This window comes from Haliotis asinina, chromosome 3 (assembly GCF_037392515.1).
Source record: "Haliotis asinina isolate JCU_RB_2024 chromosome 3, JCU_Hal_asi_v2, whole genome shotgun sequence".
NCBI lineage: Eukaryota > Metazoa > Mollusca > Gastropoda > Lepetellida > Haliotidae > Haliotis > Haliotis asinina.
Genome location: NC_090282.1, coordinates 61,595,496 through 61,667,584, shown reverse-complemented (window position 1 = coordinate 61,667,584; position 72,089 = coordinate 61,595,496). Strand labels below are relative to the sequence as shown.

At 39.9% G+C, this 72,089-nt stretch overlaps 1 protein-coding gene across 4 annotated transcripts; it reads left to right on the top strand.

Annotated features, from left to right (window-relative positions):
- Positions 1–42,865: 42,865 nt before the first annotated feature.
- LOC137278283 (insulin gene enhancer protein ISL-1-like) lies at positions 42,866–66,120 on the top strand. Of its 4 annotated transcripts, none has more exons than XM_067810526.1 (6): positions 42,866–43,043; positions 43,236–43,428; positions 48,306–48,628; positions 53,513–53,790; positions 63,486–63,788; positions 65,227–66,120. In XM_067810526.1, the coding sequence occupies exons 1-5, from the start codon at positions 43,019–43,021 to the stop codon at positions 63,738–63,740; spliced, it is 1,074 nt and encodes a 357-aa protein (XP_067666627.1). In that variant the 5' UTR covers positions 42,866–43,018; the 3' UTR covers positions 63,741–63,788; positions 65,227–66,120. The 4 variants fall into 4 exon arrangements, with proteins under 4 accessions (XP_067666627.1, XP_067666625.1, XP_067666626.1 ...); XM_067810524.1 differs by having other exon boundaries at positions 42,893–43,043; positions 63,486–63,674; XM_067810525.1 differs by having other exon boundaries at positions 42,897–43,043; positions 63,465–63,788.
- The last annotated feature ends 5,969 nt before the right edge of the window (positions 66,121–72,089 follow it).

The window sequence follows — 72,089 nt, the reverse complement described above, 5'->3', positions numbered from 1 at the left end:
TGAACTGGCGGGCTGACACAGGGGCGTGTGCGCCGAGATATTAGTTTACATTTGTATCATTTACCGTGTTTATATTTAATCTTAACATTATCCGGTATTTACAGGATTATAATTGGCCTGCGATTTCTCTGTCTGTAAATACAGAGCACTAGCAATTAATGACAAAGAGCACTCCTGGAAGAAAACAAAGCTATTGATCCATCTAACAAACGCAATAATAACCCCTATTGATAGTATGTGTATGTTGGAGAGATGGGCCACTGTTTCCCCGAATAATTATTACCAAATAAAGATAACGATTATCCAGATCATATGTACAAGTATTTGACATTCTGAAACCAAATATTTTAAATTTGGAAATTAATTTGTTGAATACGAGGGACAAAACCTTTGTCTGTGAAAAGTACTAATTTCATAAACATTGTTAAATTCAATTGTTGCATGACAATATAGATTATTGAACTAATCAGCATTACAATGAATTATAAAGCTATTTATGTGTAAACATAATATGGCAATGTTAGTACAATTTGAGATGAACTTTGTTATGTGAACGCGAAATACGTTGTCTTTTCGTAAACGTCACGTCCCTTTTTGCCCTAGGGATTTGTTTAAAAGGATGACTATTATTTGGAAAAATACTTGGTTCAATAAACGATATCTAGCGCAAATAGCGTGTCGGTAACGAGTGCTTACACACGGTGTTTTTTTTATATTTTTTTGCAACACTAGATCTTGCAGAAATGACCATATTTAATTGAAATGTCATTTCGAGATATTTCGGTGATGACATTTAAAATAGTAACACCCTTTTGTCTTTAATGCCCTCGTGGGAGTGAGAGGAGGCAAAATGAATATGAAATAACACTAAACGCTAAGCAACACCAATAACAGTTAATGCAACATATCAAATACAATAAGGGTCTAAAACACGTCACTATGACTGTAACAAACTGAGTCCTCACTACGGCGCCCAACTTCCACCTCTCCCACCCCCAGCTAACCTACACGGCCCCCCATCCCGACCTCCCCCACGGCCTTACCTTTATAGAGACCACTCTCACACCTGTCCAAAGACGCTACCTTTGACATCTAGCCATGCGCATTTCCGTGCATGACGAGAACATTCACAAAGGCTTCAATGATAGATAATCGATGGCTCGCGTTTTAATTAGCCAAGTGGCCATCACGTCTCGTCATTAATATTCATCTATTTTTTCATAAAATTCAAACACAGGAACACGCACTTATTTTTTGCAAAGACGTTTACCCATTGTTCCTTCCGCCGAATGTGTTTTATACGCGCCATCACTTCCTGTGTGCGATAAATGCCCAGTTATCACCAGATGGTAGTCACATATCATTGCATGTCTATTGTGCTCATGCGGAAGAATAGTTTTTAACAATAACAAGTACTACCTGTAAGACACTATTCATTTTACTCTTTGAAATTCGATTATTGTTAACTATTTGTAACGTTATTGAGTTGCTACTAATTTGACATATCTGAAAGTTTTCAAAAACACACGTCATCGTTCAGATCTGTTGATCATCTTGACGCTCTTCAACTGTAATGACATCCATTTTGCAGCTGGGTAGCCATGTGGTTGGATCTTTCGCTCACGTCGAACAGCCGGGTTCGATTCGCTGAAGGATGAGTGCGATTCCCTGGTGGTATGGCTGGCATATTGCTGTAATTATACTCCTTGGTACTGAAACAGCCTTCTTGTGTGTGACTGCTCAAACCTAGAATTATTTCGAGGAATTAACTCCAATATCTCCATGCCTTCAAATACAATCATATACAGGTGCTCATGCAGAATATGGATTTTAATTACATGTACATGAAAGGAAAGGGCACACATTCAATTACACGGTAATTCAGAATTATTGGTCATGACAAATGAAAATGATATCTATGCAATGATTATTCAATTAAAATTACAGATATGACCAAAATATTGATAATAAAAATATATTGAATTTGGCAACAACGAATCCTGTATTGAGAGGCTGTATATTCTAACTGTACAACATTGACATAGAGCGATCAAGCAGTACATTCGAACAGCATGTAAGGTTTAAGTTAGATGATTTCCTTGTAGACCATATTTAAAAGTGATAGAAAAATTGAAGAAAATTATGCTATATTAGCAATTTGGGCACGGTTATAGTACAATTACACAAGCTGTCCATCCTCATTACACCAGATGTCCACGGTTGCTGGGAGTAAGGACATATATCCATGATTCGTCAAGAAAATGTAATAATGGACACCCTTCCACTTTGCACGTGATGTTATATTAAACTACCTGCAAAGACAAAATTAATACGCCAATGTTTAATGGTATCTAAAACTGAACAGCTATTCAGTGGTGAGGCATTTCGCATAACGGCTGAGTTCTGAAAAAGGTTGAGACCTTTAACTGTTTCAGCGACCTCTGATGCTTGGTTGGATTTCATCCAGGTTTCGGGTGTATACCTTTTCAAACATGCATGTTAAACAGAGACAGAACCTGAAACTAATATACGGTAGTTTTCTAGTGAGTATTTCTCTGCAATGAAGAGGTTATTGTGAAAGTGTTTACATCCGTAAAAGCATACCATTGTACTGTTCGCTCGACACGCGGAAGGACGCATTGAACCAACCACCAGGACGGCAGAAATGTACATTATCAACACTGTAAAGGTTTCATATGAAAGATCATCTGAAATGGACTGCCACGCGATCTAACAGAATGAAACTATGAGAAGCGTGGAATGGCTGAGACCCCAAGGCGCCGCAGTTCGCAGTGCTGAGTTCAACTGTAGTGTCTGTTGGGCAGGTAAGCTTGGTTGGTTGTTGTTTATCCCAGCTACATGGGGGAGCTAGGTAATTGAGACTACGCCAGACAATCCAGTGATCAACAGCATGAGCGTCGGCCTACGCAGTTGGGATACGATGACCACCTGATCCCGTTAGTCGCCTCTTGCAACAAGCAGGGGTTACTGAAGACCAATTCTAACCCGGATCTTCACGGGTTAATGGGGAAGCAAGGCATTTTGGCCGTGGATTGGGCGAATTATGTATGTAGCTATAGCTTTGCCCGTGGTTGTTCTCGTGGTTCCATCGAAGTGGAAAATGTCTCACATCAGCTTCACGTTGTACTTTCTCTCCACGTTAAGCTCGTCCGACAGAGTGAGGTTAGTCTTGCGCCGCTTTAAGCAATAGTCGAGCAATATCATGGTAGGGGGACACCAGAAATGGGCTTCACACATTGCACCAATGAGAGGAATCGATGTGTTAGGTGTGACGAGCAAACGCTTTGACCTCTAAGCTGCCCCTTCGCACCTGCGGGATATACCTTGGATACTTTTCAAAACGGTATTAAACCCATCTCACTCACTCACTCGTAACTCTCATCACCGCCATGACGTAGCACCGTCAAACTTTCTGTTATAACATGCCGCTCTCCATTTAGAGAAAAGGACAGAGCGTCTCGTGTTTCTGTGATGGTGCCAGATATTAGTATAGAATTTAAGTCGCTTTCTTTGTGGCTAGTTGCCTATTGTCAGATTCTATTAGATAATATCGCAATGAACATACAACAGCTCGCCCGCTGCACAGCAAGCTCTTTATTGCGACGCGTTATTTGTTTCCGTCAATCATAACCCTGTCATGGAGTTCATCAGGGGCTGATCACACACAACGCTCTGCGGCAGACGATATGATAAACAGAAAACACATCTGAATCTTTTCTTGTAGTTTTTTTTGACAAAAGCTACTTGTACAGGTACAAGCGGAGGCTGCTTAATTAGGCAGGGTGACCAGGTGTGTTAGCGGAAGAGTGGAACCTGCGACACAAAGCTCGACATTGCCAAGTATTCTTCCTTTCATATGTTTTCAATATGGCCGCGGTTCCAGCCATGCCCTAAACTCGCCCCGCGTATTATTCCGCATAAACCTATGTTTTTCTTTTCCTCTTAATTCGATACTTGACGGTGGCGGGAGAGGGTGGTGATTGTTGACAACCCGAGGCGAGTTTGGCGCGTGGCGGGGTTGATCAATAACGGCACGCGCCACGAGGACCCTCCCAGCAGAACGCGCTCCTTCTTTGTGACGCAGACTGGAAGTTTGTAACAAGTTAAGAAACAGAAAAGCTTGTCGTGTTGGTAGAAGATTGGAAACCATGTTTTGTTTGTTCGCCACGCTTTATGGCAAGTCTGGACTAGACGACAGGTTGGCCTCTGCCTGGTGAAGGAACTCTTCAGACCGGAAAAAGTACAAATATTGCTTTGAAAACGCATGCGCGTTAAACACTTCTTCGTGAATGGCCAGAGAAAAACTGCGCGCATGACAACTAATCCGTATTGTACTCAAGTCAGGGAGAACACGAAGAGAAGAACACATTATATGACCAAATCACCTGAATAAACAGTTACATTTTTCAAAGTAGAGCCACGATTTTCCCCCTTTTATGTCCTATATAGGAGTGGTATCAGACCAAGGGCTGAGGAGCGTGGAACACGAGCGTAGTCAGCGACAGAGTATACACAGGTACGCCGCGTTGACATTGGATAAAAACTCGTCAATTATTTATAACCTTTACGCATTATGCACATAAAAATAGAATATTACTTTTAATTTCGGCACTTCGCCTGAGTTGGTTTCGATTTTAACATAGTGTTATAAAGAAACGGAAATGAAAACAGTACGGGGTGTCGATAGTGCACGGTACTGTGCTTTGACGGGGAGACGGATATAGACGGTGGGTGGAGGGGAGAGGTTAACGGGTGTTAACGCGGAATACTTTTTGCCTCAAAACAAAAACGTTGGCTCAACAATTTCCACGTTTGGTGATCAAAGAAAAGTAACAACGTGTCCTCGAATGCGTGAAAGTAAGTTTATAATTAAAATAACTTTATCGACTGCCATTAAAAGTTAGTACTACCACCCACAGACGGTGCGCTGTTGTTTTCTGGTATAAAACATCTTTCCATTTGCCAAATTTATCATTGAGCTAAACAGCCTGTTGCAGATCTAGTAAGCGCTAATTAACTTAGACATCGATTTGTTTTTTTGTAAAGTAAAGCTCTATTAAACAATTCTAAAAGATTTTTAATGGAATTATTTTTAATTTTTGCATAATCAAACCCAGCCGGCACCTTCTAAAAAAACATCTTTGTTTCAGGTAACGGTGAAAATCGCGTCTCAAATTTACTGGGGAAATTGGTTAAATGCAGAAATGATGTATGGTTACGACCGGGGTAGTAGCAGACTGCAAATATATGTGTGCAAATAATAGTAAGTGAGTGATCTTTTTATGCTGTGGGCAAAAGACAAGAAATATCACTGCGGAGGCTACAATCAGCTGACGTCAAACATTGTTGATGAGTTAGTAAGTAGGAGTTTACGCCACTTTCAGTAAAGTCCATCTCACGCAAGGATCACCAAAAATGAGTTTCACACATTGCGCCCATGTGAGGAATCAAGCCTTTGTTTTAGGCGTGACAAGCGAACGCTTTAACCACTAAGCTGTCCCACAGTCTTCACAAAATGTAGCCATGTGGGAAACCTGCACTAAGTGCAAGGGCCCACAACTGTCTGTTTGATGTAATCCTGATTTGAAATAGTCGTATCTGCATGGAGAACCAACTTCAGATAAGGTATCACCGGCTTTTGTAATGAACAGGTCTACCATACCAGATAATGACATTGGACCACATTGTGCAGAAACACAAGGCTCACACTGAGAAAAAAGAACATAGGTTTGAAGTTTACTAAAAGAGGGGCTGATGCTCTACATCCTGATAGCGAAACTTCAAGGTTAGATGTAGAGTGACATTTCGTCTCTCCTCTCTGACATCTTTGACGATGTTTATGCCGTTTCGGGATGTTATGACTGCCGTTTTGTACGCTCGGCGACTATTCAAAGGCGCTCTTAAACTTGTAGCTGACACGTTAGTTTTGTTTCCATTTCAAACAAGTAGTTTTTCATCATAGATGCGGTTGTTTCGGTTATAGAGGACCTTGTCGCAGTTTGGAAACTTATTTTCCTATGTTAGTGATTTTCGCTCTGTTTTGGTGTATATGAGTTCAGTTTTGGTGATTTTATATCCGTTTGTATGGTAGGCCTCAAGAATGTAGATGTTATCTATCCTTTGATACTGCAAGGCATGATATATAGATTTGCAAAGGTATGTCTGTCCATAACTGTTATTCTAAGCAAAGAGCGTTTCCATGGTCAAGTGAGCAGAGATTCTGGTGAGCGGTTCGAATCCGTAAAACGAGGACTGAGGGGCTCGGACACGATGGATTTATCGTGTCATATCAACACTGTTTCGATTTTCGAATATTTCGATGTACACTAAAAGAAGGTAACTGTACTTCGTTTAAAGTAGTGGCAACATTATTGATATTTTTTTCTGATAAATGCTTTATCATAACCAGTTCATTGGCAATACATGTGTACACCTACATGAAAGCAGGGGACAGAAAAAGAGAGGGGTGACTTATCACTGTGAATATCGGGTGTGGCCATCATTAGCGTTGATTACAGTTTCGGGGTGACGTTTCAATTGTCATTTTGCCAAACTGAGCTAACGTTACTGGCTTGTTCGGGTCCTGTCGTAGACGTCTCGCCATCTCATCTCAGAAAATTTACCTGGGGAGGAATCCGTACAAAGAGACAATAGTATCTATATGTGTGTGTAGTTGCACACCTCGATTTCAACCATTTTCAAGAAAGTTGCAATGGTCCTTTGAGAACCTTTCAGGACAAAAAGAGGTTGGGTGGGGGTGCAGGCCCCCACCTATGGATCCGCCAATGTGTAAATCATTCCGTAAATGCTATTAGCTATGAGTTACTGTGTAAAACGCAAGTGTAAATGAAGCCAACGTCGCCGATACGTTCCCTGGACGCTTGTAAATCTTTGTACGACTGCCAGAACTGTCCAAATGAAACTGCACTCAGTACTACTAACGTTTGCTGGTTGGTTGGTTCTGTAAAGCCACATGCAGCAGTTCTCCAGCTACATGGCGGTGACCTGTAGATAACTGAGTCTTGACAAAATAATCCAGTGACCAACAACATGAGCGTCCATCTGCGCAAAACAGATACAATAGTCTGCATCAATCAAGTCAGTGAGCCAAAGCATCCAATCCAGTTAGTCGCCGCGAACGACAAGTAGAGGATGCTGAATATCAATTCTAAACCTGATCTTCGCAGGTTCAACACTGAAATGCCCGGCAAGTTCATTCTTCTGTTCCAACCATCGCAAACCAGCAGACGCTGATTTTCAGGACGAGCAATATTAACGGTTAAAAAGAACACCTGGTAACTCGAAATTGTCCTTGTCGTTTCCATTGAACACTCGCGAATGAATAGTATGTTCCTAACAAACATCCACATAGTCGCCGTACATGAATACACTCATACAAACTTTGACATACGACTCTAAAATCTAAGATGTCTTCATGAATATGTAATTTAAGATGGATTACTTAATTTCAGAATAGATCAAGATATATTTCACTTTATATGAAACGCAGTTATCGATTTGTAAGTATGCTTGTGATTACGACCTTAAACTTGAGAAGATGTCTTCATAAATATATAATTAAAGATGTATTACTTAATTTCAGAATAGATTCGAATATTCATTTAACTTTTTGTAGAGCACAGATGCGTTTTCGGAGAGATATTTCTATCTAATCGAAATGTGGTTAACGAGGGCAAACTGAAATATAAAAAACTACGCGTTTAAAGAAGAAAAACAGCTTTTTCTGCTTTCTCCATCGAGCATCACACACAGCAACAAACACGAGCCATTACCGAACACAATGGTAACATTGAAAACGTCCCACAAATCAAATTCTGCATTTCCAGCGGAGTTTCAGTTTACTGGTGTTCTACTCTGTTGTTCATAACAGACCAGCCCCACCTAAAACAAACGTCGAGCAACAGCAGGTGCCAGATCGATCATCGCGGATCACTCTTATGGTCTTGTTTGTGAAGCTGTATCACCGGAAGTTGTGCATTAGGCTGAAAATTCAAACTCGGGACGAGGGATGAAAAGAGAATCCAGATTGCATCTATGTTGAGAATTTGCGAGATCGCTTGCGGAATAAATTCCTCTTCGTCACGATATTTCCCTACCGACTACACTTCACCTCATTAGATCAAAGACCTTCGGCGGAAGTGAGCTTTACGCATGTTCATTACGTCCCATGTAAATGGCGGCATCGCCCTCGTTGAAACAAGGTATCGCTTTCAACTGATGTAATTAAAACAATGCCAGGAGTCTTTGCGAACTTACTTCGGAGATTTTCGGTGCGCAGGACTAAGAGCTGAACGCAATTATTCAATTCGTGAATAATCTACATCGGAACCTCTCCCTCGCGTCTGTCCTTGTCGGGCCGTCGTGGTGCTGTGGTTTGTCGTCCATGACGACAGGTGGTGATTTCAACACTAAATTTATTGCGACTTTGCATGCGGCGATATCGGGCACGTGCACCTTTTGCAGTGCCTGTCGGGATATCAGATAAGCATTGCCTGTTTTCAATGTGGTCTCTTGAGTGTTAAGCAAGGCGAAACTATTCCCATTGATAACAACCACACGAAGAACAGCGTTGTCTGCTTTGGGACAGAACGGTTTTTATGGAATACAATCCTCTTGATAATATCCGTAATTTATTCAACCATAAAATTAATTACTTAAAAGGGTTTTAAGACCAATCGAACTACTTTTATTCAATTGAACCATCCCTGTTTAGCGGTCGTTTCTTTTGTGTTTCCTTACGTAGACAAAATGTGTCATATCTGCCAAGGCATTTTGTGGTTTAGTACGGCCAATAGACATTGTCTTATTCTAAGCGCATCCACAGACCTGTGACCTGCCACCACCGACAGACACGTGCACGATATTTAATCAAATCATGCATCACCGACACTTAAGTGTTGGTCCTAGAAGAATGACATTCATTTTTCTTTTGATTCACAATAGATTTTAGAAATCACATGAGACAATGTGTAAGATTTCCCGTTCTACTAAGCATTTAAAGGAGCTCTTGTGTCTGCGTGTAGTGGAATGGAGTTTGTAGAGTGTAGTAAGGACAGATAGAGAATAGCGGCATTATCATTCATTATTAAATGTCTCAAAGCCAGCCTTTCAGAAAGATTCGAACAAGATGTCATTACATTATAAACCATTTGTATCACTGTTTCCATCGAAACAAGATGTAGTCTGCAAACGACGTATGAAGGAACACGATGTTCATCTTTTTATATAACTAAACTAAATAATAATAAATTTCACAGATGCAAAATCTGATCTGAATAAAACATGCCTGTTAAACGGAATAACACTCGAACCCCACGACCCCATTCCATTCCTTTTAGACCCTTTCTTAGTGAACCAAACAAAAGTATGTGAAGGTGGCTTTCTTAATATACTTACATGATCATACGCTGGGCTTTACATGATATCGTGTCACGGGTTAAGCACACGAAAAGAGAATATGATATCATTTACGATTTATGTTCTGTAATTTTTCGTACGATGCCTTAAGGCAAAATATCACTTTGTCATAGTGTTGAGACGTCATGCACAGTGCTATGACGATTCTTCTGTGACGTTGTGTTCTACATGCGGCGTGCCATCCTTTGTTTGAAAGTAGATTTAGATTTATTTATCTCAATTTAACGACTTCGGTATTAAACAGAATTTTATATTCGTGCCCATGTCATACTATGTTTACGACATAGATATCGATATATACCTCGATATATGTCGATATATACCTCGATATATGTCGATATATACCTCGATATATGTCGATATATACCTCGCTTTCGCTCGGGAAATACCAACATTTAGACACTGGTGTCGTAAACATATCATGACATGGACACTCATGTAATATCCTCTATATCTTTCAGTGACATTTTACAACCTGAAGTATCAGTGGAGACAGTTCTTTATTATTGTATTACTGTAAATGCATTCGATAGCAGTACTGGCTTCAATACTGAAAGGTATCATTGATAGAATCAGAAAGCAGTATTAATCCATACGCTAACTCTGTCCTTGTTAGTACTGCATGTATGTCACAGATGCATGTATGTGAACAGATTCGAATGCAGGTATTGGAAGAGGAGGTATCTCATCATGCCAATGTCTCCGGTAACGGCAAACGTTGGCTACTCCGGACTGCTATATAATCCGGACACATAGATTGGTCCCAGACCAGTCAGTAATAGACAGAGTCCAGTGTAACTGTTTTTATGGGGTGTGCAGACGTCGATATAAATAAAACAAAATTGTAAGTATTAAGGTTGTCTGTCGTACAGACCCTGAAGTATAAATATCCAATATAGCCCACGCAAGTCTAGAAAATGTAGTAAGTCTAGATGAAGAAAGTCTCAGGGCTCCATTCCATTACGTTATTTTATTTTTCACTAAGAACGTTTTTTCAGTAAAATATGTTCATAGCTGTTACTCTAGTATTAAGGGAGTGAAGGAACATCCTTCAGTTCATACCTTTTTTCATATCTCCATCGCTAGAATTAAACTATATCATCTGATAGGTTTATAAGGTATGTTGACCCTCTTAAAGAACTTAACATTTTAACATATGGAAATGCGTCCAAAATAAATAGCGATTATACATTTGTATAATCAGTAACTGTATGTTAAGAAGATTGTATTCTGTTGCCCAGGGCCTAGCTTTCGAAGCTATCTTAGCGCTAAGATAGTGGTAAGTTAATGTTTATGTATGGCACTTATTAAGTACTAAGAGAGTTCTAAAAATCTAAGCCCTGGTTCTCACTCCTGGTCAATGTGGGCAAGATGACAGATCCAATCAGTTACAGAACTAGGTGTAAACTTGATACCATAATTCCATTCATGGAGAGAGCAGGCCGCCCTGACAAACAGCGGAGGGCGAGCCCCGTTCGCTGCCCATCTGGCACGGAGATATTCGATGTCACAGGGAAGAAATTCAAGAACTCACAATTACGAATGTATTGTTGACATATTACTTTTTCTCTCATGTGCCATGTACAACTTGTCATTACCACAGTGTATCGTTTTTATAAGGGTTATGTAGAACGCTAATGATCCCATTTTTATGGGGAAAGTATGACTCGAGGATTAAAGAAGTGATAATAGAGTTGTAATGTTGATATTAGGTTTGGGTCGAATGAGTGTTCACGTGGGCAGATTTGTCTCACCAGAATGACATCCTGTTTTCCAAGAAAAGAAACGTTAGATATTAAGCCTACTTTAGATAATCATTAAGGTCGTATGCGCTGATTCTTACTTAGCAACGAATTTCATAAATTTTCTTCTTCATTTTTTCAATTTTTGACTCCTTGTAACGAAACAAATCCCAAAACAAAGTTGCAAACGAATAATTAATTTACGCATCACATATATACATAATTGACATCTCGTTCAAAGTACAAAGGCAATTCCTTATAGGATTACGAGAGCTTGATAGAAACTATTTGTTACGGAGATGAGTTCCATACGGTAGCCCCACGATGTACAGCTAAGAGACGCAAGCTCCGCGTGCAAAATCGAGCACGCCACCTGACGGTCGATGATTAAATTATAAGGGTCATTGTCAGCAGAACTACATGAGGTCAAAGGAAATCGAGATTAAGAGAAATTAAACACTCTTTATTTAAACCTAACCGTGAAGGCAGTGTCTGTGAACTGTTAGATGAAGAAGAATACGTAAACATGAAGCTGGTAAATAATTCAGTCGTTACACTGTCCCCTACCTACTTCTGTCTCGACCTGAAGAACCGGAACCCGGGGCGGAACTCACGTCATGTATCAGTGACTCTACACATGCCCCAGACCCTTGCCATGACACCTGTTCTTTAAGACTACATATTTCATCGTGTTTAATTGCGGGTGCATTACATTTGATAGTATAAACGAGACATTAGGAGCAACGCGTTTTGAATGTTATCGACCAACACAGAATGAAAACGTTGTGTCTGATTGTATTTGTGGTTGTCAATTTAATAGCGCGAATTAACAGTTTAAATATGTTTCTAATCTATGACACACACCAACAAGCAATGAATAAATTTAAACATGCAATATACAAGCGTACTAACGCCACTGCTCCCCTGTTTCGATAGTTATCGTCCTTGAATTTTAATTTTGTCTTTTTTCTTTCAAAAACAAACTCGTGGTAAAATATTATCCTGAAAGTTAATGACATTCTAAATACTGAAAGCACTTACGACTGGAAGTGTTTTATCATTATCGGGTGCATTGTCTATAGATCGTCGACGTAGGCTTTGTGTTCTTTGTGAAATTAAAACCACCATCAACACCACTGACAACAGAGGGTACTTTTTTATAGTACAAATGAGTATCTTCAGCAGTTTTTTTATTTCAGTATTCCATTTACATGTTTATCTGACCGTTTGTTTGTATTTTTATTAACAAAACATTTCCGGGCCATCTTGATACAATCGTTAGGCATAATTAACGTCGCTATATGACGAATAGAATACTTCCCTTTCATTGATACAAAAACTTTAAAGGGCTGAGAGTCATGCATCGTTTACTCCCTTTGGTTCGAGCATTTTGGGTTTATGTCTCTCTGCCAGGTTTGGGCCGTTTTTAAATTCAAATTTAGATATCATCGCAACAATGTTATGTCAAAGCTTTGTATTTCCCCTGAAATAATATTGATAGTGTTATGACTGCAAATAAAATCGTTAATGGAAAAAAAAATACACAGGAGTGGTTAAACTGATAATTCTGTTGTGGTATACAGTTACAGGCCAAACCAAATGACCAACGCGCTAGAAATAGTGTTGGTTTTATTGTTGCACATGTTTCTGATCGAAAGATATGTCAATTTGGATATTGAAAAGATGACGATAAAACGTTCATGAATATTAGACAATGGCTTGAGATTCCCCACGTGACGTAATACCCATGTACTTAAGGCAGCAAAAAACTACTAAAACAATAATTCTCAGATATGAAAGAATATCTTTTTTTCTAATGCAATTAAACGTAATATGCGACAGGTAAATGTCAATAACTAGCATAATATCCCCATCAGTTGAGCAGTACCTCTACATTGTGTTAGAGTGGTGATTATCTCCACTTTTATCAGTTTTATAATCGATACTTTTTTCCTAGACCTTTTATTGGTTCTGTTAATAATTAAAATATTATGTGTAAGCGAACAATTATCTCCTAGAACTGCCTGTCATCTACTCGAGTTGGCGACGATGCTGGTACTATTTTCGCGATCAATGCGCTTGATATTGTAGGAAGTTGTTTGCACACCGTCCACAATAATATAGTTCCACTTTAAGTGCTACTCTCAAATTCCCTTCATGAATTGTAAATTTGTAAACATTATCCCGGTTGCAGTCCATAGTAACCCACCGACCTTCCATGAAAGCCCGTTTCCTTATCACCGGTCGTAGTTATAATTGCGAACAATGGGTGGCAGAATTTAGTTGTTACATGGGACGTTTAGTCGGTTAACACTATTTAGATAACGTTTTGATAGGCGGAGGAGCTACTATTAATAAAAATATAAGTCTCTGTATTGTTCACACCGTGTCGGGTTAATGTGTGGTATTTCATTCTGAGAAAAACGTCATTGGCAAGGCCGTGAATGAGTGAGTGAGTTGTGGTTTTGACGACGCTTCGAGTAATTTTCAGTAAGGACACGGCGCGTGTGGTGGGTTGGTTGGTTTGTTGTTTATCGCCACACTCAGCAATATTCCAGCTATACGGCGGCAATCTGTAAATAATCGAGTCTGGACCAGACAATACAATGATCAACAGCATGAGCATCGATCTACGCAACTGGGATACGATGACCAAGTCAGCGAGCTTGACCACCCGATCCCTGTTAATCGCCTCATCCGACGAGCACTGAAACCCAATTCTAACCAGTTTGTGTGTTTTGTGGGTGTGTGTGATTGAAAAAAATCCAAAGAGATTTATGAATCTTTGTACATGAACTTACGTTTAGGCAGTAAACGCCACATTCAACAGTATGCAAGTCACGAGTTCTGACCTGGAAAAACAGGGGTTGATAGCACAAGCAACAATCGACACCAGTCACCCCAGTAAAATATTGTTGTCACTGTAACCCTCTTTAGCGGGCACTGAAAGTGTACGGTACTCTGATCTGTTCTGTTCTGGAGATCACAGTGAGAACAATACTGTATGGTAATAAAAATATTGTATATCGGAACAGATCGATATAACTCGGTTATTGTATATCGGAACAGATCGATATAACTTGGTTATTGTATATCGGAACAGATCGATATAACTCGGTTATTGTATATCGGAACAGATCGATATAACTTGGTTATTGTATATCGGAACAGATCGGTATATCGGAACAGATCGATATAACTCGGTTATTGTATATCGGAACAGATCGATATAACTTGGTTATTGTATATCGGAACAGATCGATATAACTCGGTTATTGTATATCGGAACAGATCGATATAACTTGGTTATTGTATATCGGAACAGATCGATATAACTCGGTTATTGTATATCGGAACAGATCGATATAACTTGGTTATTGTATATCGGAACAGATCGATATAACTTGGTTATTGTATATTTTCCAGGGGCGAAACACCAAAGGCCGACATGAAATTTGCTTGGGTATATTACGTATGTACATAGTTACACATGTACCTCAAATCAATTATTTTTACGCATGTAGAAATTGTTCCATAAGTTTTACAATCAGATATTTTCCTAAAGACGTTTTACACGTATAGAAATATTATCACACAGAAATCTTGCAACCATTTTAACCATAGAGAAATCTTACAATCATTTCTTACACTACAGAAATCTTACAATCAGTTTTAACCAAACAGAAATCTCACAGTTTAACACTGTTTTATCCACAGTGAATTTTCCTTTAAATAGAAAGATACCATTGGTGTTTCGTGTGTAGTGAAATGTGTGTGCTGCATTGACGTTGTGTTTCTCACCCCAAAAATAAGGACATATGAAATTAGGTCTGACGGGCAGACAGGAGTAAACAGGTGGATTTCACTCACCCGTGAAGATGTGTGTGTATTCATATATTCATGCCTTATGAATACTGGCGATGCCTTGTGAAGACACTATTACCTCAGTAGAGGTGTGTTTAGTTAGTGCTTAAAATTTTGTTAAAAACATAAACACGATAATTTCAGCGGACTTTTCATTCATTGTATCAAACTGTGTTCTTTGATCCTTTGACAACGAAACTGTATATCGTTATCAGGATTTGTGTTATGCCATTGTTTAAAACGAGCGGATAAAGCGGTTAGTGGTTAAAGCGCTCGCTCATCACGATGAGGACCGATTCCTTACATTTCACATGGTACAATGTGTGAAGCTCACTTCCTGTGTGCTCCCGTCCCTACACCACCCCCACCCCCACCCCCCTCTCCCGCGTCGTCATATTGCTGAAACATTTCTATAAGCGGCGTAAAACTAAACCCACTCACTCTTCAATTATGAACAATATTTATCCTTCACATAGAGTTACATGTACTTCCTACTTCAAGCTCCAACAATAGTGTGTCTTCCCAGAACACTTTACCAACATCCCTCAACTCGTGACCACTGGAAATCATCTTAATTTATCATCATTAAACATAACTACTCTGTAGTAAAGTAAAATACCAGTCACTATGTATGTATAGCGTGGACGTTCTCCTGGGGATAAGATTCCAGGAAGTCCTGGCATTGGCCTGTATCGGCTCGACTGCAGTGTAATAATCCCATCATCCACTGGAATCGATTCCACTCTACAAGACATACACTGCATTCAGCAACTCTCGAGAACCAAGGAACCTTCAAGTCTCTTAATTTCAGAGAATGAGTGTACATTGGAGAGCTGGTGCGTAAGGCAGTGATAATGTCGACTGGTTCATCCAATATACCGAACAAATAATGTTAGGGATTCACCCATATATTTACCAATAGTCTTAGGGAGGTTTATATGAAACTGTGTGGTCTCTATAATACATAATGTCCGCAAAAATATTCATGATCACTAATGTTTTCTCGGTTGAGTGTAGCTCTGGGATGTGTGAGATGGTTACACTATGGTTATACACAGACACACCTGTACATTTCGTTTGCCTCAGCCACCTTCACCGCCGGTCAAGACAACAGAATTTCGAGGCTATAAGGTACATCAACTAATATATCACGACAAAAGAGTCTGTAACACCTGCCCTAAACTTTAACTGCGAAAGCCTCCCCTGTGCAGATAAAATAACAACGTGTGAAATATATAAAGAAAATATACAGACAAAGATACAAAAAGTAAACCCTTACTTGTAGTAGCATAAAACGAATCATTCAAGACCTTGTTATTCTATGGTTCGTTTGTTCGTTTGTTCGTTTGTTCGTTCGTTCGTTTGTTTGTTAGTTTGTTGATTATTGATACTGTACGACAATGTATATTTTCTTTCCATTCTACTTTTCAAAGCGGTGACATTTCCGATATGTCTATGACAAGATATGCATGCTCATAATTACTGTCACTTCACTATATATTTATATATATCATTGAAAACCAGGAATAAACGTGCAACAGTCCCAAAGATATATGTGTTCTGTATGAACAATACTAATTCAATATGGTTTCATTTGTAAATATCTCGTAAAATATTCATAATCGAGGCATTAATTCGTTTTATGTATCACAACTGACTTGTTCCGACAAATCGCTCAGTCAAGTTTACACTTTTAGCCATTTTGTTTTCTGTCACCGTGGGAATAATCATCACACAATCTCACGGTATAGGGAATCGAACTGGGACATGATGCGTGACATGCGACGCTTCAACTACAGGGCCAAGTTTCCTCGATCCGGGAACGTTCTGTGAAGGAAATAAATAGAGCATGGACACTTGGTGTTAACAAACCAACGATGTTCCTTTAGTCGTCGCATTAACAGGAACGGTCAATAATCCGATATCTGTAAGATTTTTTTCAAGAAGGTGACATGATTGGGCAAACATTTATTTCATCCGTCCCAAATTGATTAACTTTAAGTTTGTTATATGCTCATTGTAGTGGCGACCTCGCTTTCATAACAGCTGGACTACTTCTCAGATAAATTATCTGAACAATCATTCATTTTGCCGCGGGGTATAGTATAACATGTATCTCTACTGTAATATATCGATCACAGTCATTTTCTCTACAATCAAATCTCAGGAAGAAAATACAGAAGATTTTCATTTCGCTTTCCACACGGCGTCGTTCTGCTTGAAGGAGTGGCACTGAATTGTGAGAATCTTAATTTCAATTGGACAACGGTAAATGACATATTTCAGTTATTTTACGCCTAAAACCTTTCTTCAGTACCATATGTGTAAATGCTGCTACATCCATTTCATGAAAAAATATGCAACATTTTTAGGTGTCGACCTTGGGTGAAATCGATATCTTTTACAACAATCTAATTGCACTTTATTTTAAGAGGCTTCTTTGTGTATCTTGTTTGTTAAGATCGACATCCTCTGTTATCAACCCTGGAGGCGACAACGCAATCCCTTCATGATAGCATAACACCAATCTACTTATATCTCAATCTCTCACTCAATTGAAACATAGGTAGAAGAAGCAAAACATGCATGTAAGTAGATTTAATGCTAGTTTAGTGGTCATTTGTGGAATTTATGCTAACTAATGATAAGATTATTGAGTGGCGGGGTCACAAACTAAGGCTTCTAAATTCAGGCTAATACGGGTGCCCCGTTTTCCAAGGGGTTGTGTCCAAAGCATATTTAAAAATATTTACATACTTACAAAATGCTTAAAAAATAAACGAAATATAAAGAAAACATGCAAATTCATCACCATCTTGGATTTAAATCTATAAATCTCGTCATAAGATATATCCGGTATGCATGGATAAATACTCTTCTTCATTTCACCCACATATGAATTATCGAGAAAGTTGAAATTCTCTCTTTTCATATTCCTGTTTCTAAGTCACTCAATGTCCATTTATAAAATTATACCTGTCTATATCTGATATAATGCGTTAATGTATATTAGTATTGTGCCGGTTGTGTATTTGGTTTATGACATGTTCCCTAAATTACTGAGTGGGCCATGGCAGGGCGATACACTAACCCCTATCTCTTTCATAAACCAGGTTTCCGCCTGTACGCAGGCTGTTGTAGAGGTGTCATACGCTGCTAAAGCCTGATGTTTATGTGTAATTATCAATAGACTGGCTTACCTCCTGTCAACGCGTGTCAATTGATGGCTAATCATCGGTGATGAGCGCCTAACACTGGCATAATACGGATTTTCTTGATAGTTCTAAGATAGGGTATTTTTCCTTGTATGTAACATTTCAAACTGTTGTAGATAAAGCCCATCATTTTGGGGGTCGGGACAATATTGGATTTCGAGTGAACATTTACAAAACAGAAGGGCTGAAGACAAAGAGCAGTTTCTTATCTCAAAGGTGTCAAAAGAGTTTTACGGAAAACACAATTCCAGAAGGTGGATTCCCAGGAACTACATTAATTCTTATCAAATAATCAAAGCTAGTTGTAAAACTACAAGAAGTGGGCCCAAAGGGTTAAACTGAAATTAGCGTATATGAAAACGTTCAATGAAGATCAAATAGTTAATATCATTTTACTGATTTATGCACCTGAAATAAAGGATATCAGTGAAATCGCCACATCTCTTTAATATTTAGATCTATTAAAAATCAGAAAGACAAGATTGTATCAATAGACGGGACGCTTCAACCTTTAAAAGTGAACTTTCCGTTAAAGTGGGTATTGTCTCTGTTCTAGAAATTGGTGTCCACGTTTTGAAATGTTGCCAGTATCACCGTGTGTGCTATTTCCGCGATGGCTTCAAAGATGCTTGTCCAGAAATTATGTAATCAGGGGTTCAACATACAAAGCGTTCAGTGTAGCTGTTAGAATGAGAAGGGCGTCTGTAAATGTTATGTTCTATATCTTACACTGTTGGCTGGAGCAATCATTTGACATGCCTTTGCATGTGTTTGTGATGCAACCGCTGGGACAGAATGGGCTCTTTCTCACGGACGACTGGAAGGTTATGATAGTGAACCAGAAATACCCGCTTCTTATCAAAATAGTCGGAATTACACAGCGTACTATGAGTTCAAAGAATATTTTTTAAGATTATGAAAAGAGAGTTGTTGTTTGTGTTTCAAGTCAGCCATGACATGATGATATTCAAAACCCTTGTGAAAATAAAAATGGTTGTACTTACAGCAGAAGAAACAATTGAGGTTTGTTGCATATGTAGAATTCAGTACCATCCGGTCTGAAATGCTACAATGAAGGTGTATAGTTGGCACAGATTAATAAACCTTGTATGCGTATTATAGCGTAATTTGTCAGCATTCATCTGAGTAATCAAGAAGGTATTCTGTATTTATGTCAAACTGTACATTTTCAAACTATACTAACTAACCGCACAGTGTCACAGTAAAGACATGATGACATTATAAGGGAATACCGTTCATGACTGGATACTATATGATGGTTTTAAAGTGACCCGCGGGTCTCTCAACTCAGAAGCACGTATGTACCTCGTGGCTAGTTAGCTGATGTATAGACACGATAGTAGGTTTTCACGTCAACAAAAAATAAAATATGCCCAAATCTTAAGCCACCGTAGTCATTTGGCAGTCTTCATTGTGCCATATCTTACCCACAATTCCTCGCGACATCTGTCCGATGACATATGCAATGGCTCAGTCGCTCTTACACCATCCCACTAATCACGTCAACGACGGACTTAAAGTGACCACTTAGTGAAAGTACATAATTGTGTAGACTTCATGATTGACCATTCCAGGTAGAATAACTCGGTAAATCAGGTGAGTTGACGATGAGATTTAACCTGGATCTGCGACTGACGGCGTAGAGGGATCCGCGGCTATGTCGACAGTTTAATTACGGTGACAACGTTGTTATGCAGTGAAACGCGTGTCGCCCGTCACTCTGTCTTCATGGGACGACGTGGATGATACAGTTGTCCGCTGAACTATTTGGACAGCTGACCGCGTGCCATTAAGAACATGGACATGGTTAAACTGTGTGTGGTCTCTTAAAGGGAATATCTTACAACTGATGATGATATTATCTGGCATCGGGTAATTGACAATGCTAGCAAGGTTTCTTCAATTATGATGATGACTGGTGGTGATGTGGTGATGATCATGATCATGATGTGAAGATGGTGTCAGTGATGATGATGATCATGAAGATGGTGGTGGTGATGATAGTGATAATGGTGTTGATGATGTTATAATGCAGATAGTGGTGATGGTGATCATGATGATATGATGATGGTAGTGAGGATGATGATATGATGCTGCTTGTGGTGACGACGACGACGATGATGATGATGATGATGATGATGATGATGATGTTGGTGGTGGTGGTGGGGGGGTGTGATAGTGATATGATGATGTGGTAGTGAGGATGATAATATGATGCTGCTTGTGGTGGCGACGACGACGACAATGATGATGATGATGCTTGTAGTGTTGAAGATGAAGATGATGATGGTGGTGATGATGGTGTTGATGAAGATATTATGATGATGTGAAGATGAAGAAAATGAGCGGGGTAGATGCGTCATCAGGTTTATAGACACATCTTTTCACAGTGTTTCGTAGTTTTAGTACACGTGTTAAAATATCCACGAATCTGTTTCCAAACGCTCCACTGCATTGATAGACTGGCATTCATTCATCTGTACATTACATGTTCGGCACGTGCTGGATGTTACGTGTACACACATGTAACGGGATCTTGTTACGGTGGTCTGCGGGGATGTGGTTAATTATTATGTTACGACAGGGTTACACTGTTCTGACGGGAATGATGAACTGGTTGTACGAGTCAGTATGAGTGACGGGCCTGCGTCATGTAACTGTGCATCAGCCACTGCTGCTAAGGAGGCTAGCTCACTGAACATGTGGTGTATGTACGCCATGGAGACTAGATATCATTCCATGAACCTATCTGCTGCTACCGTATCTAACCATCCGTTCATTTTTATGTCATGTTTTGTATACCACTGAAAACGTTAAGGATGCCCGATTCTTTCTTACTGGTAATACTCTGGGCATAATCTGCATAGCAACGGTTATAAACAACTCACAGGGAGTTTTTAGTCTTTTACAGCCGTAAAATAATTGTGAGTGTTGAATATGGTTTTACACCCCGTTTGGCAATATTTCAGCAACATCATGTTGGCAATATTTCAGCAACATCATGGTGGTAATATTTCAGCAACATCATGGTGGCAATATTTCAGCAACATCATGGTTGGTACACCGGAAATGGGCTTCACTCAAAGTACCCGTGTGAGGAATCGAACCCGGGCCTTCGGCGAGACGAGCAAACGTTATAACTACTAGACTACCCCGTCGCTCCATTTTGACCAGAAAATATTGCATGTGACATTAACCATCCAAAATAGTTCGACATACCCGTCAGTTCGTAGTAAGCTTGTTCGATATAGACGTATAGTGTACTGAATGTGCCATCGAGGCGCTATGGATCGTTCTCTTCGTAGGGACTGACAAAATCTAAGGTTCGCTGTAGGGATTCAAAATTTCCGACAAGCGTGAAATGTTTATTTAAACCTACACACTATTCTCGTCCTTACGCTTGTCGTAAGATACGACTAAGGGGATCGGGTGATCAGGCTCGCGGACTTCGCGACATGTACTCGCTTCCCAATTGCGCAGATCGATTGCACATGCTGTTGATCACTGGGTTGTCTGGTCCAGACTCGAATATTTACAGACTGCCGCCACATCGGATATTGGTATCCCTTTTGTGTGCTATTGCTGCAAACGGTGTAAACCAAACCATTCAGGATGAGAGTGTCTCATGCTCTGATAAGCTTCTGCCATTGGAGAGCGCATTTCGACCCCCGATTATCCAGATTGTGTCAATCACGCTGTCCGTGGTTCCGTACCCGGGCCTAGACCTGATGATCGAAATGATTCTGATTCTCAGTTTGGCGCAACATACTCTTCCTCAGTGGTCCGTCCTTGCGTGGCTTCGCTTCCTCACATGGGTATATAATGTAAGGCCCATTTCTTTTGCTCACCGCCGTCAGTTTGGCTTTTGCAGCATGAAACCATCTTTCGGCGGCAGGATAACATTAAATCTCAACAGACTCTACGACGACCATGGGGACGGTGGGGAAGCCTTTTTGTTTGTTTGTAAATCTGAAAGACTGATTTCAGAAACCCGTTAGGATACAGTGAGTGACGCTGAACATTGTTGGAAATATGGCAAAAGGTAATGTTAACCATATTCACTCACACATTCAAAAGGGGCAATCGTCTCAAACTCAATGCCCGTTCCAGTTTCTTAAGCCACAAACACACAGATAGATATACATGTACATCCACACCTAGCTATTCTGTGCCGTGACATCTTCTGAGGCTCCTTGTCTGCGAGGGTGTGTCAGCAGGGGGTAAGGGTGGAGTTCCCTTAAGGGGTGTATACAAGAAAAGGTGTACCAGCCACTGGGGTTACATTGGCCTCTCGGGGCATGCTTGGAATTACGACTGGCCGGATTTGAAGCTACCCTGTGTCTTTCGCTGTTAAAGTCAACCAGCATTTAAAGACGTCCACGCGCGCTACATTAGGTACTAAATAGAGGCGGTCCTGTCAAACGGACATCTTTGTCTCGGCATGTTAGTTTGCAAACATGTGCGCGTTAGTACGTAGTTGACAACGATATCCATACAATGGTGCGTCACGGCCCGGGTACAAGGGCGAGGCGGCTTTAACAGACAGTGGCGACATCATAGATTAGACTACATGCGTGCATGAAAAAACTTGGCGTATTTGAGGCAGGAGCAGGCGGGATATACAATGCACGGAGCAAGGGTGGGTATGTCGTCTGCTCGTACAACCAGCAGACGACATGTTCTCTTTGTTATCCACAGACGCCCAACAAGACAACATTTAAATAGTCAGTAGCGATTATCGAAGCTGTGTCAATCTTGTATGTATTTGCGGAAGATATTCTTGGGCAGAGGTCAACCACACTTGCACGGACAAGCTGCTGTGGCGGCTGTAGACGTTGGTGCGTATGAGGAAATACTGGTCTGTACCCCTATGCGTCTGCTGTAGGTCATCCGGTTCAGTTACCTACGAATTAACGAACTTGTTGACACCCCTCCTTCCCTTCCCAAAATGTCCTGGAAGCGATTGAAGACAATCGGTATACAAACACGGTTATGTTGCTCGTGGTGGTTTTATGTGGGCTTGGCGTGCTTGTTGACAAAATGCAACTACCAGACTGATGTCCTCGTGACTACAGGGTCACTTACACAATACCGGCGTGACTACGTACACGGGAAGTATTTTATCGATGAAATCACAGGACGATAGTCAACAGAGATACTGGCGCTTCTTCGGCATCTCCTATGAAATCAGTGCACAGAAACCAGGGTAGTCTGTCTCACAGTGCATGAGCCGCATTACGTTTCCCACTGCCTAACACCCCACCACCCCACCTCCCCACCCCACCCCCCACACACAATGCTAAAGCTCTAAATGAGGCAAGTCTGGTCTCCCTAGGGCTCCTTTTCAAATCAAATGGGTTTGTTTATTTAATATCAAAATTATATATATTCACAGACTAAGAATTAGTCTATAGTCAGGGATGTGTGGTCAAAATAGGACTGCACCTCACTTCGTCTTCTAACCTCAGTCAGATAAACCTCATCTTTGTTCTGTGATGGATTATTATCTGTCCGATATTTGAGTTTTCGTCCAACAGCGATATCGACCTTTCATGCATCATCGTATAAAAAAACATGTGTCATTAGTTGTGTTGACTGAGGAGAACATATGTCTTTGCGTTCAGAGTGGTTGGTGAAGGTTGCTATCTGCAGAATAGGATAAGCTCACGATAAGCGAACTCCTGGAATCGTCTTCATCTAATGTTGCTTTCTAATCGCGCACATGTGATATAGTTGGGATTGTACAGTGATCTGATATGGAGGATTTCTTATAATTATGAAAAAAGGTTTTATCGCTTTAAAAAATACTCTATTCAACGACAAGAATTTGGCTTTATCTTCAGTAGCTGTGAAGGACTTTGTCCAAACCAACGAGCCTAGAGTGAGTTTAGTTTTACGCCACTTTTCGCAAACGTCCAGCAATATCGAGGCGGGGGACACCAGAAATGGGCGTCACGCATTGCACCCGTTTGGGGAATGGAGCTACTACCCCACCGTCCTCACAAATCTAGAAATGTAATCACAGCGAATATTGGATTTGAACCCACCATCATAGGTTCTGACACGCCAAAGGGGCGCATCACTCTTCAGTGACTTCCGGGTCATTAGATGACTCTACTGTCAGCTAGGCAGAGGTACTGGGTATACGTTCATATTTACTCTTTATGATCATATTAATATATTTTAACGGTCAGTGTATATATGTCACCTTGTGTTTTATAATTCAGGTAGTACGATATAAAAGATCAAGGGTATTTGTTTTCACTTGGTCATTCCAGTCTTTCATTCCTACCTTTAAAATATAAAAATAAAGCAACTAAATCTGAATATAATTTGAATATATTTACATGTTTGATAGCATTGATATCAATATAATTACACTCTAGCAGGGTTCAATCTATGGTTCCAGGATTTTACATCAAATTTAAAACTGAACCAATAATAATTGGAGAAGCGCATATCTTAACGACGGTAGCCATTAAACACGTGTCAGCATGTTACAAACAATCACCATCAAACCCTCCGTGTCCACTCTGATTCTATTCAATCATTCCCTAATAACAACAGCGTATCCTTGACCTTGCGCCAAATGTCAAGGGTGACGTGTGATCACGAGTCGGGTCAGGTCAAGGGTCAAGCCTTACGCCTACAGGTCATGTAATCTGACCTCCTCTACAATACAGAAGGTGGGGTGTGTGGACAGCGTTCAGTTGTCCCCCTCTCACGAGTCAGATTACGCCCAACTTCCCCTCCCTCAAGTATGCTGGACAACCGGGTTAACAAAAGGCGTCGCCCCGTGTAACGTGGCACCTCATACCAACGGCCACGGATTAAAATGTTTGAGTGAAGTTTAAAATTACTGGTACAATACAAGTAAGTCGAATCTAGAAAAAGAAAATTGTATATTGAACAACATTTTGACATTCTGGGGTATCTCATAATTACTATTAGCTTATGGAGGTTACCGTATTGCATATGTAATACGTCAGCGAGAAACCATTTGATAACACAGTGGGATGTTCGAGAGGGATTTCTGGGAAAAAGAATACGATATTTCAGACACCATATACCGATATATGGTCTCAGGTTATTTCAAACATATTTCATCGCCATTTTGGCCATCTTATTCACTGCATGAAAGATACCAGAGTGTAGCTGTCAACTTTTCACAGCTTAACTGTACAAAAATGCTTTTCTTTTATAGCAACATCTTATCAGATCCTTCTTCCAGATACCATCGAAACTGCTACCACCGTAGCACCGCTGAAGACGCACTTGTTTCATGAAGACCACAAGTTCAGACTTACGGATGTTATACATTGCCGTGATATCTCGTTACGATACCCATTGAGAACTAGAAATTCAGATATCTAACCTAATAGTACCTCTTTTCGAGTTAAAAGGGTTTCAGTGTACGTATACAGTCAAACGCCTCTGTGTCGAAGCGAGAGGGACCTGAATAAATACTTATAGTTATCGGATGTTCGACAAAGTGACAAATATTTACACATAGAGATACATACTTTCACTGAACAAGCCTTCACATCGAGACAACCATATGTTCGACTCATCATAGTTCGACACAACGGTGTTTTGCGGTATATGCCTCGCCACTATCACCTTAACATTGATAGCACATGGTATTACATGTTGTGAAAAAAACATGGTTCTTAACAACATGTCATAAGAGTTAATACTAATGTACAAACGGTATCGATAATGTCTATTTAATGGCATTTACTTTTACCATGAGGTAATAATTAATGGGCTTGACTTTATTCCACTTGTATATTTCATAAAATCTTGATATATTATAAGTAATAACAGAACACTGAAATTGACAACATATCTTCAACATAATATTTCACCTTCTCCTTTAGAAACACTTTGACATTTATATTAGATATGTGCAAATTCATCGATCAGAACTGCACGTATTCAAAAGCCAACACATCACGACATATCAGTTTTGGAACGGAAAATAGGAAATAGGAAATACTGAAACAGAAATAATACGAACGGAACACAGGTCCACTAACAGTCTTATTCCTACTGGCGTCGAATCCATCGGGTTGTGAGTTTATTGTCAGAGCTCAAAACAACATTACACTTTCCGGGTCTTTTTCAGTGTACGAAAACATCCCGTCTACCCGATACTTGATCCCATTCACAACACACCGATCTGAAACCTGCCGCCATTGCTGCCGTCCGAAACAATAAAATGCTGCTTTCAACACGACTGCTTCACAGAATGAGATTACTTCACGAGAAAGAAAAATGATCAGGTTTTAAAGAAAGAAGGGTTCTGGTTCCCGCAAGCCTGCCCTCGCCTTTATCCAGTGCAGTTTAAAACTTGACATATGAAAATTCAATATTGAAAACTCATGTCCACGGATCTTATCTGTGTGTTTTCATTACCCGTGTACTGAGAACGCAATCCTAAGACCTCCCTAGAGGGAACTGGGAGACGAGGATCTATCAGCGAGCACTAAACGGGAGCCTGTCGTAATTAAGAAGCATAAATCTTAAACCTGAAAATATTTTTTAACAATCTCTCCAAATCATTGTCTTGTTTTAGCGAAACGCGTCCGTCATGTTTCATAGATCGTCGAAGAAAGCGTAATCCTGTTTTGCCTGTACGAGAGTAGGGATAAAATATCCGATTAGAATTTCAACTGATATTTACTTCATAATTATAGGAGTAAATTAGCAATGCATCTACAAATACAAATGTAACATATGTTATATTTGGGATCACACATTCTCAGTAAAGTGCAGATCTGGTACTTTTGTTGGGTTGAGTCCCATCCGGGATTCGAACCAAACACCCTCAGAGTCTGGCAACTTATCGCCTAGAATCTGTACTTTACTGAGAAAGTGTAATCCAACAATTAACATTTGAAGGAATACTCTGATATAATTTCATAAAGATCACATCTTTCACTTCTTACCACATGTGACATATGACATTGTATTTGTCAAGAACATTCCATCGAAACAGTATGGGTGAAAGTATAAAAATGGAAATTAATGTTGCCCCCATATTACTAGCCAGATAGCAGTCGCTGAAACTAAACACCCAAACCAAGAACTGGCACCGGACTTTAACGAACCTTATTGTCGAAACAACCGCCTCCGTCGTATAGTGTTAGAGCGTCCGCCCGGAGAGCGGAAGGTCGCGGGTTCGATCCCGGGCCGCGTCACACCAGAAGTCATTAAAATATGGTATTTGATGGTCCCTGCCTGGCACTCAACATCCATGCGGACAACAAGGACTAGTCGGCTCGGAGTCAGTATACCGTGTCTGCGTGGGATGTTTATGTTTAACAGCGGCATGGTGTCTCACCGGGCTAGCACTATAAAACCAGCTTCAGTCTGGGCTAGTACAAGCAGCCACACATACACACGCATGCACATACATCATCATATGAGCGAAATATTCGTAAGTGAGACGTTAAGCCCCATTTCACGTCACCTTATTCTCGAAGCGTTCGTAACCCTAAGAATTTTTATGTTTGATCGGAGCCAGTATGTTAAGAATGCTCTTAAGAATGTCGTAGGGCTACGCACGTGGCTGCGAACGTTTCGAAGATAGCTAACCTGTTTCGTTGCAGTAAACAGTATGTTTTGTAGGTGTATTTTCAGCATGTTTACAAGAATAAGGAAATTTTAGAGGTATGTCCATAATCTTCAAGTGAGTAAGATCCACCTTTAATGCCTAAAGCATTATTCTAAGGGTGCTTGACATGTCTGAGATGTCTCAGCTATCCCGCGGGGATCCCAAAGGTGGCTCCCATATAGCGCCTGACGTCTTACTCGTCAGGACGGGGATATCGCCACCCTATCAACCACTGGTGCCGCTAAATGTCTTAAAGGGGCATGTGTCTGTTCTCATAATCTCCCAAATATTCACTTTCATTTTTTTCACCACACCCGGGGTGTTATGAGTTATTATAACAGGACCCTTATGTCATCAAGGATATCCACTATCCGCCGCACGTGATGAGAATATGACGTAGTAAATATGCGTGGCTGTTATGTCATCTAATCTTCCCCCCGCCGCATCGCTGCGGCTACCTGATCCACCCCAGTGTGCCCTCCTCTCTCCAGCCTCGTTGACTGGTGGCCTTCTCTTTGTGTCCCAGCCCTCGCACCCTGACCTCTAAGACCCAGAGACCGACTCCCACCCACATACTCGACTGCAGCCCCCGACATGGTGTCTGGCAAGACACGAGGCTCAAGTACCCCTTTCACTTCAAACCCAACAGGTTAACAGAGTGAAGAGCGCGACGCAAGTCTGTGAACAAACATTCCAAGCACCTCCCACAGGAAACCCAGTGGTATAAACTAAATTGTCCTTCTAATAATCTTCATGTTTCCTAACAACAAAAACGTCCAGAGAAATATAGCTTTATTCTTTAACACCATCAACCTCAAATTTAAGTAGGATATTATATTTTCTTTCAGTCTGACTAATGATGCATACCTTATTGTCCTAGTTTTCGAAATATATTGATACGAATTAGTCAACATGAATGCTTGTGAAAAGGAAAAACTGAACCGTACCGGCAACGACATTACCTGAGCCTGTTGGTTGATGCCCACTGACAGTCCTGCACAGGTGGTGATAGTATATTTGATAAAGCGTGGGTAAATATTAATCAGTCATGCATTTACAGTTCTAAAAAGAATTCTATATGCTCATTTAGGTGGAACATACTATTATGTCTATACTTTATACTTTTATGTTTATACGTTATATGTACATACTTTTAACTTTATAACTATTTTTTTTAAAAAAAACATTTGTTCACATATTGGCCCTCCCTAAATTAACCTATCAAACTTTTAGCACCTGAAACAAGTATATGTGTACATATTTCAACAGATATATGTTTATATAATTTGTAAGGCTTTGGGGCTAGCCTAATGGTTACAACGTCCACTCGTTACGTTGAAGACCCACGTTCGATTCCCCACGTGTGGAGCCCATTTTTAGTGTTACAAGAATGGATATCGATGGCATATTTATAAAAAGCGGTGTAAAACAATACTCACTCAAATATACCCTGCGTTATATAATGAAGTGTCCATTGGCTATTTCAACGCAATCAGAAAACAATTCCCACGGGATGTCATACGTGTGTTTTTGTTTTTCTATTATTAAGAAAATCACCAGTTCACTGTGTATTATAATTTTCTTCAAAACCACAAGCATGTTTCTCACGAATCAAGTCGATTAGCAATTATGTGTCACTATTCATGTTAATATTTTACAGAATTTTGTTCTGACCAGATGTTTGCATGATACCAGTATGTACTCACTGAATGATGTTCCTACATTCCCATGGAAGTCACGGTAGTAACCCCATCAGTATCTTGTAGCAAATCAAAAGTTGTCCTTCGACTAAACAAAGAATGCACATTATCTTATGAACTTTAACCATTGGCATCTCTTGTCGTGCGACCGCTCCGGACAAAACATGACCTTCGTGTCGACGCCATGTTTGACATGCGCAGAGCTGTCAAAATGGCGGACTAGTGTGTCAATCAAGCATAGACCGTAATCAGAGACAGGAAAACACGCTGTCCAACTCCCAAATTGCATCAAGTGAAGCGTAAAATACCGGTCGGAACTGACAACGTCAAGCAACGTCACTGCGGCGGCCTGGCGCGAGATGTGGCACGAGACAATGTCACGTGACCGACCTCCCGCCATGGCTGTCACGTCAGATTTACCAGTCCTGACGTTTGACGAGCCGACCAGCTAAAGGCTCGGATGCCTGCTTTCTATGGGCGTATTAGCCTAGAAGAGGCCTGTTTGAAACAATTATCTATTTTTCACACGTTCAGAAAATTTAAAGCAGTAAATATAGTGGAACGAAGTGAGTCAGCTTCATTTGCAGCAGTCTGTCGCGCATGCGTATAGGATACGTGAACACGTGTGACTACCCAAAAAAATTATGAAACTCCCGATATGATCCGGGTTAGAACTGGTCATATGCAACCCAAACGTGTCATAAGAGGCGACAAATGGGATCAGGTCAGTTTCCTAATGCATGTCATTGTATCCAATTGGACGCAGATCGGTATCAATTGCTGAAGACGTCACAAATGGTGTCAGTCACTGAACTGTCTGGTTCGATTATTTATCGACCGCTGTTATATAAACTGAATGCATAGTTAAAAAACCGAAATAATACAAGACGAAAATACACGTAACCAAGACGTCCCCGCGCCATCAATGTAATAATGGGCCGCCGGGTAACACAGTGGTCAAAGGGTTCGATACCACCAATGCGTACAATTTGTACAATGTTTTGTACTCTCGTGTTGTGATAGTGCTGAAACATTTTAAAAACAGCTAGAAACTCGCTCACGCGAAAATACCTTGGGTATGTACGAACGTCTCTGTATAACAGCACACTATTGGACATTTAAGTAATGAGGTGCTGGAGTCCACTTGATGTAAACTCACTGGTCTGATGCATCTTCGTCCTATATTGAAGACTGGGATGAAAGCAATTGGAAAAATGGATTCATCCTGAACTGTTTTAAACATTCCTTTCTACGTAGAACCTTCCCAGAATGCTCAGCGCGACTATTACGACCAAAATTGTTCAAGTTATTGATAATTTCTATGCCAGGGTTAATGCTATTCATAATGTTTATAATTTCAAGTAGCAAGCATATTTTGAATAGAAAGTCGTGCTATTTGTGCAGAATTGGACTACTTTCTTAGACGGAGTGATAAGTGAGGTGTTAGAAGGCTGGGTAATTAGCTGTTAACCTGGGTGGGCGATGGAGTTTTACATGCAGTGTCAGACATCATTACCATCATTAGAGTCCTCCGCCACACGAACCGTCTGCTGCACGTTAGTGCCGCTAGGTGTCGCTACTAACACGTTCGCCTAGACTGCCCCCAGGCTCTTGAAAATGGTATTCAGTGTTACGTTATGTTGCGAGCGACCACATGGTTAAGTCAAAAGTAAAACATTTTGAAACGAAATCCATTCCATTCAATGCCAATAGTCTGGTTATGAAAAATCGGAAATATCCCACATGCAAATATATGATAGGGGTATCATACGTAATCTTATGAACATCATTTCAATAAGTGAGCCTCGTTTTGATATCCTTTGTAATTTTGGGATGAAATCCATTTTTAAAGTGTATCCATTTCTTTACCGGGCAATTTACCACTGCCATTCATATGGAAGCTTCACCGTGAATATACGTGTGCTCATTCTTATGGTACGCTTGTGTGTGTCATCGCAATCCGACTCAATACGATGTTGGACTGGTGTTCTACGAAACAGTCCAGGTGATACTCCGTCCGTATCTTTCACTAAGACTGTGGGTTTAATTTCTTGATAATCTACGTCAATGGCCTACGGCGTCCCCACGGTCAGGAATTAACACAAGAGTGCTTCAAAGATTTTCTAAGAATCCATTTTGATTTTCACCGCAGTCTTGACATTTCAGAGAAAAGGTTCCTTTAGTTGCAACATGCTGCTATTCAAGCCATACAGCCAGTCGTCTATACCTTGCGATCGGGTTGGAGGAATTACAAAGGCCTCTGAACTCTAAACGTGGAGCTAAAATATTCCTATATGACCCTGTCCAATACTAAAACTGCAGACTTTCAGCGTCAGCACGTATCTTGGTCTACAAACTGCACAGGCAGCTGAAAATGGGTTTCTACCAGAACTGGTTCGTATACCACGGTGCCATTGTACAAACCAACCATAGCGTTAAGACTATGTTAAGGTATGGGAGTTACCGTCACCTTGGTGTTAAAGGCCCCATTTACCCACACTATTGCCATGAGCTATTTTCGATATATATATGAAAAACAACGAGTAACACCTGATCGCATCTGTGAACTTAAAGAAGGCATTTAAAATTTGAGGGTTCGGTGACAAAAATTGTGTTACATGCAACTCCCTATTTTTATCTGCCATTTGTTTTGTTTTGTTTTGCTTATTTCATGTTGGTTTGTTTGTCTTGTTGTTTGTTGTTGCCTTGGGGTGAACATTTGACTTGCCTTTGCATGAGACGTGTGGAAGCGGTAGGGGAAGCTACGCGAACATCTGGTGTCATCCCTGTTTGATTGTGATTACAAAGTACGGCGTAAAACTCAACCCATTCACTCATATGTTATGCCGGAATGGTACAGTCGCTTATGGAAAAGAGTTAGTAAGTGAGTATGATTTATGCCGCTTTTAGTAATATTCCAGCAATATAGCGACAGGAAACACCTAATATATGTATCATGTACCCATCTGGGGAATCGAACACGGGCCTTCGAAGTGACGAGCGGACGCTTTACCCACTAGGCTACGTCACCGTTCATTATGGATGAAAACCGTAGTGAATACATAGGGTCTCATAATTATATATCTAATTATTTATAAAATTATAACGCCAATACTTCATGTTCATTCAGAAAACAGAGCGAAGCATCAATAGTGATCAAGCAACATCTCGCGTTAGCCGACGAGACCTGAGCCAGTCTAGATCTGGCAGCAGTGAAGGAGATAGGCGCGATTAGCATGAAATTGTAAGAATTAGATTTCTCTAAGTGGCATGTGTAGATTGTGTAAGACAAGTCGTGGGGAATCTCAACCATGACTTCAGATTAGCGAAAAAACGCGATTCAAATCCTGCTTCCTGTGACACGCTACGGCCTAGGTTATGCTAAGCGAGTTTTTACCGAGAAAGAAACGATTGAGTTTTAGTGGAAATGAATGTGCTTTTTCTTTTTCATCGGCTACTATTTCAAGAATCAGAACCCTGGGTTTGTTTGGGTGTTTAGTGTGTGTTTGTTTTCTATTTCAGTGAACGGCTTCAAAACCTACCCTGGTGTGACATGTCATACTTTGTCGTTCACACAAGTTTTGATAATCTCATGCATGTGCATGATTGTTCACGTGCACAAATCGATAAATGTGTCCAATTTATGTGACGGGGGCGTGACAGTTTTAGAATCAACTGAACAAGAGCATAAAATCACTGAAACAAACCTTTGAGTAATTAATATCCGATTTAATCACACACAGATACATGCCTGCACGCACTCACTGATACACTCATGCATCATACATACACACATGCATCATACATACACACATGCATCATACATACACACATGCATCATACATACACACATGCATCATACATACACACATGCATCATACATACACACATGCATACACACACAAACACACACAGGCAGACATACGTAGTACACACACATATATACACACGTGCGTGCGTGCATACACACACACACATTCATTCATTCATACATACATACATACATACATACATACATACATACATACATACATACATACATACATACATACATACACACACACATACATACATACACAAATACACACACACATACATACATACACACACACATACATACATACATACATACATGCACGCACGCACGCACGCACGCACGCACGCACGCACGCACACACACACACACATACATACATACATACATACATACATACGTACACCATGACATAATTATAGATAAAATATATTTATAATGAATGCAATAGACATTATCCTGAAGTCGACATTAAGATGATTTATTTAACACTAATTGATTTTTGGAGTCATTAATAAATGTTCAGGACACTTTGACTCGTGCACTGAAATCACTGTGCACTCGATGTAGAGAGACTGTCGAATAAGACACACTCAGTTATCAATGTACATCTCGTAAATTCTTTATCACTCTCGTGTGATTTACGTTTAATCTCGATCTGGTCTTAAGGACGGATTCTGGTGTCCCTCCTCGTTGCCTAGCACTCTGGTATGTCACAACTGAAGAAAGCGAGCCAAGTCAACTTGTACGATCATGAAGTACACATTTTTAATTTGTAATTCATTTTCAGGACGTACTCATGACCTATCTGTGATAAATTTTCTTGTTATCGTAAAGGAAGTGAAGATAGAGTAAGACCCAAATGGTTGATTTGCTAAAAATGGCGTAAATAAATTCAGAATAAACACCGATGCTATGCTGAGATTACGACATAATGTAATGTGTATACATAAACAAAGTCGGTCTGTCATGTTACAGTGGAGCCTCTGTCATCACCAAGGCTCCTATATCTGTAGCCATTCTACATCTACATCTTTCCAGTTTTATCCATCCCACCCTCCTACACCCCACCCTCCTACACCCCAACCTTCCTACGACGTAACTTTCCTACACCACTCATCTATTATTCATCCTCCTACACTCAAATAGTTTTCACCCACCCTCCTATACCGAACCCTCCTTTCTACACTCAAACGTCCCTACAATACACTTCCTATACCCACCCTTCATATACCCCAACACCCTCCTTCACCCTAACTTTCCACATCCCACCTTTCCAACACCCCACCTCCTATACCCACCGTCCTTCACTTTAACTTTCTCCACCCCACCTTTCCTACACCAGACATCCTATGTCCATCCCACCGGCACCCCACCCTCCTACAACCCTTCTTGCACCACCCACCATTTCGGCTTTCTCCACCTCACCCCCTACACCCCTCCCCCTACACCACTCTACTCCTCGCACACCCTCCCCTCAGATTCCTACCCATCTCACCCCATCGAGCCTAACATCCTCCCAGGTTTTATCAACAGACCAAAGATTCCCCTGAGAGGGACGGGATCGGAACCCTTGTAGAGAATCTGACCCATTGCAAACATCCCCAGCCGTCCATGTGAAAGCGAAAACCTTTTAGACTCTGACTTTCCACATCGGCTAACACAGCGGTCAGCTGCCTTTCAAGCACAACAATGAAATATGATGTTGCACATTTGCTTGTCTTGTAAGGGGAGGAACCAGTGTTCCGTGTGTTGACCGTAGAGTGAGCATGTTTACATTACTGATATACATAGTGTTGGTGGCCGGAACAAGGGTGCACGCATCTACCTCGGGGACGGGTGTAGATATACTGTGGTTCTACACATTCATCGGGAAGACAAAAGAACATGTAACGCGACACTTACTGCTGCTACTACTACTCCTAACGCTACTGCTACTACCACTACTGCTGCTGGTACTGCTATTATCACTGCTGTTGTTGCTGTTGTTGCTGCTGCTACCTTCTAGCATTACTATTACTACTACTTCTATGATTTTCTGTATTACCACAACAACTACTGCTGCTGTTGTTGCTACCAGTATTGCTACTACTGTAACTCCCTTAATGGAACCGTTACTACTACTGCTGTTCTTCCTTGATGATGATACCACTACTACTACTACTGCTGCTGCTACTACTACTACTGCTGCTGCTGCTGCTGCTGCTACTATTACTGCTACTGATGTTCCAGTTTACTACCACTGCTACTACTACAACTACTACTACACTACTACTGCAACAAAAAATACTACTACCATTACTACTACTACTGCTGCTACTACTACTACTGCTGCTGCTGCTGCTACTACTACTACTACTACTGCTGCTGCTGCTGCTACTATTACTGCTACTGTTGTTCCAGTTTTTGATGATATTACCACTGCTGTTGCTACTACTACCACCACCGCATTCATCGATACAGCTGGTACAACTGCTCCCACGACCTACACATCCTCCCCTACTGCCGTTCCTGTCAACATCACTACAATATTGCGACATCAACAATACCTGCTCTCATATGCTACATGCATCGTTCACCTCTCTTGGTTCGGATTCGAACGCACCATACTATCTCCACCCCCGAATACTGCTACGTCATTGTCCAATTTACATAACCCGATCAATAGTAGTATTTTCATCAAAACAAATTTTACGATGCGTGAAATCCTGGACAAACCTGGTGTCTGGGTGTCGGAATAATTATGAAGATAATATGATAAGCTTTCACAAACGTATTTCGTAGTTTCAAGTCCGGTTTAGGTGACCGTACCTATACAGATTAATTGAGAGCCCTCGTCACATATTGCCCGGCTGCTGGAGCGCTTATTGATCCGCGAGGGTGAAAGGCACACGTTTTCTGGTTTGGTGGAGAGCCCCGTAGCGACGGGCACACGATGTCGGATGATTACACAACCAGCTGCTATGGCACGCTCACACATCTGTGTCGCAGCGGATTCTTTGATAAATATTTTACAAGTGATGACCCTTTGTATTGGGAAATGTATCCTCTACTACAACCGTTGCTTTGAATACAAGCGATTAGCATTCATGACAATTTCTAAATTTTACGTCCTGAAACTTTCATATAGTGATATCTCTTGATATGATACTATTTTCTAATTGTCAAAACAAACCTGCCTTTGAATTGCAAATTTGAATTAAATATTTAGAAGATATCAATTATTAATTTACATAAAATAAAAACCTATGGCATGTATTTCAAACAACCCTTTGATTATTTGCTCATTTGTAACAAAACAGTGTCTGTGTATATGTCTGCATACTTGCATCTCTCACCTGCAGGAGAGTGGATTACCTTGACGGGTCACAAGCCACATGATCACGGTGACTTAAGTGTATCAGCCGTCGACAAGAGGCAATATTAACATAATACAGCATCACTGTCTTCAGCACGGTGTCGTCCGGTCTCTCAAACATTACAGTATAACCCCTCTCCTTCCAAGCAACCATACTCGCAACTTCAATGTGTATGATCCGTAGATATATATTTCACGGTGATGTAAAACAATGAATGAACGAAAGGGCTGAGAGAGCATTTGTAAAGAAAATCTATTAAGCAGTAAGTTAAAAATGACGTTAAAATGTGTTATGCTTCCTGCTGCAACAACTAAAACAACGACGACATCAACAACGACAATAGACACCACCTCCCCCTCAATAATGGAGACATATGAAACCGGTCTGGGCGGGGTATTGGTGGCGGTATCCTCACGTCAGATGTAACATTCCCTCTCATAGTTAGGTAGTGGTCTGGTTGCCAGAGGGGGGACGGCGGTAGTTAATCTGATTGTATCACAGGGGGATAGTGACTGACAACAGAGCACAGTGTTTGTGATTAGATCACGCCGTGTTAAAAAGCATGTATGTTACGTGACTTGCTCGCGATTGGGGTAATAGGTATAGTTCCCGGGGGTAAGCGGCTGTTGACAAGATCATATCAGACACGTGAAGATAGATTGCATTCAGAACCTTGAAAGAAAAATAAGCGAAATATAGCATTATTGATACGAAGTAGGGGTAGGGTGAAGAGGGAGAGAGAGACTGATAGAGAGGGAGAGATAGGCACACACACACAGAGAGAGAGAGAGAGAGAGAGAGAGAGAGAGAGAGATCACTGCACCATTGGGAGACCCTCTCAGATGCATGTCCGAAGCCGCTGCCATTAACTCATCGTACAAATGCACAGTGTAATTGTATATTTGTAAACACACACGTGCATGGCGTGGCTGTTTATATATTCTACAATCCACGAACAGGGTTTTACTAAAGTGCCACATTTCCATATAATTTATTGCTAACATCTCGCTAATGTAGAACAGTTGATTATGTTTTAAAAAATATCAAATGAGAGGTTCAGATGAACAGAATTGTATTCTCCAGAGTAGCTCTGCAGAAGCCCTCTTATTAAATTTCATCTGCGATTTTTTTCAAAAGAAAAAAGTTTTCATCGCGTTTATGCATAAAAACGACATTAGAGTACTGCGCTTCAAGCTATAGAATCAATAATACTGTTCCACCAAAAGTTAAGACTCACCAATCAGAGTAAGTATTGATTGGGAGATGTCTGCTTTTTCATCTCACAGCAAGAAACTTCGACGGATCTGTGAGCCATAGCTCAGGTTTGTTTACCATGTTGAAAAAAAGACGAACCTGTTACAAAATTGTTTTTACGCTGGAAAATTAACGAGGCATCTCTCGGGTTTGATGCGCAGACGTCCATCACGTTATCTGGGACGCAGGTTACGGTACGTCTCCCTGTAGAAAAGGAGAACGTATAGATTATCCGTACTCTTTAACGTAATCGCACTGTCTCGACCCCATGTTGTTGGGTCTGCCGTGTGCGAGTAGATTTCAGTGGAACTGTACTTCCATGTGGTGTGGTGACATGTCAGTCTCACTTGTCTTCCACATTTCAACTCACCTGGAACATTGGTTTCACCACAGCACATGGACTGCATCCGCAACGCGCCACTACGACACCGACAACACAAAAGCATTTTAGAAGCTCTACCAGTGAGTTCACTCAGGTGCGAACGGAACTATATATACAGACTTCTTGTGTGTACAGAAAATTGCTCAAACAGACTAATATGTTACGAATTAAGTTTATTCGTAGATTAGGCTTCATTAATTCATGATTCATTCATGATTATTGTCACAATTATTGTTCCTATTATCACCATGATTATTGTTATTGTTATAATTTAACCAAAAATAAGTTTCTGAACAAATAGAAATATGAAAAATGAAAAAAAGAAATATGACAGAGTGATGTTTCTCCGTTAATATTACTTCAACTTCTTGATGCAGTCTAAGATTTATACATTTAATTTATTGTAAATATTAATAAGACATCCACTAGAGTTGGATCGCCTACAAACAATACACATGACTTGTATTACTAATTACTGTAAAGATGCTCACAGGAGACTTGAGAGTAACTTTAATTTCAGAAACACTTGATATTTTTAAGGGGCAATGTATATATCAGTATGTCGTTTCCTGTAAACACGACACGTATAATTCTGTATCTTCATGCTCTGACGATATGTTACATATTGTATGTAACACGAATGACGTAGGTTGTTACATATTGTATGTAACACGAATGACGTAGGTTGTTACATATTGTATGTAACACGAATGACGTAGGTTGTTACATATTGTATGTAACACGAATAACATAGGTTGTTACATATTGTATGTAACACGAAGAACGTAGGTTGTTACATCTTGTATGTAACACGAATAACGTAGGTTGATTTTTAACTCATAGCTAGCACCGTTACGCATTGTTTGTTGATTCAGATCTTTCGTTGTGTGAATATGTAGTAACAATAGGTCGTGAATCATACAAAAAGTGGTGTCTTTTAATGACTTTGTATGCAAATGATCTGCCACAAACAACACAAGATCGAGTACCACTCATAAAAAATAATTACGAGCAGTACGCGAGATAGAACCAGTGTGTCTTTGATGTGAATGACTAACAAAGTTTTCGGGAAATTCGTAAATGATTAAGTTAATAGAGGTTATCTTTTAATACAGAGTTGATAGTGTCCACTCATGAATACTGACCGTGATTGTGGACTACTCGAGAGTCAATCACCTGTGAAGGCTTACACCGCCCTGACTCAAGCAATCAGCTCAAAAACTAGAAAAGAAACTCTCGAGATTTGGCACTGCCTCCACGGTCGAGGCGTTGGAAAAAAAGACTGCTTTGACAGAAATTCAAACAGAGTAACTATTCTATTGTTTGAAAGGATTAACGCTCCGGTCAGCTCGAGACTGACCACGCGCCACGCGAATCTGGACAATGAGTGACCGCTTCGAGGTCAAAAGTTAGTGGAGTTTTCTTCATCTGAAACAAGAACTCAATGTCAAGAATAGCAGCACTCCATATTTCACTGTGATGACATTTGAAGAAAGTAGATCAGGTTTATGCGTCCAGATGACTTATCACATACATTATGTGTGAACTTCACAAAAACATCGGATGATAATTGTTGTTTGTCAGCGATTTCTTTCAAAGAAGCTATACAAGTGTAATACGATACTTTACAAGCACAAATCCGAAACCCGAACTATCTAAAATTGTCAACTTCACCCGAGATGCCAGCTTGAGTAATGTTCATTGTGGAGCACAACCTGCACGACTCTTTGAAACTTAAAATATTTATGAAAATCATATTTGTTTCATTTCTATTTTCAATCAATGTATTTTCTTTAGAAATTTATCAGTTTTTTGTATTTAACGATTGTTTTATAAATTACGCAGCTTCACTGATAATGATAGATTAAGTAACGATATAGAACCCTGATTATAACAACACTGTTCCATAAACACCAGATTAAATTCTGCGACGGAGATAATTACTAATTGAGATCAAAGACTACATGGCTTGAAATTACATTAACACTTTGATCACTGAGCATCGACTGCAATGTGATTGCAGCATTCTCAACCCATGTACACATTATGGAGCCCGATGCTTATTCACGGGTAAAGAGGCCCTTCGGATAACATTCAATGATTATTATGTTATTACAACGATCCATATTGTGGGTACAGATCGATTCTCAAACCGGGTGGAAATAAGAACGAGACATTTGGCTTTCGATTGATAGTAATTTGTACCGATCAACCATTTCGTGTTATTGCATATATGTATCGTTTATTGGAGATGTTTTTAGCACTCCGAGGTTTAGTTATGCAAATTGAAAATTCTATAGAGGTTTCCCAGTTATGTACTTTTAATTAATGCGGTTAATGTTTACAGGTGATGATTATAGAGAGGAATATAAATGAACGGGTATTGATGATGAATAGATCGCCGCTTAAGTAACATGACCTTATTTACTAAAGGGATGACATAGCGTATAGGAAATATTGTATCACATTAATGTGTTTATGACATATATTCGAAGTGTATATACACGCATTAGTGTCAATGACTAGGATATTTCCAAATATATATTTCTAAATATAAACAGTCGCCTTTACTGTGGAACATTGAATATATGACTTTTTAGTGAAATAACTGAACATATTTCTGTACGTTATTTATATTGTGAGAACTTTATAATAATAATTGCATATTTCCGAGAAGCTTTTGTTGATACGAACACTGCGAGATATATTTAAACCAGTCTTTGTATTGAGATATAAAGTTATTTTATATTTTGAGAAGGAATTCTTGGAACATCTCTCCAGCAGTCACAACAAACTGAAGAGTGACCCTCACCCCCTTTCCCCCACACCACAATGATCTACCACATGGCCTAACCCGAGTCTAGTATTGCAGATCCCCTGGTCTAATCTCGCCGTCCAGGATCTTTCTCCCCGTTTTGGCCGCTTCCTTACAGCAGCGTTCAGATTACGATGTTAATTCCGAGAGCGTCGGGGGGCGGTCCCCTGCCGAGGCCTGTTCCCGAGCCCTAGCTCGCCGAGGCTGAGTGACAGCAGCCGATAAGCGCAATAGATTGGCCTCATGTGAAAAAAACACGGTCTTGTTGTGTGTGAAATGAAAACACGCTGCTTTAATTTGTTGAGACGGGGTGAACGGTGGGGAATTTGGACTACTGTGCAATGATGGGGAAAGTGTTTAAAGTCAGTTTGCTAGCGTGGAAGACCAGCGCAATGATGATAACTAATAACAACCAAGCATTGATATAGCTACATCACGGAGCGAGGTTGTACTGCCAACTCGACTGCATTTTACACACAATCCGTGATATATACTTTAAAACCTACCACCTTTTTGATAGCTGAATTTAATATTTTAAAGTGCGCGGTATTTTCAAGCGTGTATCATATTATAGAACACCCGGGCCTTATGATAACGTTAACATGTCCCTTATTTATTCTTAATCTATATATTCCGTTATGATCGTCACGGTATGTAAACACTTTCTTCACTGGAAATAAACTATCACTACAGCAATGAAAACAGCTAGAAGTGTATGAAATACATGTATATAAATATATGGTTATCTAAAATGTTCTGGGGACCAGAACGTGTTGGAGCTTGCGGTACCCTGTGCCCCAACACCGAAACCCGGAAGGATGAAGATGACTTTGATTTTAGACTGGTTAGGAAGCTGATCAGCTACTGTCTGCTTCCTTCTGGGCTACACATCATCAATCTAGATGTATGTATCAATCATATGTTTAATAAATGTGTAATACACGTGTAATGAAATACAACCCACTTTGTACCTGAACTCTCACCTGAGTATATATACAACCCCAGACATTTGTACAGAGTGGGATTAAAATTACATGAAAAGTAATAATAAACAATTTAACGTAAATTGAAATAAATGAAATTTTCGTCAGAAGGCCATACGCATATTTAGGTGCAAGGAAACCAAGTTTTATTCCGAATGCATGCAGCTAAATACCATGTACCATTCTCGTGTTGCTAATGCTGTTCGTTCTTTGTTAGTGAAGTTAACCAGCCCAGAACGTGTATACTGTTTGTGAAATCATATTTTCTTTCATCAGCCACGGTATCTTATAAATACACTTTTGCTCTTGCTCATAACCCCCCTTCTCTATGTATATACGTATTTGTATATTTAGACATGTTGGTTTACTATGGTGAAAGGTCCTTACGTTTCGTTACGAACGAGTCTTAACCCTCACACTCGAGTTTGTTTGGGGGAGAGCTGTCGGGTTTGACTGACAGCTATGTCTCTACGAGAGAGGGCAGTACTCCACTAGCGAGGGCTCGCATAGGCAGCTTTCGCTCTGCACTTCGCCGAGTCGCACATGTCTGACACGCCCACTCACTATAATTAGCAGGTCACGTGCTCCCGTCACGGTGTGACGACCAATCAAATGCGCAGTTTCTAGGCTAGGAATTTATAGAGGTATTTTGTGTCATCAACCTTGCACGAGTTTTCAAGAGTGTTTGAGAGTTGCCGGGAACGAACGTACACATAACTGCGAGTCCTTCTTTCCACGTGGAGTGTTGTTGCTCAAAACCAGCCAAAATTTCACCCTCAAAGTCCGAGGACATGACTGCTGAGAGCCAGGCCCCAAGTAAGTTATCATTGCAATGTTAAGTCATTCAAAGAGCCAGTTCTATCGCCCGTCTCTGATATCACTTAATGTTGCGACGCTCGGGCCGATTTGTCCACCTACGTTCAACGTTTGACAGGTCGCCTAATGTACCAATAATTAAAATAAATTTGTGGTTTTGGGGACTCGTCTAATTTTACCGTTGCATTGCAGGCACCAAGCGACGGGTGTCGGTGTGTGTCGGCTGTGGCTCGCAGATTCAGGACCAGTTTATTATGAGGGTCGCCCCTGACTTAGAGTGGCACGCAGGGTGCCTAAAGTGTGCTGACTGTGACCAGTATCTCGACGAGTCGTGTACATGTTTTGTGAGGGATGGGAAAACCTACTGTAAACGGGACTACATGCGGTAAGTCTTCATTATCTTGTCATACTGAACGTACTTGTACAAAGTCTTCATTATATTGTCATCCTGAAAGTACTTGTACAAAGTTTACAAAGTTTGTTGTGGTTGGAAGATTATGTCAAATGTAGCATGGATCATCTTGATATAAACACTTATCCCACATGACGAACTTGAAACGTAGGAATTCTTAAAGTTGTACGTTCTTTTATAGAAGCCCTTGGACTAAAGAATACAAGAATAGCCGTTCATACCGTACTGTATAAGTGTGTTGGTTGTCGAAATCAACTCGGCGATATCTGTTTACCCTAGAAACTGCTTGTCAAACAATACACATATAAACAGACCTTGTATGTTAGGAATGACATGAACCAAAAATATTAAACTACATGAGAATTTAGAAATAAATCAATAGTGTCAAAGGAGTTAATCACGTCCGATTTTTTAAAGTGTGATATAGGATTAAAACAAGAAATTACATGATGGATGCGAGTTCAGACTGCATGCACATATGTATATTTGTATGCTGTGTAGATATCCTGTTGAGGAGTTAACATACATGGAACACCAGATGCTTTTTGTTTATTATATTATATATAAACAACGCGCCATCGTAAACAATATGAACCAGCCGCGTATGAGTATGCCTTTGACATATTAAATATCATAGATCATAAAAATACAAATGAAAATAGAGGATGCTCACATGCACAAATGATACGAAGTAAATGTACGTTTGTTTGTTTGTATTAGGTCGTTTAATAAACCGTTAGGGTAGATCGCTATGGTACCTGTATGTGTGTGCCAGTAGGGTGGAGCTGCTGCTGTAGGCAGGTGTCGTTGACGGCAACTTCTTGTCAATCACGATCAGTTCGGTTGTCCCACTGGGACAGATCAGAAGCGACCGAGAGCGATATATCCGGGTGGGGTAGTAGCTGCATACATACTATTCAGTCACAATGCAACATAGGCAACATATGCTATATGTCACTCTGACATTATTGCTGTAAATATTGGTCACGTACGTGGGTATTGTCACGTATATAATTATATCTTTAGTAAAATTTTCAAATAACCAAAGACCTAGTAATATTCTATAGCAAGCCATTTAATATTTTTTTTATCATTGTTAAAGAATTGATAACAACTGCAATTGACATATATTACTCTTTGTTGTTCCCATGTCCGTAAGTCATATCTATCCGTGTGGACTCTTACAAGTTGACATGGACACACGGAAAAGAGGAGTATCTGATATATGTCTCGGTAACGCAATACTCCGGTATTAAAACTTGAATCCATCTGAGGTAAAAGTCAGCTAAACAACACTTCAGCGATCTGTGAAGAATTACAAAAAGTAGGACAGGTGAAAGGCAATCATTGTTTGGAGATGAGGTTTGACATGGATTAGTAAAGCGTCAGACATAGTGACAGTTCACAAAATCAAATGTCCATTGGCTTTTACTGGAGCCGTGTTTAATGAAGGCATCACGAGCGCTGGGTACGGCTCATTAGAGTTAAAGCGCGAGTACAAGGGGGCCCAATGAAGCGTCCCTGGTCCCCCCCGTCCCCTCCACCCTCACTTCTCTGTGTGCCCCAGCTGGCCTGTCGACTGTGTCGCGCGTCTGTTTTGGGGGTCATAAGAAACTGAACGCTGGTCTCGTTTGAACGGTTTTAGTGTCTGAATCCACCGTCTTTTAATTAGAGACTGTGTCTTGACACGAGGAAATGATGTTCAAATTTCCGTTCTTTCTTGTAATAACTCCGTGTATTATCAATATTTTATTTGAGGATAGTATTTCAAATTTCTGAGCGATTAAACAGAAGGGGTAACTGGCCCGTGAAAACACGCGTCTCCACTACCGGGGCTCCTGTTTATAACATAAACATGCTTCGTTGTATGTTTTTCTTTGGCGAACTATTTATGCAATTTTCATAAAGATAACATTCTATGTCAAAGGTCGTGGATTAAATTTTTTAAATAATTACACATTTAATTTCTTTCTGAGGAAGACTTGCTCATGTTGTTAAAGCTTTTCACTCTGGATGTAGGTTTGCGTGGTAAACAAACAGTACGACTGTAAACAAGTAAGGAATGGCATTTTACATTAAGATATATAAAACAAAACTTTATGCCTTGTGAGCATTTTGATCAGTGTTACACTTTCCTTTAGAGACGGGTTTTTTTTTCCATAATAGTCAATACCACGATTCCTTTCTCGAGAGAAAGTAGTTGGCACTAGCGAACATGGCAGCCTGATGTCGCTCTTACCCCTTTAATAGGAGTGACAATATTCAAGTGCATTCGTGCTTTTCATCTAAAAACCTTTTAAAGCAATCGTCTTAATTACTCCCGCTCACAGAGGTCAGAGATTTCAGTCCTATTGATTCAATCTACTAAAAGCACCAACAAGCGCGATTGCTTGTAAATAACTTGGTCTACCGCTGACCGTTGTGTGACGCTATAACACTTTCTACGGCCCATAATGGCGTATCCCGTAATAACAGTTTTAAGTTTCAACAATGATTAAATAACGGGACTGTGATTTACCAGTTTTACCTTCTTCAAGTTGATTGACCGTGGGTTGATATGTGTATGTAAACTGACTGTATATTTTAAATGTTTTAAAAATTCACTATTAACATTTACCCAGATAACTATTTTTTTGGTTTACTGATTATATCTATATATCTGTTAAAAAAATCTAAAAGGTAAATTATCAATTCGCCTGTCGCATCACAGTACATACAATGGGTTGTACGCAAGCGGATGCTTGACAATGGGTTAATATTGTCATGTTCAGTGACGATGTATTTTGACAGCTTAAAATTACTATTAAAATCTATCTAGATAAGTCCTTATTTTGGTTTTGGTTAGTATATCTATATACCTCTTAAATTTAATGGATAAGATATCAAATCACCTTTGTACACAAAGCCATATAACTAGTCAATGCCAATAACAGCCTGATAAACAGGGGGTAATCAATGTCTAGCTACAGACATGATTAAAGAGTTCGCTAAAGAAATCGTTTCCTCACCTACAAATTCAGATGGTTTCTTTGATAAATATATTAATTATTTGAAGAGTTTGAACACGCTAATAATTAAGGTAATATGAGAGCTGAGCGCATTCTACGGCCGACAGCCTTCCTCGAAAGTCTTCGCGAATCAATGCTGTGAGAATTACAGATACGAAGGGTGCGATTTATTAGATAAAATTCTGTTATCACATAGATATCTTCAAATACACACATGAACGCACATAAGGTGTACAGGTTCTATGCTGAAATAATTAGAGACCCTCCAAGACACCCATTAGCGGTTCAGTTTGAACATACTGCTGGAATTTCTTTCGATCCCAAATCGACATTTTTCTCGAAATCCGCTAAGAGTTTTCCGATTTCCGATTCAAAGAAAACGCAGTTTATCATCTCAAGTTTGTCTGAGATAAACAACAAGATCTGCAAACTAAACAAAAAATATTGGCTAATCTTTTCCTTAAACACAGAAATCTTTAATTTTTGAGCTCATGGACTAAAATCCGGCTTTGGGTGTTATGTGCGTGTTGACGCTATAGGAAAGGGTTTACTTCCCAAATCGCGACATGCATATTTAATAGAAAAAATAGAAAGCGAATTCTTTAACTAAAGCATTCCTATGAATTTTTCATTCAAATATTGATAGCACACCCCAACTTTTGACGATTGAATTTCAAGTGGTTTATTGTCGCTTGCGTGCACTTGGACGAAAGGGAATCTTTAATATCAATGACAATAGTAAATTTTAGTTAACATTGAGGACAATGATCAGTATGCGCGTGCAGAGACAGTAGATGAAAATTACTCCAATTATACGTCTCGTTGACAAGTATTTCCGGTATTTTGGGCCACATTGTATTACGGATATGTTCAACTATTTCACGAGTTTGTATGCCTTTGTTTATTAATTACATTTAGACTAAAATAACACTGATTATTGGTTTCTATGATTATGCAGTAAATATGAATATTATACGCCATGTATTATATGGGTATAACAATACGTTAATACCGAATGTGTGTGACCATCTACTATTTTTTTCAAATGAAATGTATCCAAACAGGATTTATTAAGTGTTAACTGAAAATTAACAGGGATTTTCAACACGTGTCACATCGTAAATTCGTATATATGTCAGACGAATGCAATTTACAACAATAAAATGGTGCACGTGACGAGACTGGTTGATGAATATAATACTGAATGATATGGTGAACCGATGTTATCATTTACATGCATTATTCTCAAATATCGATCCTTTTCAGTATCTCACCATGAAATACCTGTCTCGATAAACATGACTTTATATATATTCAGCTGCAGTGATAATATAGATATTGTGCAATGGGTCACGTGATACCAAGAGCAACATGTTTGGTCATTGGTTTGCAAATGGATTAACGACTCTAATGGAACCTTACCCCTACAAACCTCAAAGGTAGTTCATTGAGAAGAAGAAGAACCGCCATAGAATTTTGAAATAGACATGTTAATGAATGAATCGAAAGTTATTGAATTTAATACACCCGAATGAACCGTATCATTTTACGTATAAATAGGTAATAGAATATTTAAGCTGGTAGTATTTACGTAAAGCGAAACAGACTCCTAGTGAGACAAGCAACCCAATAGCAACGTTCTGTTTTGCAATTCCACTTGAAAAGAAACTGTTTCTATGTACCCGCTACAGTGCAAATGTATAGTATGATAGCGATATTTACATATAGTTAGAATAGTTCCAAGTCTGATGGTCGGTGACTGTCCAGTGTATCTCGTATGAATTGCATCACGTTTGTTCGATGTCTATTGACCCTGTGTAATCCACCTCTCTTTATTTTCAGGTTATTCGGGACAAAGTGTGCGAAATGTGGTTTAGGATTCAGTAAGAATGACTTTGTTATGAGAGCAAAAACAAAAATATTTCACATCGACTGTTTCCGTTGTGTTGCATGCAGTAGACAGCTTATACCTGGAGATGAATTCGCCTTGCGAGACGACGGGTTGTTCTGTAAGGCTGACCACGATGTCGTTGAACGCGCCTCAGGTCCTCTATGTGATCCTGGGAGTCCACTTAGCAATAACAATAACAACAATAATGATTCATCAAGTGTAAACAACAACAATAAGAAAAGTCACTCAGAAAAGAATGGACTACAGCTCGCAGGTAATATTTCTACAATTTTCTTTATATTTAACATATATATTATTTGATAATGTGTTGTGTAAATTCGCATGTGACATCGAGTTTAGAATTTTTGAACATGTTCTTGACATGGATAACACGAAGCCAGCCTGACTGTCATTTTGTGTTTTGAACTTACACCTGGACGCGGCCATATTGACGTCCTACAGAGAACGTTGATGATATATAAAAGGTTAACTATATGAATATAAAATCGTTACGTGCACTGTATAAATTATTTATACTGACTCACTTGAAACTGGTTTTCCAACTAGGAAGACTGATCTGTTGTACAGATGATTTGTAAACACAGTTTCGTAAATTTGAATTTTTCCGGGCAACCATTTTAATGACTAAAACAGACGTTTGGTTAATCCAGCACATGAGTTTGACATAGCAGATCTATCCATATGGTTTTCTAGAAGAATATGTCATATATATAACTGGTTATTGATTTGTATTCTTCTGCAAAACGATATGTATTTATATATGATTTATATCCTTACTTGTGGTTCATAAATTGTTACTGACAAAAAAGGCAACGCATACATATATCAGCATTCGTGTTAAAATAAGTGTTTTTTAATAGGGACTTTGAGCTGCATGTGTGTACAAAGACCATGGCCAGGTGTGATGTTGTTACCTTTTTTCAAAATATCAGATGTCAGTATCGATTATTTATCGGTAATTTGTAATGACGACACAAAGAAGCGGCTAATGAAGCACACTTTACGATGGTTGTAAATTGCTGCAATCTCCCGTTATGATGAATTATTCCCCAACACATTCACATTACCCGTAGGATGAGAACTCATTAATGCTTAAAGCAAATAGACATTTGACATATCGAGCTTGAATAAGCAGCAAACCAATACAAGCCCGAGGCTGCTAAGTTTCAAAATGTACGTTTTAACCGATTTATGTCGATATCTCAAATGTCAAACTGTCGACAGCTCTTAGGGAATCTAGACTTTCAAAAACCCATTTATCTTCAACGATGTTTTAAAAATCATTAGGAAATGTATACTACAGATAGGCAAAAAGCTATTGATAGCGGAACTTTGAGTGGCTGGTCTGGCGGAATGACACAAGATAAGATAATGTGAGTAAAATGACCACATGAATGTATCCCTCCGCCCGTTATCTGATTGTGTTGGCGATCTAATCAAGACATGCCGACCTAGGTCGCATTTATCTCTTAACTCTACATTAACCACCCTGCTTTTGATTCAATCATGTAAACCATGTCTGCATTATGTTTAATAATTACACAAAGGTTAAAGGGTAGCTCGGAGACACACGCTCACAAACAAATAGCTCGAATATTTTAATTCCGGAAAGACGGTAACAATGGTAAAATGGGCTTCTAATCTTGTATATTTGCATGCGATGGGGGAATTACCCAGCGAACAGAGGCGATGGTGGTTTGCAAAGGAAATAAATTCCGATTATCTTTGTAGCAGATTGTATTTTCCTCTCGCCTTAATTTGCTTGTCTTGTCCCAGATGAAACTGTTTGCTACACGACTAGTTATCAGATATAAAATGTGCGGCACTCGACCCGATCGTCTGTGGACCCAACGTGTGAAAACGTGTAATTAATTTGCCCACTAGGGACATGCATCGCCAGTCAGAATGGGTTCAGTATGCCGTCTATCTGGCAATCTTTTCAACAAAACCCAACCGGGACCGGTTCCACTGCCGATCCTGGACACACAACTTTTGATATTTCGGCTTCACTAATTGATAATCGTCCGGCTATTAGTCTCCGACAGTTATTGGATGTCACAATGGCCTACATGTTCTAACAGATAGCTGTCGAAAGCCCATGTGGACGTATCCCCCGTCGTATTGTCCTGAAACTCGATCGTCCTCATCCTGCATGGCATTCGACCCAAGACATTCCCAGCGCCATCAATGAATCATTTCGGCAAACATGCAACTTTTATTACATGCTGGTTTATTTTCATACACCAATAAATAAAACAAAAGCCCCATCATCGAACCTGATCTTCCCAATTTGAGATTAAATCGGATTTAATCGTGTCCGGTTTCTAAAGTTATCAAACTTGGGATGTGTTCGGATGAGAAACCGGGCCGCTCCGACACAAACAATAACACAGCTTCCTCTGTTCTCATCCAGATTTCCCCGATTCTTCCGACTCTGTATATTTATCAAAAAGATACAATAATCACAGGAACTGCGCAAAACACCCGACAGCAGATTGTATTGTTACGCAAAGCCGGTCCCTCCGATTTCCAGGGTTTAAACAACAGGAATGGTAAGGGTAGGTAATCAGGACCCCGCCGTCACGCCGTCGGTAGATGGCGTAGTTTGCCCAACAGAGTCATTCGTTCATCTTATCAGCTCAGCTATCCATCAGTTCTGTCCTCTGCACAGTAGGTTTCGATGTACTCATAACGTTCAAATCAGGATCATCTACATTTCTGGCAAAAGTTTACCAACCAAAGCCTAACATTCAAAACATCGCTATAGCCTTATTAATAAGAAAACTAACTTGCAGAACTAGTTCTCGTATCATGTTGAGTCATCTCCGAGTGCATGTGTATCTGTGTTTCAAGAGACCTCTGGGCAGCGATACCTCGTTAATGCGGACCCTGGCCTGTTGGTAGTGGGGACATATTAACATGTTAAAGCGGTACAAGTGAATAAACCGTAGTAATGATGACGAAAACTGACTGATACACCCACCATTCTATTTCGACTGCATTCACATATGACAATCGTACTATACACTGCAACATGCCATCTTGTACACCACCATTCTGTAGGTGTAACGTTGTACGTTGCATCTTGTAGCTCTAACGAACCTTGTACATTGCACCTTGTGGTAGAACACTAAATACGCATACGTGCAATGCTGAGAAGCGAACAAACACGTAATGGTTTATACATTAGACAAAGCCTCAAACAGACCAGGCAAAATCTTACTTAAGTTTTTTTAATCTGATTAAGTAGTCCAGAAGATATTCTGGACAGATGAAGTCCATCACATTGCTGGTTGAAGCATGTACCTTCAACACCACAGCGTCACGAGGACGAAGAGCTCTTGATTTGTAGATAAGGAATGCGAAAAAAATTGTGTATGAGAAATAATGCTTGAGTAATACATTGTCAGCAGGACTATGAGCATATTCTTCATCCTTGTACGCGGGGTGGTCGGGTAGTTCAGTAATTAGCGCTGTCGCCCTATTCGCCGGTTGCTCGGGTTCGATTCCTTTAATCTGTGAAGCCTATCTCTAGCGTTTCCAGTCGTGATGCTGTTTTTGAATATTTGTATCTTCAACGTAGAGCCATACTCGCTCGCTCACCCACTCACTCATCCCTGTTCCCATCAATAGATGCTGTGAATGGACTGTACAAAGAAGCCATCGGCTTTAATTGATGTGGATATTAATTGTCCAACTTCCGTGTTTTGGTGTTTGCTTAAATTGTAGTAGAGATATGTGAATCACATGATTAACGGTCATTGAGCTAAATGTCTTGTTTCAACCAGAATTTAAGCGTTCATTGTATGTTTAATGAAATCGGGGTATTCTATGTAGAATTTTAGGTAAATCAAACATCTTAGGGTGTAGGCATTACGTTCGTTGACCTTTTCCCAAACTGCAGTTGACTGGACGCGATAGTAACCTTGAATAGTTTGTCGTTATCTTTTTTCTGTTTTGATCCTGAAGGAGTAAGCGTTCCCACGAAATACCGAGCTTTATCAAGGGCCCACAAACATATTATTGTTTCTCGCATACAAACAATTTCCTCTTGTGTTGTGAGCAGTGTTATGAATCCTGTTGCAATATATCCAGGTGCAATATAGTATGACATACAATGCAGCAATCTACCCTTTAGGATGCTTTACGTGGTGTACCCCTGTGGTGTTTTATCTGTAGTTAGAAGACATGGGTTTGAGTCATGGTTGACCACTTAAGTCCCTCTGTGTGTTTTCTTACCATTGAGACATTATACCAACTTTCGAGTTGTGTAAGGGCTCTGTGGTGGCCCAGTGGGTAAAGTGTTAGCTGGTCAAATCAGAGACCCGAGTTCCCTTCCTGGATGCAATGTGTGCAGAGCATTTCTGCTGCCCTGGGGTTATATGACGTTATGTTGTTAAATACTCGTACAACCACTCACGCGATCTCCTTTCTCGCTCAAAGTCGTTTCTGTTTTGTGATCACAGTATTATGACAAGAGCTGTAGATAGCATAGTGGTTAAAGCGTTCGCTTCTCAGGCCGAAGATCCGAATTCTATTTCACACACGTGTAGACGGGCCCATATCTGGTGTCCAGAGTAGGACTTCAGCTGAGATAGTGAAAGAACCATACTCACTCACAGTTAAGGTACGGCGGGAAGAGATAGACATATGATACGACTGAAGGCAGCTATATCAAACGTTATTTGAAAGCATGGAATAAAACATTGTAAACTACATTTATAACGAACACGCTTATAATGATGAACTGACTGATATAACGAACAATTAGTTTTGGGTGTATATGTATGTCGACTATACAGTGGAAGTTGTCAAAACTGGCATCTGTCCAATCCGGCAAGTTGCGAACACTGTCATAAAATCTCAGTCCCGTCTGTGGCTTGTACACATATCATCAGCTCTACAATCCGGACATTGTCCAAACCGGATTGTTTCTTTAGTCCCAATGGGTGCCGGATTAAACAGCTACCACTGTATATACAGCAAGATGTGCTGCGCATATAGTCGAAATATATGAGCAGCAGTTATAACAAACTACGCTAATATCGGAGTAGTAGTAACGACACTTGGAGTTCGTTTTCACTGTAGGTCACTGCATCTATATTTGATTACTGACACGAATGTTCTCATCCCCCAGGTCGAGCAGAGCAGGCAGGTGGTGCCAAGGCAGTTCGGGGTGGTCACAAGTCTGACCACAAGACCACACGGGTGCGGACGGTGTTAAATGAGAAACAATTACATACATTACGGACATGCTATAACGCGAACCCCAGGCCGGACGCTCTCATGAAGGAACAGCTGGTGGAGATGACCGGTCTCTCCCCCCGGGTCATCAGGGTGTGGTTCCAGAACAAGAGGTGTAAAGACAAGAAGAGAAGCATCCTCATGAAGCAGATTCAGCAGCAACAGGACAAGGTAAGGCGACTGAGGTGCTGTTGGGGGTGGAGCACCGGGTGTTTACGTGTGGATTACTGATAAACTATTGACATTGTAACATTGTCTAAGCCCTCTTTGAGCTAAGATGGTCGTAAGTTAATGTTAATGCATGGCACTTTCGGCCAAGTTAACACAAGGAAAGCTTCGAAAATCTAGGTCATGGATTGGCTAAACGGTTTGAGTACATATTTAGAAATCAGCCTTACGTGTGGAGTTTTGGCGTTTGGTTAATTGTGAACAAAATATTTTTTCCGGAACATACTTCTGTATTTCTGTCCTCAGACAATGGTTAGATTTGTACGATTTCTTCAAGTGTTTATTTCTTAGAAGTGCTGATTGGCCAACAGCTTGATCGGTTGTAGGGCGATGGTTCCAAATGGTTTGGTGGTCATTTGAAGTAGTCGAGATCACAGGTTCGCGAAATCCGAGGAAAGAAGACTGTTGATGATAGCATAAATAAGGCTTCTAGAAATTGTATATATATGAGAGACAGATGTTTAAATGTTTCTGATATGCTTGAGTCGTATATCACGAAGGTGTCTAGTGTTGCTGTGCTTGTCCAAACTATCATCTAGAAACCTTGTTTCATGACAAATAAGAATCGGAGGAGTGTGTGTGGACGTACCACAATTGTATAGGACGTTGCTCGTGATATCGACCACTTGTTTGTTCAAACAAACACAGGTTATTACAAATAATTGTAATATGGCTTGGAATGTACCTCGCGTGCGTTAAAACACAAACATGCAGACTGAATATTAGATACGGTGTAATATACAAACTTTGTCAGTCTTATGTCTTCCCAGAATACTAGTATTCGCCAACACACTATCCGCAAATGAACCGTTATTGCGGGCTTAGCGAGCGGAGAGGCATCCCATATGAGGACGATTCACCATGGCTGCTGTACCGGTGAAAGTGATGTGTCATACTGATGGTTGATCCTGCATGCTACATTAAGTCAGCGCTAGAACTATCAATATGGTTAATAGGGAATTCTCCGGGGTCTTTTAGGTGCATGGTGTCTTTTCCCGATGAAAGACCCTAGGACCAAGTACAAACACGTTGATTTAACGATTTTCAAATGAATTGAGAGGTTACAAAACTAGTCACCAGATTTTTTCTTTAACGCGTTGTTCAATACAACGCCAGGATCGTGCATGGGATAATCTCTCTGCAGAGATCAATTTTGTAGCTGACACTTATGCCGGATCGCAACACAGCTGACATACATGTCTTTTAGTTTCATTGCAGTTTATAGTTTATCCTCAATCTCAGTTAAAATAAATCAAATGCAGTTCAATGCAAATCTGTTTAAAAATGTACACGTAGTAATCCTGTAATCAGCTCGAACATGCAATCCGAGCAGCGGAGGACCAAGGCATAACAGAGTGCTCTGTCATCTGATATCGCTACCCAACAGCGATTAAAAACCTCTTTATTTCAATAATTTATGGAAAAGCTTGATATTTTGATAGGGGCTGTTTCTAAATGTCAATAGCTATTTAAGTCTGTTTCTTTATCTTTTCATAAATGTTTGATATTTTATTGGTTTCGCGGTGAGGCAAACCGTTAGCTGAATGCCCTGCTTTAGATATGAAGATTGGCCCTTCTAAGATCGCCTAATGTAACTGCTCTCAACGCGTCGAAACGGAATTGATACATTATGCATGTAGACAGGTATAGTTAGCATGCTAAGTCGTCATATATATTAGTATATATACAGCATGCTACGTAGTATCCAATTTTCACTGAGACAAAGCGGACAGGGATCACTATGACAGTCGCTACCTCGCAGTTTATAAACCTAACGAATAACAGACATGTAGTTTCTCATTGTTTACAGTTATAATTCAGGATGCATTTACGTGAAAATATCCTTCATGCATACAGAATTCGCACATTCTTCATTCTATTTATTTCACCTCTTCATAACAAAATTAACTCTCTCGTGTAACGTGTCACAACATTTTTCTTAAAATCTTTTACACGTGTAGAGCACAAGGAGCGGTATTTCCATGCTGTATTCCCAGAAGTGCCAAGCCAGTTATCTACCCCCAGTCGTTTCCTATCACAGTCGCCCGGGGGAGCTTCCTCCCTGGCCCGACGCCGGGGAGGAAAATATCTGAAAAATGACTGTCTTTTTTTGTTTCTGAAAATGATCATAAGAAGTTTGTCTGTGAGTATGTCTGGTTATGGAAGGAGGATGTAGGACGGGTTATCCCGCTTAACCCCCCTCCCATGTCCCGGGGGTGGGAGACGGGGTTTGAGGGTGAGGCTCTTGTATTATCAGTCTGCGCGGAAAGGAATATTAGCCGAGTGTAATCAGACATGTATCTCACCATTTAACGTGATAAAACATGGAGATAATTTCAAGCACTTCAATAGACCCGAAACCGTGTGCCATCGTCTAGTGCAAGTATAGTGGAGTGGTAAAGTCTAGTGCAAGTATAGTGGAGTGATAAAGTCTAGTGCTTCAGATACGGACTCGCATAGGTTATATATTGTGTCTGAGGGGAACTTGACTTGAACACCTGACAAAAAACGCAGCACGTTTTAACTAGACAAGTGGCTCAAATTACAGCACCTTTCTCAACTAGTTGGCCCAAATTTCCTTGTACTTCTCATAATCACTGTCTCGCGCAGCCATCAGAGTATCTAGGCGAGGGAGAGAACACCACCTTCAATCTCAAACAATTTTTCTCTCTCATTTCCTCTCCTCCTTAACTCGAAACTAGCAAGCTGAACGCCAAACTGCGCGTAATTTACACAAATTACAACTTTTCCACCGTTTGGTAATTTTCGCGGATGCACGTGGTTGCAAATACCCCCTTTCACGAAGCTTCTATTGTGCGAAGCCTAGTAATTACTACTGTCAATATAGCATATGTTGGTTATGAAACGGCGAAGGTGGACTGAAATGCCGCAGATATAAAATAATGTTTGATTCTAGCTCATTTCGCCTGGAATTGTGGGTTGCATTGAAGGACTGCTCACTTCCGGTGCATCGTATCATCAAACGTCACATTATCACACGAAATCCCTGGTTTTCACGACCAAACGCAAATAGAAGGTTTTGCCATGGAATTAGATATAACTAATTTGGTGTAGTCGATGATATTAGCCGAAATTAGTTTAGCAAACAAATTGAAAATACCGACTCAAGACTGGAGGTTTGTATTAATTCTACGTCGCCCTCGGGCACATGGATAGTTCTTTCAATTGTTCTGATAATTCGTCGTATTAAATCTAGATTGGTTCCCGTCAAGATCCAAGTCAAAGACCGGTTTTCGTGTAGAAGTGTGTGCTGTCGTTCACGCAAAATCGCCTTCAATTCGAAACATCGCGTGCGGCTTCTGCTCGGGCCAATCTTATCAAATTTTCTGTCAATTTTCGCGAGAAAGAATCATGTTTCACAACAAGACGCTATGTCGTGATGCGCACTATTCTCCGATCACAACCTCCCAGAAGCACTCGCTCTGATTATGTCAAAGTCAACGTTGCGTATCTACTAATTACCGCCAAGTCGCGGTCCAACCGAGATCGCGTCAAAATCGCGCGTAGACACGCGAGACATCCTGAGGCAACTGATAAAATCATAGAAACAATTGCAGGACAATATTTGCAAGGTTATTGCTGATATTCTTGTGGTAATTAAGTTTCGTCTAATTTTCGCTGTCCACTTAGCAGTTGAGTTCCCAGAGTCATACCCCAGGCCAACAGGGCTCAATCGTCGTGTTTAATGTAGCAGAACTCTGGCGCTCCTTTGTGGCAGTTGTCGACTTAAGAAGCCCCACTTTAATGAAAGAGCAATAGCACTCTATTACACAGTGGTTATTGCATCAGTACAACACCTTCGTGGACTGCATAATTGCATGGAATGTTAATGGTAGACCATTTTCAATCTTTAACTCATATTCCCATCTCGACGACGTCAACGTCAATTGATTCAAATGTTAATTTAGACACTGCATCCGTGTGAGGGTCTGTTCTTTGAAGAATACACCTACCTTGCGTTTACAGTAAGATGTAATTAAATGCTTTACTTACAACTGAAATGACATTCTTAAGAAAACTCTGATATTTGACAACAAATCAGCACGTAGGGTTTGTGACATCGGTGGGGTAGTGAGGTATAATACATATCAGAGGTATGTCTATAACGTCACTGGGACCCCACCCCCCACCCCTTCCTATTCAACTTGTGCAAATTTCTGTATACAGACAGATGTATATGGTTAGAGAGCTATTTCTCTCATTTCTACAGTATTTATTCTGACGACTAACTTTTTGAGATTTAAATTCGAAACCTCTGCAAACAAATACTGTGTATATTGTGGAGCCATTTCAGTGCATTGCCGCTTACCAACAATATGGCCATGTTTATATAAGGTGACTTTCTGCCCCCTCGCACTTGGATAACCCGGCGTATCACCCCCAGGTTTGTTGAGAACATTGACGACCCTCTGGTACACACTACCATCTACACCTTACTCGAAACTCACACCGGGTTTGGTCAACGCCAAGGTGATGGGCTGACTCCCCACTCCTTACCACCTAATATCATACTCGTGTGTGTGTGTGTGTGTGTGTGTGTGTGTGAGAGAGAGAGAGAGAGAGAGAGAGAGAATGTGTGTGTGTGTGCGTGCGTGTGTAATTTGTCATTTTATTTTAAACATATAAGTATTTCGTCTCCAAGCGGTATTACATGCGCATTAAGTCATAGCACATTTTACGCCCCTTTTCTTTTTATGTGCTTTCATTTTAATGTGAAATATATCAGAAGTCAGTATACGATAATGAGGTTTTTATGTGATTTTCTGCTTACGGTGCATATTTTAAGATATTATTTCTTTGATATGAATTATTTATGTACTTCGCGTAGTGTGTATCTGGGCGAATAATGTGCATAAAGATTATCACATAAACATTTCCAGTGAATACATCTCTTCTACAATAGAAAGCAGACTCGGAATGGGTACTGGAATCTATTCCACCGACACAAATTTAATAAGAATTGTATTTCTTCATTAAAAAAGTACAACTGACATAGTCCTAAAATAAACGTTGTTGACTTAGATTGTCGTCACGTCATAATTACTACAGCTTTGAAAATAACTAAGTTAATTTCGTTAAAATTTGCGAGCAAGATAGTTATTTTAGATAAATAATTATATAGCACCTTTGCACGTGAGGTTTTAGCCTGGGCCGTGGATAAAGGTGTTCGAATGTATAGGCTGTGTTAAACTGACTGGTGTTGACGTGGACTGACCATATGATCATGCGACCACGTGAGCCTCCTAAGGTCACGAATCAGCAGCATTGACATTAAAGATTGATACTGAGCTAGTCGAATCAGGATGACGAGCTAGGCTTTAAGCAATGGCACAACATAAAAAATACATTATCCTTAATCTGCGCTGTCAACCAATACATCAATAATTTGTGTATGTCTGTGTACTCTTTATTTCAAAGTGAAATCTACATAATTACCTTTGTCTTTTTTAAATATGATTATTATTCATATTCACGTCTTTCTAATTTAAAATTTTGAATTTTATTCTACTGACCGATAGATTCTTTATTTCGATTCATATTCGACTTAATCAGGGAGGCAATTGTTTCCTTTTACTCCGTCCCGTCCGAATTTGCTGGCTTTTGAGACTGATTGGCACATAAAGCGAATTCTTATTTTTAATTTTTTTTTCTTATTCTGAATTTGTCAGTTCTAGAAGTCAAGCTGTTCTTTAAGCCATCTTCCCATTATATTCGTCTAATTAAATCACAAAGCTGGTTCGAAAGCTCCCAATTGCGATTTTCTTGGCGAACAACGCCCCAACAATGGACTCTTTGGACAGTAAATATCTGGCGCGCGCCTTAGAAACTTCAAGCCGTAATGATCTCAGCTCTAGCGCTGATAACTACTGGAGTTAAACACTGAATGCAGTCTTTGGTAATATTTTTTCATGGCGGGTTAATTTGATGTAAATTTGTTTCACTGATTAGCGAGCTGAGCCGTTCAATTTCCTCCTCGATACAGCACCGCCAGCTCCGAAGCGACCTTACCGTTCCGCTATATCAGGAAATTAAGGAATGGTCTTATTGGATTACTTCTTTTAACATTCGTAATTAAAAGCAAATTGTTGAGGCATTGTATTGTCTAGCTTCACATGGAAGATACAACATCATGGATTAGCTGAGATCACAAAGAACACACACATTCGTTCGGATTAACCTGGCCCGAACGACTTTTTCCCCCACATAGAAACGCTTGGCAGGCGACGAATCAAGTCTTTATTAATATTCTACATATTCTATTCATATCCGCTTCTAGAAATATTCATTGTGGTAGTAATCGCCATTCCAACTGTTTTGTCGTCTAGATTGAGATATAACGACATCAAACCCAAAAAGCCATTCAGAATATTCAAATGCCTTTTCTCTCGACGCTAACAATATGTTACATAAATCAACTCTGCTAGGAGCAATTATTATGCTTCTCAACGATGTGTTTTTTTCCCTTGATGTAACGCCAAATGGGATGTTATAGTGAAGATCTTTAAATAATGTATATAATTACAATTATATTTATTTGCCTCGTAGTAATCATAAAGTTTGATCTAATGGAGCTAGTAAACCTTGAATGGCTGAATTAATAAAATAATTGGGCTACCATTTACACGGAGGGGTGTTTTAACAAGAGTGTATGAAACAGTTTATCGCGAGCATTGACTGCAGAGAAACTATCAACACTTTTGACATGTTGCATATCTAGACGTTTATGTCAATATTTGTCAGGATTTTTAATTCGGGAGTTTACACCATCACTTAAAGGTTATTAATTCAACTTAGCACGTGATGTTTATTCAGTTGCGTGTATGGAACACGTGCATTTACTCTAACAATACCGTTAAACGCAAGATCTATTTTAGGGAACGTTCATGCAGGAGAACGCGTATATCGTAGTGAAAGAAATTGTTCTAGTATATTTCGTTTCAATTGCAACCCATTTATTTATTTATTTATTTATTTATTTATTTATTTATTTATTTATTTATTTATTTATTTATTTATTTATTTATTTATTTATTTATTTATTTATTTATTTATTTATTTATTTATTTATTTATTTATTTATTTATTTATTTATTGAAATACCATCATTTCTGTAATACATTTCGTTTGTCAAAAGTCAAAGAAGTAATAACCATTACTAAATTTCACGAAAGAACCGAAACAAAGAGAATTTGGTTTGTGTATTCGGGGCTCGGGTATTGTTTGAAAAATCTGTCGTTATGGGGACTGCAACCAGGGAGCAGATGTTTGCTTTCAAGGATAGCAAAGTCGTGACAGAGCCTGCACAGAAACCGCCGTTTAAACAGAGGGGCGCATCTATGAAATTAGCACAATCATTATTGAAGAAATTACAGTCTTATTAAGTCGCTACATGATACTCTCAATGGGCCAAGGGAAGCTCGTTCTATCCACGGTTCCACCATAGCGTCACAATATTCTCTGTGTGAGGATTTCCACCCACAATCATGTCTTCCCGGTTGCCCGGACCGCTCGATCCCCACCCCCCGGGCGGTCCACACCCTATTATCATCCGAGCAATTACCCCGTCCCACGGTCATTTTAAACCCCGGGCTCATCTGGCATCACACCAAGAAGTCCCTCACCAAATGTGCTGTGGTCTGTTCCCCTCACGTGCTCCTTGCGTTGATTGCACGTTCGTGCACGTGCATCGGTAGCACGAGGCCACCTTATCTCAAACGTCCAACTTCTTGATATTTCTTTGAAAAAAATTAACATCGATTGTACACTATTTTGTATGCAAATGTTCTTTCAGCTCAATATTCATATTCACCTTTCATGAACATCATTTGCGCTTGAATAATCGAGACGTTTAAACGTACATTGCTCTAACCATCTACTGATCGTTTGGAAGCTGCGTGCTATATGAAGGTCAGAACAAATAGTGCATAATTTAACAACTCGCCTGTCACAGTGGAGTTATGTTAAAGAAGTATCTTGGTGTGATTTGCACGAAGATTATCATAACGGACCTCGGAGATTGGGTGAAGGATCTGCGGTATCGTCTGGCGCACTATCGTTCACAATCTTAAAACTGCATTGTATCTCATTGTGTGACGGCGCATTGCTTTTGTCGATGAATACTGATATACTACCGTTAGAGACCAGAGCGCAATAAACATAAAAGCGCCCCTCCTCCCTCCTGCAATTTAGCCGATTCATCAATGTCACACCTGTAACTAAATGCGAGCAATCGACCCAACCTGTCGATACTAAAATAATTATTAGTTTTACCTTCGTTTTCAACAGGATATCCAGAAATGTGATGTCTGATAAGAAAACTATTATTGTCCCATATCGCCTTATCTATGGCTCCGTTTCCACTAAACACTTAGTCACACCCATGTTTATTTATTTATTTATTTATTTATTTATTTATTTATTTATTTATTTATTTATTTATTTATTTATTTATTTATTTATTTATTTAAAAACATCACTTCTGTAAAACATTTCGCTTATTAAAAGGCAAAGAAGTAATAACTTTGAAATAATATTTTGAAATAAACATATCACCAGTATTCAGCGGTGATAACCCAGCTTGAACATGCAAATTCCATTTCAATTAACATCAGTGTAAGTAATTGAATATAATACCACCTAGGTCGTCTTGATCAATGTGGTAATAATAAACATGGTGAATAGCTACCGCTATACTATTTAATTTGTGTTGAAAGATACGCTGCTATCAGTTAAACTCTTTGTGACTGTTCACAATATTCAAGTAGGTCCAATGCAGAAACGTATCGACAATGTGTCCTCTCTGACGTCCGCGCAACGTGGAGTTGTTTCCTGCCAGGTCCGCGCGTTGTCACCCTGTCATCTTATCATCCGTGGTATGTTTCACCTGTCAGAAAGGCCATCAAAGAGCGAGTAAATCGGGAAGCCACGTGCATGCGCTATGTACAACAATGACGCGCACAGGCGCGGTTTTTCGTTCTCGGAGGGTGTTTAGGTCGCTTTGTTCATTATAGATTTTTCTAAATCTGGTTCCATCGATTCCATGTCAATTTCTCACGGGTAAATAAACTTTAGAACCCGATTGATCAATCGAGACGGCGGTGTATAGGCTTGTAACAATGGTGTGTGTAGTCGGGCTGTTTGGCCAGTTTCTATAGTAAACGGTCGCAATCTCACGCTTTTATCAATCTCTAGGTCTTTGTTTGTACTCCTTGAATATTCTCATAATCGGAGTTTATTTTCAATTCTTGGGTTGTTATTCAACTGAAAATATCATCGCCTCAGCCTTGATTTAACGGTGTTAAAGCTAGTGGAAAATATTCTGTTTCTTTACTCAATAATGGAATTTCTGTTTCATGAACCGTACTCTGCCGCAAATCACACTGTTGAAATATTCCAATTCATTCCGTACACACAGAACCCGTCTGTACTCTGACAACGATTACACAGAACAGAGGTTCTGGTACAGAGACATGAATCAGGTTTCATTAATGCTAATGTATATAAAACGAGCGCATTCTGATCTCATACATCCACACGTGCCATTTGCTTAGTCAGAATTTCATTTGTGTCCAGACGCGGTCTTTATGTGACCACAGCCTTTCTTTCATCTCTTGCAGAACGGAAACGGCTTGCAGCGCCCCCTGCAGGGAGTCCCCATGGTGGCATCCAGCCCCGTACGCCATGAGGGGCCTGGAATCCAGGCTAGTCCGGTAGAGGTCCAGAGTTACCAAACTCCTTGGAAGGCCCTGAGCGAGTTCGCCATGCAGGGTGACATCGACCACCACCATCCCCCCTTCCAACAACTGGTGAGCAGTTTCTTGGCCCCTCCTGATGAGGATGATACGGTTGTATATCTCGAGGACCAGGGCTAGTCACGTGGCTGCTTCTAGCCAATCAGATGCTCCCATCTCTTACTAACGGTAATCTCTCCATCACTCCAGGCGCTAACACACTACGCCTTTCTTGTGTCGTGACTGAGATCGTCAGCCTTTTTGACCCTCTTTGTACGATCCCTTTCTTAGTCCTTTTTTTATCGCGAACTTTCAAAAATACATTCTGTATTTGTTTTACCTCTTAAACCTACTCACCACCCACTCCCTAAAGCCTTCACGTTATTTATTAATTCGGTCGTCGTACATTTAACAAGAAAGGTGTTGTGGATACCATCCCTCGATGTGTCAAGATTATACTGCACGCACAGGGAGGAGGGAGGGATTTGGGGGGACATTTTCATCTACACGCTGATTATTCAAAGGAAACAGTACAACTAAAATAACATGAACATATATGGAGTTCGTAACAGTTAATGAAATTGTTTCAAAACAATGTTTCGGCCACTGGGCATGGCCATTATCAAGTGTATTGTTTATGTGACGAAATATTCATTACCCGGTCTAAAACTTATCTCTCCTGTCAGTAACTTTCCACAGAAAGTATCCGACACATTAACATGAACATTTAAAAGGAGTTCGTAACGGTAAATGAAAACCAGGGGTTAGGACCATGGCACAAGGTCATTATTAAGTGTGTTCTATCTTTGTTTTTATGATGAAACATCCTAGACCAAGTCTCAAATTTCATCCTCCTATCAGCCACTTTCCATAGAATTTCTCTCGCAAGTAATTTGATTGGCTGATTATTTTTAGCCTCGTGTCATTTCATTCAGTATGAATTTACAGCTCATATATATACGGAATAACACTACAATCGAGAGGTAATACATTAATACTCAAAATTTGCACATGCTAATTAATCTTAACCATTTAAGGAAGTTATACTATGGAATCATCATACTTCAGGAACACTGTACATAATAGTTTAGTCTATTTAATTACACATTAAGCAAATCGCAAAGATGTCACGAGTCCTCAAAGTCTGTCAGCCCCCTCTCTTTCTCTCTCACCTTGTCACCTGGGTTTTGGACCCACCTCTTATAGCACGCCCTTTTTGGTTGCCCTGTGTCCTCAGGTAGACCGTCAGTTTTTCATTTAGCGGTGCTTGATTATTATTTCATATCATTTAAAATTTGTATATGTTGTTTTGCTTTATAGACAACACTGCTTTGCTTATTTATGCATAGATTGTATTATTCATATTTATTTAAATCATTCAATGTCACTAAATATAACAGTTTGCAAAAATAACCAGCGATCTGAATACTAGTGTAAAATGCGGTTTTATTAATGAATAACAATGGATACTTACGTTGTTAAACCGGACATTCCTATCAGGCTTAGACTGAAGATCAATCTTCCTCCGACTGAAATAGTAAAACTGTAATTTTAACGTTTGTTAATGAAACGACTTACAGGTATGTAGCCGTGACGTTGTATTAATGTCGACGTTATTGCGTTCCAGATGTCAACGTTCGACAACATGGAAGCCCACTGCGGGGCAGGGGGAGCGTCCCCACAGAGCGACCCCCTCATGCACGTCTCCTACCTCCATCACGACGACATGCCCAACTCAGTCAGTTCCGACTTTCCCCGAACACCGTCAGAACTCTCGAGTCCGCTCAGTCAGTGACGGTATCCCGTTGGCGGCGTCTGGGACTGACGTCGCCCCGGACAACTTACTCAATCAACTTAGTACCTCACTGCTTCTCTGTTGGGGGCAGGAGACCCATATTCCGTTCAGGGCTCCTACGCGCACAAGGAATACGCCCATCAACGTCCCACCGGCTGGTCCTCAGTCTTAGTGTAAACTGGGCTTACCTGTGTGCAGTGTGGACGTACGAAAGTCATAGTGAACCCGACTCCAAGTCAAACCAGGATGTGGAGGACCGGCACCGGTCCGGGTTTTACACGGGACGAGTATCTGTGTTAGCCTACCATGTAGGTGTTGTTACCAACCGGATCAAGGGTCCGGACGAAGAATGTTGTGTTGACTCGTTGTGAAAAATGTGGATATATATAGGACAAATGAATTATGAACAATGTATATAGACAGTGGTTTGTGTCATTCTCGTGCTGTGCTTCTTATTGTTATTTTTGCACGAACTGAGCGCGTGGCTCCGAACTATACCCCACCCACCCCTTATTGGGGGGTGAGGTACGACAACACGTCTGTGCATTGTTTACACCACAGAGTAGCTATGTGATCTTGTCTTCTCCATGTCGTGCTGTCATCTCTCTCATCAGCACGTGCAGAGCGTGCAATCAAAATGGCGTCCTCTAGCGTATCTCACTCAATCATCCCTATTTCTTGAAAAAACATAATTTAAATTATGCAATAAAATGTGTACAAATGTGATTATTTTTCGTTTATGCTGTTAGGCATCTGTCTATTCAGCGTATCACAGCAACGCATTTGCATATGTACGGTATGCGTACGTCGACGCACTCAGATGACAAAGGTATCGTTACGGCCAACCAAACGCTTTCGGTTACATAACACTCTAGATACTACAACTACAGCGGAAGCTGTCAAAACCGGCATTTGTCCAGTCCGGCAAGTTGTCACCACCGACATAAAATCTCAGTCCCAGACGTGACTTGTATATATCATCAGCTCTACAATCCGGCACATTGTCTAATTGTCTGGATTACTATAGTATTTATTCAGTCCCAGTGAGTGGCGGTTTAGACAGATTACACTGTATATCTTAGAGCGTATGCATATACACCTAGCAAGTCTTGTATACTAGTAGTTATATGTCACAAAATATGAAAGCTCAATATTACAGTTAAGTGGGTCGAATGAATTTCAGCAACAAACACTATTTTATTCGTATGAGAAAATTGTATGTATCTGAGCTGTACTCCCAATTTATATTTGAGGATGGAAACGTCTATCTCTGCTGACGAAGGTTATTCTTGCACACTCTGATGAATGGTATTGAAAGTTATTTTCATATGGAATATTTCAAACAAAATATGACATCGAGATACCATTATACGACAAGTATACAGAATTCCTGAAGTTACGATATCGGACAAAATAAGGAATGAGGTTATAGTTTTATATTTATAAATTAGCAAACTTTGCCACCGGAGTCACTCAAGTCACATAAAAGATCCTGAAATTATTCTACCGCTCTTGAAAGGCTATAGGTTAGACTATACCATGGCCTTGGCGTTTATATAGATTCTACTGTACTGCCACCATGTAACGACTCCTTTGGTTCAAACTACAGACGCATATAGCTTGGCACTAAATCACTCAACACCGGCACCGTTTTATAATGTGAAAGAGTCTGTAACGTGTTACAAGTTACATGTTGCACATCTGAGTTGCAGCAAAACTACATGTGACTCACTAACACACAGATAATCAAAATTAGTAGAAAATAAAATAATAAATGAAATTACCACATAACCCACTCAAATCTTGCATTTACCACCTGCTTTAGTGACTAATTAGTGGATTCATTGATGCATCGTTTTCTCACAATTAGAATCAAGACATTATTTACTTACATACCCATTTTTTCATGAACTTAGGTTCATCTATTGCGAACCAGATCTAAACATTTTTCAATATGATTTCATATCCATATAATAAATGCATAAGTACAATATTTACCCGGCAGTAATGAAATGTATGCTCTATACCACTGGCTCATACGCAAAACCCGTAATACCTTACTTAAAATTACGTGGTTATTTTGTTAATTAACATTTCAGGTTAATTTTCACTCGTATCTTAGCTGTTGTAATTTACATGGTGCTGTCTGTTTGGTCTGACTCGCGTCTTTGTTCTAAAACAGCTAAAACAGAAATCAATGCCTTTATTCAACGTACGACCAACCTACTCATTTTCGGTATATCGAATTATTTTTGTTGTTTATAAAACCTCAAACGCCATTTCAGAAGCCCTATGACACAGATCGGGAATACCATATTTCTTCAGTGTGCGGAATGCTTACAAACATATTCTTCAAAGTAAAAATTCCAAAAATCGTTTCACAAAAGCGAAATGGCTTATTTGAAATATTATTTTAGAGAGAAAGGCGCAGCTTGTAAAGGCGTGTGGAGTAAATACAGCCAATAAGCCATAAAACGCAATTGTTAAACTGTCAGTAGGGCAATAACTCATGGGATAAACAAAACAAAAATGATATGTTTGTTTTACGCCTTCGAGGCAGTGATACATGGACATTGTATGAGCTGATCGATCGAAAATCGATTTCGATGGCTTTTACTTGAATTGAGCGATTGCCTTTGCGTCTGTCATCTTGGCTGAGTTGTCAGTGACATCTCACAACGTTGTCTCATGGCTCACAACATTATCGATTTCTATATCTAGAATAAAAGTCCGTCAAAATCTAGAGAAGCTTAGGGTTACATCAATATTGATGCGTGCATAGAGAATACGGTGAATCGTCAGGGAATATCGACTTTACAACCACTGTCACAAAATGTCACACGGCAAGGTAGCAATCAAAGACAGTGAGGAAGCGATCTCTGAGGAGGGCCGTGTTTCTACACCTCCGTTTGGAGGTACGTCTCTCAAGGAGCTGTGTAGTTAAATTCAGATATTCTGTTGACATAAATATACATTTTATTGTCTGCGCGCTGTAGTATTTCCAGTTTCAACGTGACATATCTTGAACTCAGCAGCCATGAAGAGTATGTTGTGTAATATATCACGTTTCAACTAACGTAGTATAATAATGGACTAATGAAAAACATAAATATTTATATGCACAATATACGCAATAACCATGAAGATGGGATATTGTTATTAAATTTCAAGAGGCATTAAATCATAATGTTTGGAGACCCGATGCATAAACTGCAGCTCCCTGGCTTGTGACTTGCTTCTCTTGATTTTACACTATTTTTTCTCATTCATGTGTGCATACACAGAATTGTTAAGTCCATAGGAGTGACAATAATTAAAACCACTTGTTCATAAAATGCCATCTTTCATATTGTTACACATACCACTTTGTATAGGTGACGCAATATTATAAACCGAAAGTATAGTTCCTGATTTGAACTCTAAAAAGTATGCTGCATGAATATTTTCTTTGAGTGGCATTTCAGATTTCGGGAACTACAATACTGACAACGTACGAGAATCTATTTCGAAACGTCGCGCTCACGAAATAAAAAGAAATTGTCATCCATAAAGTTTGTCAATATTGCATGAATATTATTTCAATTCATTCTACAAACCACACAGTTGAATTAGAGATACGTGGCATTCATCATTAAGCCCTGGACAGTGAAAGCTGTTTAAATACTGTAAATCATTTAAAGAATTTGTCATGTTTGAAACCGATTCGGATGTGCCAATCTGGAGCAGAAAGGACACAAATTTTTATCCAGAATATATTCAAACCATTAGTTCCTTTGGTAGACTTTTATCAAATATCTCAGAAACTTACAGCCGGAAACATGAAAAATCAACCGATTTTTTTCCCCCTTTTTTTTGTATCAAATCTCAAAACACTTCCTGTTTGGACGATTCCTTGTGCTGTGCAAAATACGCGGTAAACAATCTCACAGACGCTGATTGTGAATTACAAGTTATCTCAAATTTCGCACATTTGTTTGATAAGTGTGACGATCCATTTATCAACTTTTAATATCTATTACACATTTCAACCGGTTGTTTTGTTACTGGTAAAAGTGTGTAACACACAAACATAAACAAATTCGAAAAAAATCGTTTAAAAAACAGGAGATTTTATATCTGCCTCTCTTGTCCAAGATTAGACACGATGTGTGGCCTGTTATAGGTTCTGTTTACAAGGAGCTGAAATATTGTTAAATGCACTATTGATTATCTACCATTGGGTTAGAATATAAAAATTCATGTGCCTTTCACAAAATTTAATTGTTTCCGGTGCTGTGTTTAAACATTAGCCAAGTACATTAAATGATCATATTCGGTCTAAGTTAACAAATAAGATTTTAACGTGTATGCCAGATACTATTATGAAGCATTGTTGATGTAAGTATTTGTCCATATAGTAATAATGGATTCCTGAAACAAACATTTTATATTTACCGTATTATGTATAATTTACCACCCTGGTGAAAATGTCAGTCCAAACTGCTATACTTTTTAAAAATACTTAAATAATTCTGATTCATTCTTAAACATGTTAATGCCGTTGTTCGACTGAAAACTACAGTAATGTGATAGAATAGAATGTTCCTTGACTTCTTTTGAGTAGTAGTTTGAAACATGTCGTTAAATACGTACCATATTATCGGTGCAAATGGAATACATTTTTTAAAATCAATTGAATATACTAGCTCTCTCCCAGTTACCATCTCCAACCTGAAAACAGTTCCAAGCCCAAAACCATCACTATAAACTTGTCAATGTGTTCAACAGGAGAAGGTTCAAATTCTAGCCAGCGCGACAACGCAGCCTGTTTCTTCAGTTTAAGCAGGATTCAACCACTGGTTAAAAAGCACATGCTCCGTCAGTGTCGAGTCCATGAGTACCTGTTTCTACAACTATATATGATGGCTTTGCTCAATACCTGGCCACTGGACACTCTGCGCTACAAGCCCCTCCTCGGCAGGCAGGAATACGTTATTGATCATTGCCCGAGCTCTCAGCGACCGTTGTACGTGGCTTTCATCGTTGGAGCGGGATGAGCGGCCTCTGGTTAATATACATGTCTTTCACAAATATGGATACCACTTCAAACATGAACTAGAATTTGTAGATTTCCGTATATCACTGGGAGACGAATGTTTGAAGGATTATATTAACGAGACCTTATATATTGTTAAAAAAGTTAATTTTCATGCATGACTCCATGAACTGAAACGTTTTTACTAGCTATTCGCCTGAATGGTTTTATGTGGTGGAGTGAAGTAACGGTTAAAGTGTTTAAAATTCAAGCCGAAGATCTGAGTGGATCTCAGTTCTAACATCTGTCCAAAGTCTCGTGGGATCTATTCCTGCTCTCCACCTTTATATACGAGAAATATTGCCAAATGCCTATAACAACTTGCTCACTCACTTATTGGTGGGGTAGCCTAGTGGTTAAAGCATTTGCTCGTCAAGACCGGGGTTCAGTTCCTGTAGGCGGATCCAGGTCCAGGGGTACGCATCCCCCTTTTGTCCTGAAAGCCGATTAAAACTAAATGACCATTGAAAACGGGTGAAAATGAAATGCGCACCCAACCCACCCGCCTATTCGCAGGCTTGTGACCCCCGAATCCCCGCACACCCACCCATCCACACCCCTTTTTGAAAAAGCTGATTCCGCCCCGGATCCCCACATGTATGGGTGAAAACCATTGCTGGTGTCCCAAACTGTGATATTGCTGGAATAATGTTAAAAGTGGAGTAAAACTAAAATCTTACTCGTATATGTCATTCATTCATTCATTCACCAAACTGTTATGACATGAGATAAGGGTACACAATCTTGTAAATATTACACCATGAGCTTAAATTGTGAATGGCAAATACATATGGTTGGTGACACATGCTAGATGTAGTTTTCTTACTAAAAGACTCTGGTAAGTCATGTCAGTTTAACTATTACTGTGTAGTCATTCACATTTATAACTTCAAATTTCCATCATAGTTTCGAGGGATGATTTAAAATACAACCAATTCCTCGCAACCGTGTTGTGATGCAAAGCAAATAACTGCGACTATGTCTAGATTTCTTAAATACATTCGCATGAAACATAAACCAGACCTTGTATGAAATTAAAATCTTTTCTCATTTATAATTGAGACACATTCGTGTGAAGAAATGCCCCAGGAATGTCAAAAACGGGACGCATGCGCTCACATCCCAGACACCACGTGACATACAGCATGACGATCAGCTGGGAGTATGCCAGTGTACATGTTGCCGATAGTTTGGTGAAACATACATTCAAAAACCAACCCAAAATATTACATATGTAACACGCACCTACCTGATAAAGAATGGGGAGGGGAGATACCAGAAATGGGCTTCACGCCCAGTACCCATGTGCGGAATCGAACCTGGGTCTTTGGCATGACGATCGAACGCTTTAACCACAAGGCAACCCAATCGGTCAAAATAGAGATATAGGATCTGGGGGTTTACCCTGAATAAACGATAAACATTACCTAAATTACGCAATTTTATAACATGCACAGCTTCTCTGTGTGTGTGTTTGATGGCCCTGTGATTACAGTACCAAGTACTAGTAATCGTTATATTACCTAAGACGGCTAAGACATATGTTGCTATGTCATAGAGCAAGACAAATATGCTTGCCTACTGGACAAATACCTGCAACATTTAATCAGATCAAACACTA

Excerpts from the sequence above, each read along its gene's own strand:
- LOC137278283 (XM_067810523.1), top strand. The coding sequence starts at position 43,019 with ATGACTGCTGAGAGCCAGGCCCCAA. Across the intron at positions 48,629-53,512 it reads GAATGGACTACAGCTCGCAG|GTCGAGCAGAGCAGGCAGGT; the intron begins GTAATATTTCTA and ends CTCATCCCCCAG. Across the intron at positions 53,791-63,464 it reads TTCAGCAGCAACAGGACAAG|CCTTTCTTTCATCTCTTGCA; the intron begins GTAAGGCGACTG and ends ATGTGACCACAG.